The 72,089-nt window shown below is 42.4% G+C and overlaps 1 protein-coding gene across 1 annotated transcript; it reads right to left on the bottom strand.

Annotated features, from left to right (window-relative positions):
* Positions 1 to 4,282: 4,282 nt before the first annotated feature.
* KDR (kinase insert domain receptor) lies at positions 4,283 to 34,790 on the bottom strand. Its single transcript, XM_041473838.1, has 30 exons — positions 34,620 to 34,790; positions 33,303 to 33,393; positions 32,617 to 32,813; positions 31,356 to 31,480; positions 30,898 to 31,066; positions 29,570 to 29,709; positions 29,204 to 29,372; positions 27,713 to 27,824; positions 27,456 to 27,619; positions 26,494 to 26,650; positions 25,273 to 25,393; positions 24,578 to 24,686; positions 23,468 to 23,812; positions 22,410 to 22,556; positions 22,148 to 22,279; positions 20,355 to 20,461; positions 19,814 to 19,949; positions 19,446 to 19,550; positions 18,704 to 18,817; positions 17,375 to 17,463; positions 15,481 to 15,637; positions 13,922 to 14,022; positions 12,450 to 12,572; positions 12,196 to 12,307; positions 11,708 to 11,807; positions 11,486 to 11,591; positions 10,250 to 10,401; positions 6,923 to 7,019; positions 6,708 to 6,796; positions 4,283 to 5,857 (listed from the first exon to the last, which is right to left on the bottom strand). Exons 1-30 carry the CDS (start codon positions 34,669 to 34,671, stop codon positions 5,653 to 5,655), a joined length of 4,023 nt encoding a protein of 1,340 aa, XP_041329772.1. The 5' UTR covers positions 34,672 to 34,790; the 3' UTR covers positions 4,283 to 5,652.
* Positions 34,791 to 72,089: the final 37,299 nt, after the last annotated feature.

The raw sequence follows: 72,089 nt of genomic DNA on the forward strand, positions 1-72,089 counted from the left end.
TATAAAGCAGCCTCTACATAACTAGCAGAAAGCAGTGCTGGTCTTCCAATCCAACAGTGCAACCTGAAGGTCTCTAACAAGCAAAACCCCTTTGTTCTTCCTCAGCTCCTGATGCTAAAGCACAACTCTGCAGAACCTATGCATATTTGCATATTTGAAAAGGATATACACAATTATTAAAACTTTCTTTCAGTCATTGGCTCCTTTCCCCTGCTCCATGCAATGCAGCACTGCCAAGCCCAGGCAGAGTGTCAGTCCCATAAGCAAGGCCACGGCTGCCTGCTGGTCCCCATCAGCTGCAGAGTTAACCAGGGTCCGGTACACTGGGAATGAGTGCTGGAAAACAACCTGCCATCTTCAGCCTCAAACGAGTCCGAGAGAGATGAAACATGACAGACAACCTTTGCTGCTGCAGTACCTGACACAACAGGGGAGTGGAATACTTCAGGAAGTGCAAGAAACTCTAGCAACCCGACATGACTGGCATTCCTCTGGTTATTCCCAAATGGGAAGATGCTGCAGCTGAAGGGGTGCCTTCAGCACATACAGAGGTTACTCTGTGGCTGACATCCTGCTAGTGAGATTGGTGCCGGGAGCACAGACTTTGCCGTGCCTCACTATCATGGCACCATCACAATAATGGGCAATGCTGGGCCAAGCAGAAGTCCAGGCTGCCAAACCCTCACTGCTGCTTAGCTGGGCAGGATGAAAATTACCTTATGTCTATCTACAATGAGTGGCAATCATGCTTCTGACTGTAGCGTGAAAACAGGCCAAGAGAAATAAAACTAAACTCTCTTTATGAAACCATTGCTAATCACACCACTTAGCATGACTATACTGAAAGAGAGAGCAGCATGGAGCGCAGGGAAACAGCTTTGTAGGATGGTGAACAGATTCAGCTTTCCTTGGAAAAGATAACTGAACTTTATTTCATATGTTCCACCTTTTGAGAAAGTCCTTTTTTTTTGACCAAAACTTAGGAAACCACATGGCACTGCCATTTTACATGGCACCAGAGGCTGTGTCTGACATTACAGCTGGGTCTGGAAATTGAATTCATTTCCCCCCCACTCCGCCCCAAAACTCACAGAGCAGTCATCATTCACCATAACATGTCATCCCAACAAGCTGCAGGGCAGAGATACCTGACATTTGAACAAACTGTGGCAGCCAGTGAACAATGTCTAGGTAACCAGAACACCCTTCATCATGAATCTGATATGTTTAACAGCTAATTAAACCTGTGTAGGGATTAGGCTTTACATTGTACAGTTTTATGGCAACAAAACCTGAGCTTCCTAAGATTACACTGAGCAGCTCCTTATCTCTGATGCTGAGATGTTTATCAGCACCATATGTTACAAGCTCCTGCTCTGTTTCCCAATGACCTTCTGGGACTAAATCATCCCGAATGTCAGGGGTTGAGGAGCTGAGGACATATATTACAACACAGAATGCAACACTCAGCCAGGCAGGATAAAAATACAGGGCTGAAGTCCAAAGAAAAGGTCTTTGTTGGTTAACTTCTGTCCCTAATAAATTTGTCAATTAGAAAGAACAAACGTTAACTTTGTTTTCCTTGCCCTTGCTGTTGCTCTGTGAGGTCCCACACTGCGAGGTAACACAGGGTGTGTACTCAAGTATCAGTGATGAGGGGAAACCTCAGATGATTCATGGTTTGGGAATGTTTTGCATAAAAATAGCAAATTCCAGTTTTATATCTGGAGGCTATCCTTGCTACCCAGTTATGTTTTCCAGTCTTGGAACCATAAAAAGAGATGCCATGAAGAGGAAATTTTTGTCCCCAATGTCAGCAGCTCTGATGGTAGTGATTTTAGACACACACTGCTTTTAGAATTAATAAGCACTCTGTCCCAAAACTATCCAGGCATGGTCTTTTGGGATGACCACATCAGAAGACATGGAGTATCATCCTAACACTTTTTTTCTCATGTGAAATTCACTTGTTTGCAATTGGAGACACATTAATAAGAAAAGCTTAGGCAAGGACTGGATTTGCCAATACATTTCCATGCAAATGATGAGATACATTTTACAGTATCGCTTGCAGGAAAAAGGACCTACCTACTATTCTTGAACACCCCGGCATTCTTCATGTGGGCTGTGTTTACATTGATAAGGGCTGACATGAGCCATCTCCAAGCCTGAAACTGCCTATTTCTGGCATGGCTGTGCTTGATTCCCCACATCCTAACCCATCAGCAATTACTGCTCACTCTGGCAGTTCCCCTGAACAAGAGAAGTCAATCCCATCACTGTTTCTCCTCACTCCAACCCAGCTGCTCACAGTGATATGTTTGGATACATAATTTCATAAGTGTCCCTTCCATTTATTCTAGCTCACTGGGCTCAGGTCCAGGCTGAATTTCATGGATAAGGATGCTGATCCAAATGTTGACACTTTGCTGCATGGCTGCAGGATAGAGATAAAGCTGGGACTGGTTTGCAAGGCATTTGCAAATCTGTGCATTATATGTCTGTTGTTTCATTGAAAATATCCCTTTTGGAATTTAAAGCATCTCAAAGACAGATGTGGCATGACTAGGGTTTAGCTGAATGTGCTGTATTCAGAATACAACAAAAAGTCCAGGTGTTTTAAAGGATGTAATGGCCATGGTTCAAGAAAAGAATTGTGTTACTGGATGCCAAAGATATGAACACATTTATAGAACCTTTGCTTGCTTCTGACAGTGATTATATCGTTTGGGTTGATTTTTTTTTTTTTTTTTTTTTAGAAACTAATTTCCTTTCCTAAACCAGGTATGTGCTAGTTGCCACATTTTCCAGGCATATTTAAAACTATTTGGACCAAGAAGCGAGTTTAATTGGCCGACAAGGATTGTAAGTGTGAACTACATGGCCATGTCTTGAAACTTCTTAAGTCTGCATGGTGGGAGGCTGTTTCAAAGGTACTGTGAACACACAGGTATCTGACTGTGTGTATGTGGCACGTATCATGTGTTACACCAAGCTGGAGAGGGAAAAAACTACGAAATGAGATGTCTAAATTGAACATCCCAAACCTTGAGGAATGCAGGTCTAGGGCAAATGGATACCAATGGTACATCTTCATCTCCACCTCAGTGTCAGCACTCTCCAACACATGGCTCATCAAGGTCCTGCCAGTGTCAGTATTTCATGTCCATTGTGTAATAATATAGAGAAGAGCACTTGCATTAAAGACATTGAAAAATATTGCAGAGAGGGGATGTTAAAGGATGTAGCATTGTCTTTAAACCTACTCTGCTGGCTAGATTCTTGCCTGGGAAGCAAGGCAAATGTCAAATATATATGTGAAATCCTTCCTAGAAGCCCTTACGCATGATCTAGGAAGCCTCTTCCTTTTTTTTTCTGTCTGACCTCTCTGCTCCTGATTTCCTGGCTATAAAATGCTTTACATTTAGGAGGAGAAACATTTACAGCTTGACATCTCATAGCCTTGTACTGGGGTAAAGCACATAATGCGTAGAAAGCATTAGTCCCATGTTCAGCCTGAGAAGAATTTAGCAGCGAGATCTCTCACTTCCTAGACAAATGTTCTCACTGTGCAGAAGCCTGTCTCATTTCAAACTGCAATAAAGAGAGGCTGAATTAATCTGCAGTTTGTGCAGACAGTGCAACTTCCCCTGCACTGTTTTTTAGCATAAGCTGTTATGTCCCTAGCAGTGGACAGCCTTGCTCTCAGAATGAAGGCCTACACAGTGCAGAAGAGAAAGTCAAAAATTGTACAACAGACTGAAAAGCTAGGAGCTTTAAGAACAGATTTAAAATAAAGGAAGACTTCACTGCACAAGAGCAGGGACAACATTTAGTCTGTGAGAAGTGAGCTAGGAGAAACAAAAGTGGGAAAAGATGAATAAGGCTTTAAGGGAAAATGCCACTCCCCAGGCAAAAGCCACAATACAATTAGATCAACCGTCCTCAAAGGAACATAATAAACTCTTTCAGAGGAGATTCAGCTTGTACAAGCAGTCTCTTCCTCTGACCATTTCTCTAAAGGTATTTATTGCCAACTGTTAGAAATCACTGAAGTTTCTTTACTACACGTGCCTACATGTCTGTAGACTTGAAACAAGCAGTACTTTAGAATCTGCCCTGTCAACAGATAGGATATAACAAAAGAAAACAAACCTACTTGTAGCCCCCAGCTCTAAATTTCCAGTCCCTTTTAATAAAGTGAAAAGTTTTAGCTATTAAAAAAAATTTGTAACCTTTGCAATGCTACAGAACACAGATACAAAATGTGAATAGTAAAATATCTGTTATATAATATATATTTATATTTTAATATATTACATTTATTTCTACATAAAGAGGCTATAAATACTGTATATGCCTTATATTCATGGTTCCCAGCATTTGACATTATAGTAAGTACAAACAAAAAAAATACTTATAAAAATACAAAAAGAACTCAGTAGAAATAGCTTTACATTTTAAAATCTTGTAGTCCTCATTGTGTCTATCAATAGAGTTCTGGGACTACAAGAGCACAGGTAAGAAGTTGTCCAACAATTAGGCACAATTTCATCACTCGGAGAAGATCGGAGCTGCCATGAAACCAGTCACGGATTCCCAAGGCTACATAAACTGAGATCTCTGCCACTGCAAACAGACTTTGAGTTCTCGAAGTGAAAGAGTCAGACCTAAATCTGAGGGAGGGGGAATGAGATGAGAAGGTGGGATGCCCTCAGGACGCCCCACCAGAACCACGGTGCTTCCTGTGGTCCTAGGGTAAATGACATTGCCTTCTCTACCTGTTGCAGAGGCTGCCCAGGTGGTGATCTGAGGGGAGGGGAGTATTTTCTGCAGCAGTTTGAGGCAGCTCAGAGGCAGGGAGGCATGTGGCATGAGTGAGGGTGCTGGGGTGAAAGGGGAGCAGAGCCATCCTCAGAGGTCAGGCACGGCTCTGCTATTTGAGTCCTATCACTTGGCTCAGTGCTCTGCCTTCTCCCTGCTAACCAACTTCACTGAGAAAATGCAACTCATGAGGACGTGTACAGCAGCCTTTTTCCTCTGCCAAGGACAGAGACCATCACCCCCACCTATATTTAGCCCAGCCTATGTTTAGTCTCAGGCCGTCAGAGTGCCAGAGCCTTGAGCTGGAGGTTCCTTTTTTTGTTTGTGAAGGTACAAGCAAGGAATAACTCTGAGAAACAAGAAGCCAGTGCCGTGCTGTTTCCTTCCTGGAGTCCAGCCACAAGGGGAAAAACAAACAAAAAAAAGCCCCACAAAAGCAGGGATGTGCCATTATTTCGTACAAGTAGGAACAGTTAAGTCGAATGCCGTGATGCCGCCTGCATCGGGCGGACGCTCAACATCACCAGGCTCAGCCTCTGCCATGGGGCTGGGGCAGCCCACACACCACGGCCAGGGCTCTGCACCCTCAGAGGTGCAGTGTCTTTTGAGGAAAGAGCCCCAGCTTGTCTCTTGTCAGTGTCTCTTGAGGAAAGAGCCCCAGCCTGGCACAGCGCAGTTCTGCTGCCAGATGCTTCTGCGTCATCCTCAGGAAAAATAAGTGTCTTTTCTTAGTCCCATGGATGCCATCTCTCAATACATCAAACCTGAATACCACCAGCCCAGGCAATGAAGGCACATCCCAGGGGGGATGGAGCTGCCAGCTTCAACCTAGAGCGGCGCGGGGCTCTCGTAGGGGAGCCCATGGGCGCGGCAGAGCGGCGGCGAAGCCTCCTGGGCACACAAGAGTTCCGTTTCCTCGCTGGAGTAGATGGTGGTGTCCATGTCATCCGAGTGGTATCCTGACTGGTACCCACTTGTCTGGTTGGAGGCTTCAGACATGACAGACTCATTACTCTTGCTGGGCACCAGCGTGCTGCAAAAAACAATCAGAAACAGGGCTGAGAGAGCTGTGTCTTCTGCAGGGCAGGTGGGCAGCTCTGGATGGCAGCTGCTTTCCATCACAGCAACAGCCAAAGCAAAAGGCTGTTCTGAAACCTGGCTTCAAGCCTTTTTAAACATGCATTTGATTATAAGGAAAGACCTTTTCATACTCCCTAACTTCACTAACACATGAAAAAGATCTTTATTTTTTATAACGACACAAGGAGTTAGATTGCGACCACAGATGAAATGGAGAAAAAGCTTTTAGAGGCTTTACTTCAGCTGCAGTGCAATTGTAACTGCCGTATACCTTCATCTGCACTGAAGTTGTCCTGGAAAAAAATAATTCCTGAGAAGCTCTCAAAGAGCATACATGAGGTTTCAGCTCCATGAGTGCCACTGTGCTTCCTGTGAACTGCACAATGAAACCCCTGTACAATGCTCTGAAAATACACCCAAGTACATCCTGAAAACTTGAGTGCCAGCTATCAGGAAAAAAAAAAAGAAAAAGCAAGCAAAAAAACAAGAGCTGTTCATCAGTTCAGACAGGTCTCATGTGCCCAGCTGTGTGCACCAGCTCAGTACCTTTGAGGGCAGATTGATGCTACTGCAGCTAATAAATACAAGTCCTTTCTGGGTGCTGACTGAGGCTTCCGAAAGCTGCATTACCTCCCCTCTCCTAATACCAAATGCAGATGACCAGGCATATTGGGCACAATTTTGCTTTCTGTTTTTGAAAACACTTTCAGAAAAGATTTTTTCTTCCAAACAATTTTAGAAACATACTCTTACATACTGCAATAAAAGGTTATATTCAATTCTATGTGCAGTCCAAGCCTTACCTAAAGGGTATTTTCACTTGTTTTTCACTCTCTTCCAATGCCTTCAGCTCTTCAGATGCAAGAACCATCCCACTATCTGTCTGGTTTTCCTGCAAAGGTGTTGGAAATGCATTAAATGGAAAAAGATTAAAACAAAAACAAAAAAACCAAAACAAACAAACAAGCAAAAAAAAAGTATCAACAGAAAGAAAGTATGTATAAATAGACAAACTCACCTCCTGAACAACTTTTACAGTGGTTACCAATGGGACATCTTCAAATGTTTTCACGCTCGTGGGACGGCTTTTTCTCTTGCTACCTTGTCGGTACTGACTGCAAAGAAAACAAAACAAAACAAAAATTTGTGTCCGCTATCCACAACTTGGCTGCAAACAGCACAATGATATCAGAATCCTTTTATCTCCCTTCAGAGAAGCTAATCCTTTTATCAAAACATATTATGCAAACTTCAAAATATCTATTTATTGAAAGGGATGAACAGACTAGAGAGTGGCATATTTCTGACCTTTTGCTCCTGACAATATTGATCTCTGAGCAAATTCTAAGAAACGGCGTTGAGAAAACAGCTTCTTTCCTCATTTACACTGGAGGGCTTAACTTCCTGCAAGCTTTGCTTAGAACTATAATAAACAGAGAAGCCTGGAGCACAGACGTGTGTCTATTTCTTTGGACTGCACTTCTGAGACCCCTGGCTGGACCTAGGACAACAACAGCAGACTCAGCACACTGCTGCCCTTAAGCCGTGGGGATCAGGACAGGGAGTGCTAAATCTCTCTTGAAGGCTCTTCTCCAAAAGAAGCCCTCTGGTTCAGGATGGCATCCATTAAAAATATTGGACAAAAAAAATAAAATTAACTTCCATGGAGATACTAATACAGCAAACAAAACGACACCCTCAGCTTTCTGCCTCAGTGAAAATGGAATGAAATGGATGGTGTCTCAGTTAAACGGGGAAAATTAATGTTCTTAACAGCTAATGAAGGAAAAGCCATGGAGTTAGTAATCTGCATCTACTTGAAGTGCAAAGCTGGAGACAATGAAGAGCATCATTCCCCCCTTTTCTCAGCTTTGAGGCTAGTTATACTGAATCCTTCTTATTTCTAATAGACAATTATTTAAATTGGTGGGGATTTTAAAAGTTCCTTGAGTAGCCTGCTCAGGTACTCAATCACAATTCAGAATGTTTTTCAAATATGAAATATTTATTTTCAAATAAAATTTATCCTAATCCTGGGGACACTGAACAATTATTTAACACCCTCTTTGGAGCAAATTTTCATATACTGAAAACAGTTACTATATTCCCTCTCCATTTTCTCTTCCTAAACTTAACAAAACCAGTTCTTTCAAGCTCTCTGCGCTGGCCATGTCTCCTGCTCCTTTGCAGTGGTATCTAATCTATTTCCCATCCAACACTTCCAGGACCAAACCATCAAATGGACAATCTAAGCCATGCACGCTCCTAGACACCCTGATCTTGTACATCTAGAAGTTCATTCCACAACTTGCCTTCTGTGATTGGAAGCTCCCTGTGTGCCTGCATTAAATGCACACATAGGCACAGAACTGCATGGCCAGTTTTCCAGGGTGGTGAGGGCTGAGAAGCCCAGCCTCTTGATCTGAATGACATCCCAGGTATGGGAGACCCACCTCTGCTCAGCCCAGACAAGAGCCAGCCTACAAGGGTTGTTGTAGATGCATCAAAATGCATCTTCTCTGCTATCATCCAGGTCAATTATTCTCTCCAAAAATGAAGCTTAGGTTTTTGTGACTTGATTTGTTCTTGACAATTCCATGCTGGCCATTTGTAGTTAATTTGTTTTCCTGTAGGCATTTACCATTATTTATCTGAACATTTATTCCAGGATTGTTCCTAGAATTCAAATTAAACTGATTGCAGAATTACACTTTTTCTGTTCTTTCCAAGAGTAGGCATTATCTTTACACTTCACACTAACTCTTCTATACCTCACCTAACTGTTTTCAGTGACAATCTTTCAAGATTCAGAAATTGCATATCTCTTTTCTATGCCAAATATGGCAGATGTTAGGGGGTCCTGCTGATTTTAATTTATATCAACAATCTAAATATTCTTTAATATTCTTCATGTTTTCCCTGTGCTTGCTATCACTGTCTAGCTTTGATTTAGAGATGATATTTTTTCATAGTTAGTACTTTTGTGAAGACTGAAAAAGACATCTCTGAACAGATCAATCTTTTCCACTACCTGTATAGCAAGATCCATGCCTACAAAATAATTTTCAGCTACCAGAAGATAAGAATAAATCCCCTAAGCATGATTTAACCTCCTCACTTTGCCTCTCCTAGTATGCTTACCACAAGTGCTTTCACAATCCTGTCACAATATGAGATGAGAGAAAAGAGATTCAAAGTCTCCTTAAAAGGTTGACAGAGTGCTTTTACTTCTGTTCATAACAGGAAATGGGGACAAGAAAAGCCATATAGGAAGTATTAAAAGTGGAAAATAAGTATGATGTTTTCAGTGCTAAATCATGCTTTTTTGTCTTTTAAGCATGTATAGTTTGAACTGCTCCACTATTAAAACATGGGCTTGAGAGTTCAGCTGCAGGACCATAAGTTGAACTGAGGTGTGAAATGCATTGTGCCTATGTAGTCTTTTCTAGGACCACATAAAAATGTTACCCTGCTCTACCTCAAATCATTGGGAACTCCGTCTGGGGTGGTTGTCATACAAGCAGTGAGGCAGAGGGCTCTGCTTCATGGAAACCACATGAAACCTGTGAACAGAGTCCGTCTCCACCGTGGTGGTCGCGTTGCTCTTTGCACCCTCTTTCTTCTGAGATTGCATTGGACAAGCCAGGGCTCCCAGCATCTCAGTGGCTGCATTGGATGAGGAAATGCCTCTCTCTCTTACATCCCATGCCAGAGGTCCTCAGAGGATCCAACATAAGCCCCTGAAGTGCATTAGTGCAAGCTCCATACTGGAAAGTCACCTCTGCCATGATACCCAACAGCATCCACCATTGTGGATGCCCTACGAGCCCACCAGAGGAAGCAGTGGACAAAAAACAGTACAACACTATTTATGTCATGTTCCTCTTGGCTATCAATTAATGAGCTGTTTTCCAATGTTTCACTTACGGAGGAGAAATGCCAGAGAGGTTATTAATGATAGATCTATCATCATTAATGTTCTTGGCACCTGCAACACAAGAACACTGCAAACACAACTGAATTGGACCAGTAAAACCCTCTATATGTTCTGGTTCTTAAAAAAAACCACAGATATTTTTACAGGTTTTGCTTTTTTGTTTGTTTTTGAACAAGAATACCAAGTTCTTGAAAGGGTAGCAGTAATAAAAGTAAATAAGAAAATCACTAATTGGGAAGGTAAGAAACTAGCTTTTGCCTACAAAAGCTTTACAAATTCCTTCTTATCCCTATGGAGAAGGTTAAATATGGACCAGGCAGCTGAAGCCTCTTCCTTTCATTTTCCCTCCCCCCAGCATGAACAAAACCTTCCCAGAGGCCCCAGTAGGATGTCCACCATATAAAATACCTAATTCCTGCTGTGTTGTCATAATGGAATTTAGGATCACAGACTTCCTCTTCCTCCCTACAGGAAGCAGGTGAAGTTGGGAGAGAGAGACCCGAATCCTCTTCCATATTCAATGATACTGACAAAGGAAGGACAACGTAGTCTTTACCATCCTGTAGAATGCAGTGGAAAAACACAAAAATTAAATAGGCTACAGAGACACACAGACATAAACAGATACCTGCACGTACATGGAGAATGCATCAGCCCAACGGCGTGGGTGTTTTATTAAACTATGAACAGTATACTACCTTTGCAGGAGCAACTACATTAAAAGAAGGAAGATTGATAAGAACCACTTAAAAGTAGTTTTAATTTATTTAAATAATAGATTTTTATATTATATACTGTAACATAATGTATAAACCGGACTTTTCATTGATGTCTTTGAAAAAATAAAAGCAGATCTCATTAATATTTGAATCCCAATGCCACAAAGAAAATGATCCTGACAATTTAGAAGGGCACTGTAATTCCCATTATCACTGAGAGGTTAGAAAGGAGAGAGTCTGTCTAATATGGAGCACACAGCCAAATCCATCCTCCTTCATTCTGTGGGCTCACATCTATGGCCCTGGCCTTGTCCACTTCTGTCGTAACTGAAGAGGAAGCACAAGATGGAGAGCTTGGAAGGGAGGCCCATGTCCCCACCTGGCCACAGTGGGCTCTCTTACTGCAATGCCTGCACACAGGTCATGCCTTACTACATTCACTTGCATGGAGCTGCTCACAGGCAATGAAGTTCTGGTTCTGGTGTCCTTGTTTTCCAGGATAGCCATTAAAAGCATTGCAGCCCACACCCTCACATAGACAAGGATAACCATCTTTGGCACAGTAAGATCAACAGGAGCTACCTGCTGGAATGTGTCTGCAGCGCACAGAGAAATCAGCAGCAGAGCAGGGAACTGAGCCTGTGCCAACAACTCCCCAGCAAAGACAGCAGTAGTGTCACGGGAAGCTCTGCTGGCAGGGCAGAGCTTTTGGTTACCACAACACAGCTTCTGGGATCTTTGCACCACAAGTCACTCTCTACTAGTCAAAGACCCAACTGCTGGTCAGTAATGGGGGCAGCAGAAGAAGCCCAGGCTCCCCGGCAGCGCCAGCAGACAGTACCTAACTATGGAATGCTGTGGTGGCTGGCAGGACAGGACAGATTCAGCCAGTGGTTTTAGCAACCAGAGAATGCAGGTCACGTACCTGACGAACGTTGGCTTGCAGTAAATTCCCCAAGTGCTCCACCAGCTCTGAAAAAGTTGGTCGCTGCTTAGGATCTCCATGCCAGCAATCCAACATTGTTTGATACCTGGAATGACAAAACCAATTAAAATACCAGCATGAAGAAAACAGCACCTATTTCTTGCTCCTGCACCTGCTAGTAGTGTGGGGTAAATGTGGGCAGATGGAAGAAGAGTTTCTCACATTTCTGGTGTTGTATAGTCTGGTGCTCTCATTCTCGTTCCTTCTTTCAGTCTCCTGCAAAATTCCTCATCAATTTTCACTCCAGGGTATGGTGATGCTCCTAAAATTAAAGCAACAGTAATTTTAATGCATTAGACTCTTAAATTTTGGGATTCATTTTCAAGCAAATAACTTGCTATGGTTTGTGTTAATAAGACAGTTTGGTGTATTTGGATATGTATATAATTTTTATTTATGATGGAAACAGCAACTGACTGAGTAAATGAGGCACATCATCACATACTGAAATTGTATGAAGAAACATTTCAAGCTTATGTTCCTACATTTGCATTTTAAAGAAAATTTGAGTATTTTATTTTGATGGAGAAAATATACAGGAATTTTCCAAGAAGTAAAAAGAAAATGGTACAGAGGTTCCAAGAACATTTCAACTGCTTTCTTCAGACTCTTTTGTTTAGAGATGGCTCAGTAAAATTAAAGTGACTCACCTAATGAAAATATCTCCCACAGCAGAACTCCAAAGGACCACACATCACTCTGAATGGTATATACTCTATCAAAAATGGTTTCCGGTGCCATCCATTTTAGGGGTAGTCTGGCCTAAAAGCATTTTCATAAACAAAATGGTAACACAGTTTAGCAAAACACTTGGAGTTTCCAAAAATCTCTTTAAGGGAAAAAAGTAAAAAAGAAGTCCTGATTTCATATTAATTCTCTATCAAACAGATAATCTGAAACTTACATCTCCTTTCCTGACGTAATCTGGGTCTTTGTAGATGTCTCGAGCCAAGCCAAAATCACAGATTTTTACCACGTTATTGTCTGACAAGAGGATATTACGAGCAGCCAGGTCCCTGTGGATGCACTGCAAAGAGAAGTAAACAACTTCATGTGCTGCCTGTCGTCACAGCTCTGTCCACAGGGCTGATTTCTTTCACATATGTGCTCTCCTACCCTCAAAGGCCAGATAATTCTTAAAACCTTTTAAGAAAAAGAAACCTCAGCATCAACAGTTGCTGATTTTAAGTGCTTTTTTGATGGTCACAACTGATTTGGCTCAGGGAGAATTGTGTTCCCAAGTCCAAACATACGTCTGTTTATCCACTGTGCAGAGAGGGCCTTTGAAGTCAGCTAATTAATTATCCTAAGAAGCTAACACAAAACAGGTTCAGATCTGATTACCTTTAGATTTACTTAGGTTCACTCAAGTCTGTGTACTCCACCATTTCTCTGAAAAACACGACACTAAAATGCTGACTTGATTCCAACACAAACTAATCTTTACTACAGAGAAAGAAGTCCACATCTCTACCTATGCAGAACAGCAGCTTAGTTAACAACCCAAACACTTCAAAACTCAAGCCTCAATAGCCTGAAAAAAAAAAAAAAAACAGGCTCTGAAAGTGGCTTCAGATTTGCTTCTACTATGGATTGAAACTGCAGATTCTGGAAGCAGGTATTTTTACATTTGCACATCAATCGTGATGTATATGAGAGGCAGACAAAAGTATGTTTTTAGAAAAAGACTCTGAAGTCTGCTCTTGAATACCTAGCCTGCACTATAGCAGTGTTGTATTTCCTGCTTCTATTTTCTTTTCCCATTTCTAGGTGGTTTTTTTCTATACAGCTGCAGACAATTCCTCACTCTTACTGGAATTGTCATCCTTTGAAACACGTGCTCTACATATTTAGGCTCAAACCACAGAAAAATACTTCTAGAAGGAGAAAATGCAGGTGAGGTGCTGGTGACTGCCAGGTTGTCCTTGGCAAGAGATTCTCCAAGGAGTCATCCATGAAGTTTCATAGCTGAGTATTGTCTCTCCTCACACTGCCCTTCCAATCCCAGCGCACAATGTACAAGCAAACTCCTCAGAGCAAAATCCTTTACTCTTGTTTAGCTCCTGTTACCAGGGGTTTCTCCCTAATTCCTTTAGTTGTCCTTATAAGTCAGTCCCCCTCCTCTAACCACTTAACCATTCCTCTACGAACTGGTGGCCCACAAACCTCATACAGATCACTAACATTTGTGTCAATAAATGCATGGGCTGTTTCACTCTGTAGTATTAATGATCTGGGTATGTCTTAGAGCAAAAAGAAAATGTTGTGGATGACTGCCAGTCTAAAGATGAACATGCTGTTTCCTTCTGTAGACCTACAGCATTACTTCCTGCAGTCAAATAAATAACATGCCACTCTTCCTGAGAAGTTCCTTACTTTGCGTGAAGCCAAGAACTCCATTCCTCTTGCCACCTGGAAGCTATAACAGATGAGGTCCTCCATGGTCAAAGGGTTCTTGCAGAGGTCTTCAGGACCAGCTGCAAAGAATCAGATGACAGTCAAACATGCCCTTTGTCACTGATTTCACCAATAACTGCTTGTTAGGTAAAAGTCCATCCGAACCTTATGCCACACTGGACTGGAAGAGCAAATCAAGCACTTTTTTTTTAGCTATATAATTACCATTAACAACCCATTTTACATCAAACTGGTCTTGTGCAAAATAAACTTTGAGACAATGGGTTATACCCTAGGCCTCCTTGCTTATTTCCAGAGGAAAGATTTGTGAAACAATCCCGAAAGAAAAACAACTAAAATTCAACTCACAAATTCCTAGGACAGTAAAGCTTTCTCTGGGTTCAGCAGATGAATTTAGAAACCAAGGAGAGGGAGGCCCCACCTAGTCTTTATGAGGAAAGAATATGCCATAGGGAGATTTGGCAAGAAGCCCTGCTAATTTAATGTTGAAGAACCCTAACCTCATCATCTGGTGACCTGGAGGAATAATGTACTCAAATATCCAAAGATACCTAGGCATTTAGTTCCTGCTGAGATAAACAACTCTGTGACTTTGTTCAGCTTTTGATTTTAAACAATCATCTACCAAGAACTACAACACTGGTGGCTAAAACTTTCACCATAAGGGCTCCTTCAGGTCTACATACGTATTGTAATGGTCCAGCTCAGAGGGTCAATGTTTACACCAGGGAGTACTGGAAAGGGACCAAGATGGTGTGGAAATGCATGAAGTGCATGCCTGACATTACCTATTAGATTGGATTGAAACTGCAAGATCATTCTCCCTCTTCTCATAACTGATGTATTCTTGGCACTAAATGATTTTTAGCAGCAGTAGAGGTACAGGAAGTAGAGCTATGGCTTTCCTTCCAACTTGTCTGATCTCACCCCTAGGTGAAATTAGCAGCCTGTGAAATGGCAGCACTGAGCATTTTGTGCTGCATCTGCCAAAGGAGAACATGGCAAATGCATCAGTGAAACCACTGCAGAGGATATGTGCATCCTGGGGAGGCTTTGAATGAGTGGATAATTCAGGCTTCCTCTTCCTGACAGACCACCTGGGCAGAGGGAAGGCAAAGCAAGCTCTCTACTAATATCAGCGATTCAAATAGCACTTCACAGTATTTAACTTCCGGGTAGACATTAAGGAAATTCAGTTGGCATGCTGGTGCATCCCTCTCTGCACTGCCTTCAGAGTTTGTACTCTGCAATTTTCCCTGAAAATACTGAGGTATTAAATAGACATATCTCCAAAGCTTCACACTAAAAGCAGACCCTTTTCATACAGGACATTATCTGGGACTGGGCTAAGGGGTTTGGGATGCTGATCTAGATAATCCATTCTCGGGAACTTGGGTCATCCAGAGAACACCCCACACACAGTTTTGAGGGAGCTTCGGAAATCACACAGTCCCCAGTGTCCCTCATCAGCCCCACCCATGACACATGCTCCAACACCAGAAGAAGATGTGTCCTACCTTCCTCCTCTTCCACATCACTCAGGGACCGCTCCTCCACAAAGCCAGAGCTTGCTGAGCTCTGGCTGCTCGTGATGCTGTCCAGCCGTTGCTTCAGGTCAGAAGAGACATCACCAACGTAGTTCTCCTTCCCCTGCCTAAACCTGGCACATTTGGTCTAGAAATATGAGAGAAGGGTGAGAAAAATCAGAAGCTGAAAGCATGCCAGAAGCTTCTGCTGGAGAGGCAGTGACGCTGCCTATGGTCTCTGCCAAGGTCACAGACAGGGAGGGCAGGGAGAGCAATCCAGTGAAGGCATGATCAGCTGCTCTGCTCCAAGCCAGCTCTGGCTGGGGCACCGGGCCGGTGCACTGACAGTACCAGCAAAACCCAACCCACGGCCATGCAGGCTCACCAGCTTGGAGCACTGTCTGCCAGTCCACAGCACAACTTTCTCCTGCTTTCACAACCTCCCAGCCAAACCCCAGCAGCATCTCCACATGCAGGTGACTGAATGCACACTGAGGAGCTGGTGTCCTCACCCCTGGTGTCCTCAGCCCCTAGTGCCCCCCACTTGTGAAACACCTGTGGATGGATGCTGCCAAACCCTCTCGTACACTCCAGCCTCTCTGTACTGCTATGGCTTCACCTGCTGCTGCTGCAAAGGCCCTTCTGCTAAACCTCCACCTTGGCCAAAACCCTAACTGCCATCAAAATCTGACTTATTTCCTTCTTCCCCTAAGCCACTGCAAGTCTCTAGGGAGGAATCCAGCCCCACAGGTATCCTCCAAAACATTTCCATTTTCTCCTGCTTTGGTTTGGTAATGTTTTCCTTGGCAGGGCTGATTTTTAATACGGCCAAATCACATTCCCACTGCTTATGTAAGCAAGGGTCAGCACTCTCATGAAACCCTGTCTCTTACTTCAAGGCCTCTCAGATACTTGTTTATCTTTTTACCTCACAAGAAGATGCAGCGAGTTGCCTTTGCCAATACAAAATAGTAAACAATGCCTCCAAGGATAAAGAAAAATAACCCCCTGGAGAGCCAACAAGCAGTGGGAAGAGGCACTGATCTAAACACAGCCGCTGCAGGAAGGCTCAAGCCTACCAACACGGCAGAGTACAGCCCAGGCGCCTCCCTCTTGGCTGTGGAAAAGGGTAGGGTCCCCAGGGTGACCCTGAGTGCTGGGTACACACAGCCAAGTTCTCCATACAGCAATGTGACCCTCGGAGAGCATGGATCCTCCAGATGGATGCTCTCCATAAATAAGACTTCTCTCAGAGGTGCCCAGAGTTTGAAAATGCCAGTCCCCATCTTCCCACTTCTTTCAAATCAGGGTGCAGAAGGGGTGCTGTAATGGAGCTCCTTTTTGCAAAGGACTCAGGAGGTGAAAAACTGGATGCAAACTCATGAGCTACATCAATCATACAAAACTATTAACAGCAGAAGAAATGTGTAGCCTTGTTCAGCAATGAGCCAAGGGGGCAGTAGAACAGATAATCATGTGACAGCAGATACCTATGGATATCTGATGGATATATACACTAAGCAAGGAGTGCAGTTATTTAAGGTGGTCTGGAGCTTAACTAAGAAAGGAAAAAAATTCAGGCTGATAATCAGAAAAAACTTCCTGAAAGATACAGCCAAGTGTAGAGTAGTCTGCCAAAGGAAATAGTGGAAGCCCAGTTCCTTTGCACATTTTAAGCTAACAATAACAAAACAGCTACATTGCAGGGGCCAGGGGAAAGACTAAATGACCTCTGATGTCTTTGCCATCTCTCATTCCCATGAGAAGTACTAAGACATTCAGGGTCCCCAAGGATTGCTGCTTCAGTCTGCACTAGAAAAAGAAACATTGTGTATGGAAAAAACCCACCAAACCAAACATTTCACTGTTAACCTTGACTCCTTACCTTGTACGGGATAAATTCACTCCTCTTGCTCCGTAGGTAAGCTGACAGATTTCCAAACTTGCAATATTCCACAATCACCATGAGTGGCCCTGTACAACACATAAAGCAATTCATTAGACCATTTATATCCCACCTTACCTCACAGCATAAATTCTGGCTAGAAATACATATGGTTCAAAGAGCATTTCAATAGCCAAAGGTTTTTAAAAATATAAGTAATTTAAAAAAAAATCTAATCAAAGCACCAAAATTATTAAATTTTCTGCTGTTTAAAGGAAGAAAACAAAGCACATAATTTTGAAAATCATGGGCTTAATTTCATATGTCAGAAAGTATAATGGTGTGCTTATATTTGAAGTGCCAATAACAGCCGAATTAATTGACATTGTAAGGATGCAATGTAAATATTTGAAAGAGCTTCAGTGCAACTAACCTCTACAATAAAACACACGTGATTATCCATGCCTTTTTCTACAGGTGATTAGAGTACTAAAAATTTAAAACAGGAAACTTGGTTTCAGACCTAGATGCCTTAATGTCCAATCTAAATATGGTATTTCATGTTCAAATTTACTTCATATAGGCATTTGCTATGGTGATAAATTTTCATCCTAGGTTCCACACACTGGCCATCTCTATTTTATTATGAAATAAACAAGGAAATAAATATTTATGGATTAGGTTTCCTTCAACTACTGACTTCTGTCATGGAACTTTACAAATTAAATTTTCATCCCACGGTAAGCCAACAAGTCAGCTTCCCTGAAACATTATTACTGAGTTACTTTACATTGAATTTCTTCCAAATTAGTTTGTAGTACTGGATTTGCTAAACAAAACATCTGTCTCTGATTATAAAGTGAAATAGATTCATCCAGCCAGAGCTGGACTCCAAATTGCAATCTCCCCTCCTACACACACACACGTAGGCACCAACAGCCCATCCAAAGACAGAGAGGGGAAATCCCAGCTCGCAGTCACCCTGTAGCTGGTGACAAGAGTAAGAGTAGCTTGTTAAATCTGGCCTTAGACTTGCTTGGAAGTCTGTTACACATGGGCTGCCCACTATGAACGTGGCTCTCAGGTACAGGAAAGCAAAGTGATAGAACAACTAAGGGATGGAGCTGCATGGCCCTTAGTTCACCCTTACTTCCACCTCTATTCCACCTCTGGACCTGCTCACTCTGATGAGATTTTTTTTTGTTTTGTGTGTGATAGAAAGAACTACTCTTTCCAATCCTTAATTCTGAATTTCAATTGTCTATGCAGCAGAAATGGATGTAATAGGGTTTTTATCAGCACCTTCTCACCCACTAAGAAGTTACTCACCTCCTGGCTTTGTGCAGGCTCCAAGTAAATTGACAACATTGAGATGATGGCCAATATGAATGAGTATCTTCAGCTCTGACATAAGTGCTCTGTGCTCACTATGGGTTGCCCCTTCTGCAGAGGTAAAGCAACACAGGTCAGGAGCATCACAGACAGAAAGGTTTTGCCCTGCTCCCCATTCTCTTCTGGTACTTAACCAGCCCATCAAGTGAGGAGCCTTGTTGGCTGGTAGGCTGTGTCAGCTATGCCAGTACAGCACGGGGTGGAATACAGCCCCCAGCTGCTGGCAGCCCCATTTGGCTGCCCCACTATGTCTTCTTTAAGAACAATGTGTCTGGGAACCACACATTTAATTTTTCCTGTGGCAAGTGTGAGGCAGTATAATATGATTTAAAGTGAGGAGAAAGCTATTCCAAATTGCAACTCAGTTTGGAGCGTGCCTAAGCCATTGTCTTGAGACTTGCAGAAAGCTTCCAACAAGGATGCATAAGGGACACGTGCAAATTGATTGCAGGAGCAACTTTAAATTCTGAACGTAAGTAGAATTATAAACCAGTGGATAGGAAAGCACAGCTGCATTGTTCCAGTTATCAATGAGGGAAAGGCATGTACTTTTGCTAATCATTTCTTCATGATAACAGCCATTAAGCTTAACTTTTACAATGATGGGTACAATGGTTATAGTGTTGACAAATATCCCTGTATTGTATATTCAAGTTGAAGTTCTAGTCATTATTTTTACCTTTCAGCATTTTCACTGCCACTGTTTTGCAGGTAGCAGTTTTGTCAATCCCAAATGCATCTGCTTCTATGACCTGGCCAAAAGCTCCACGTCCAAGAGGTTTACCTTGAAGTGAGAACACAAACATATTCATTTGACACAGCAGGAAAAAGTTGTAGAATAAAAAAGCTACTCCAAAATGAGTTCATGAAGCAGAAATTAACAAGAGGACTTAAAATGTGGATAGGATGCATCATATCCAGTGGGAACACAGAGCCCACCCAGGGATCATGCAGCAGAGCAGTCCTGTGGCAAGCCAGGACCAGAAATATCCCCCAGCACAGTGCTGGCTGCAGTATCACTAAATGGCTCATGCAATGAAAACTCACCTAGCTTTAGCCGGTCTCTGGGAAACTCCCACTTGCTGGCATCATATGGGAGCCGCTCACAGTGTTCATCTATAGGGACTTCATCAGGATCCATGATGATTGACAAGTAGCCAGTCTTCATGTCCCCTCCGTTGGCCTGGAAAATGGTATTAGTTGCAGTTGCACAGTTTGTTGCTGGCAATGTGCAGGCAAAATGCCATTTTCTCACTCTAGAGTATTTCATTAGTTCCCAGAAATGCCAGGCTACCATTTCGCTACACCATGTCATCATGAGTGTGATCATTGTTAATTACTTGCCCTTTTTTTTTTTTTTTTAATAAACAGAACCAGATGAAACATTTTTCTCTTGCAAGGGCCTGTTCAATTAAAAACAAATTTCTGCGCCCCCGGTTCCAGGCAAGAATGTTATGGCATGGAGAGAAAAAAATGTGTCTGTTGATTTAAGAACAATGGAAAGAAGCAACACAAAAGGCCTCAAGTCAGCTCTCATTTGTCATGCAAGACCAGTGCTGATAGGATGGTATGAGAATTTTTTCATTACCCGCTTAACGGTCCGGAGGATGATTACAAGAAGCAACCAGAAGAACATGGCAATCACTGCAGTGCCAACGAGGATAATGAGCTCCAGATTTGTTTTCTCTTCAGCGCCTGGGAAGAAATAAATGAATATTTGAGTGATAGTTGGAAGCATATTTGTTTTGTTCATTCATTAAAGTAAAGAATGGAGGTCCTTGTTCTGAAGGTTCGTTTTAAAAGTGCAACATGGAGCAAGGAAACGAAAGCAAAACAAAACAAAAAGCTTGGGGGTTAATGTTGGAATATTACAGTTTCATGCTGTTTTACACACCATCACATCTCCCAGCATCAACTTTGTTCCAAAGACAGTGTCTGGACCTTTGCCAAATATAAAAAAGTAAAATCCACATTTTGGAAAAAAAAAAAAATTGCTTTAGAATACCAAAAAGTAATTACTCTTTCTTTAGAAAATGAAAAAACACCCTCATCATATAGAAAATAAAGAGCTGTGAGAATGACCTAGAGAACAATCTCTCTCTTGTCTCTTGACATCATTTAGCTGGGGCATGAAAAATGTGGTTCTACAAGAACACATGATAATAAGGTCTTATTTACAATGTTCCTTTTCCCGTAGAAGAGTGGCCAGCAGATAGCATTTGACCACCTTTTAGTGCACCCACGCAGGTCTCCTCTTCAGCCCCTGTCTGCCACATCATGCTCCTGTATTTCATCCCTTGCACCACTGAGATCTTCCTACACAGCAGCACACTCCATTGCATGACCCCCACGAGCTGCACTATACATTTTCTACAGTGAGTGAAACAGCATGTCCTACACAAATTTCAAACTTCTACAGATGTGCCCCAGCTATATTTACCACATCAGCTGAAATCAACATCAACATCATCTGCAGGCAGGTTCCCCCCCATGCAAACATTTTGCCCAACATCTAAATATCCTAAAGAGACCTATAAGAATAACATGATATTGCTTTAATTACCTTAATGGTATGGATCAGACAACCACCCTGACCTTTAAAGACAGAGGTGTGTGAAGGGCTCAGTGACCAAAGTATGCAAATGTACTAATGAACAAATGAATGAACTAATATCAAGAGCAAGGAGCTTTTCATTTGAGGCTTCTTGTTGCAACCCTTAGTGGAAAGTCCATCGTGGTCCCAGCTACCCACACTGCAGGCTAACTTCTTGCTACCATTTATTTTTTGTCATTGCAATTTGTATTTTGGTGTGCCACATTAGGACTGGAACAAGTGAGAGATGGGTATCACAAATGCTGCTTTCAGAGTGCGATGGAGCAAGGCTGGAGTCCCCTAACTCAAAATCACTACCTGTTTCACTGAAATGGGACAGCAATCACAATAGACTGCAAAAAGTCTTCACTATGTTTTCCTTAGATGCTGTGAAAGCAATTACATAATTTTAAAAGGTACAAGATACTATGCTAAAAAACACAGTATGACAATTATGTTACCTAGACAACAGAGATGCCCCAGGATATCTGCACGTTTATGTAGCTCTGTTATATGGGTTTGCATGTAATATAGATTTGCAGAGTTTTCTTTGCAACCACAAGTAAGGTAGATCCAGTTTTTGTTGAAAAGCTCTTAGCAGCATAGTGAAGAGAAAAGCACCAACCTCAACAGGTATGACAGCACCCAATTTCAGCTTGATAGAAATGGTCAGGACTTTTCACAAATTTAACAGTATATGTTCAGATCTCCCATCAGGATAGCCAGTAGATTTCCTTCTAGTTATTCTAAAGATTTTATGCACAATCTGGAAAGAAGCTAACACCAACCTTCCACTGAAAAAAAAGCCACTGCTTTGCTGCATCCGAGGACATTGCACGCAAGGCAGGTGTACAGCCCTCCATCTTCTTTCCTCACTCGACGGATGGTTAGTGTTTTGTTTCCATCTTTCAAAACAATACCTGGGAAAAAATATGATTCTTAGTTTTGCTGTTTTTATGCCACTTTTTGTTAAGAATTCAAAATGAAAATCAGCAGTCAGTCGCACAAAAGAAAGCCTTTTAATGATAATAGTAAATGAGCAATCCTCACCTGAATCTTCCACAAGTGTCTCATTATTTTTAAACCACATGATGCTTGGAGGAGGAATGCCATTCACTGCACATGACACTTCTATAGTTTCACCAATATTTGTTGTTTGATTTTCCAGATTTCCAACAAGTGTGGGTGCCATGGGCTCTGTTGGTTTGAAAATACAGTAAAATTACTGTTTATTAAAAAAAAAAATCCATGTCTTTCAGTAGTAGGAGTTCATGTCCCAGTAACAAAGTCTCAAATCCTTTTATTACACCCAGAGCCACAGTGTTCATGTTAAGATCATAGCTCAACTTCCACATGACATGAAAAAATTGTAATAGCCAAGAAAATTTCAACAGTATTGCTATAACATGCTTTAGCTCATTTAATTTGTAACCGCTCAGGCTGCTGAGGGAAGAGGGAGTAGTTGAGAAATTGCTTCCCTCACATTTCTGTATCCAGAGTCTTTCTATGAGACGTTTGACACTCTTGGTCCATTAAATGTCCATTCAGGACAGGCCACGAACATGCATAAGTATTTTCCTGAATCTGCCTAACCAACCTAGACATCTAGGTCCCAAAGCAAAGTCACCACTATTTGTGTGGAAAGCTGACTGATTGTCAGCTTGCATTGGCTGTGCTGAGTACCAGTGTCACTCATGGCAGTTTTAAATTACAGGCACTACTCCAAACTCGAGAGCCAGTCACACAGAGCAATGGCATTAACGCTATGAGTACACACGTGTCTATACAGCTACAGAGAAAAATGTGTTCTGAAAAGTAAAGCTGAGAAGTTACTGAGCTAAACACATTACTTCAGCCGAAGCCAAACACATTTCCTTGCGCAGTGCAGTGGCTCAGTCAGTGTTTCCTCACTGGTATTAATGAAACAGTGCCTGCTGCCTGGACAAACCCCAGAGGAGTGTGTTACAACAACTGGTTTAAATCTATTTAACAAACTGAGCACACCATTAACCAAACACATGCAAAGCCTGAACGTACCAAAAACTGACACTACTGCAATTGCTTTCGTACACAGCCACTCATTTTGCTTCAGAGTAAGAGATCCATACCTTGAACAGTGAGGTGCTTCACCAGGCAGTGCTGTGTTTTAGCCTTTTTGTCCTGAGCAATGCAAACATAGTCCCCTCCATCTTGGAGGGAGATGTTACGAAGGATGAGCTCTAAGGTGACGTTTTCACCATTGGTATTTGAAACTGTCCCATTCAGCTTCTGGAGAGCATTGAGGTTCTTGCAAACAGGCATGGGCAGCCCTCCGAAGGGAGTCTGTGAAACGTGAGCACTGAGCTTGTACCATGACAGCTTCTCAAAGGTGAACTTGTCTGCTGTGCATTGCAAGGACATGTTATCCTTCTCTGTCAGCTGATTCTGGGGCTGGACATTAATTTCAAGACCCCCTGCAAGTTAAAAAAGTAAAATAAATTCCTATTTAATTGTGCATTTTGTGGCTAACATTAACTTGAAAAAGTCATTTTGGAAATACAGATTTTTTTATCCTATCTAGTTGAAAATAAGGAAAGGAAACAAAGACTGAAATTAAAAAAAGAAACAAAGACTGACAGTCAGTCAACTAATCAATTATCTATGGAGTACAATCTCATTAAAAGTGATACATTTCAAATGAATCAAATGAAGGACTGTGTAATGAATTCAGTCACTCTTCCTGTAGAAACTTACAGCAACCTAAGATGATTCTCAGGACTACCTTATAGCTAATTTTAGATTTTGATTAAAATAAAATTTTGGCACATGAATATGGGGACTGATTGTTAAGGAGACAGAAGCTCTTCGCCACTTGTTTGGAAAATTTTAACCTTAGCTCTTACAGTAAATCTTTATGAATTTTGTGACACTACCATAATTTCTCTGGTGTGCTTTTAAGTGACTGCTAAAGCTCAACAGTAGTCATTTTTGGGACAACATCTTGCATCACTTTCACTGGCCTGGCTCTCCACTGATTCTGGTACAACTAATCACCTGCCAGAAATTAGTGGCAACTTTAAAGGCTGCCTAAAGAAAACCTTAAGTAAACCTAACATCTGAAAGAATTAAAGGATTTCATAAAGGTCAGGAATCAGGTAACATCACTGAAGTGCCTTTCATCAGCAAACAGACAAAATGAAATTAATTTAACATGGCTGTCCTTGGCAGGGGACACTTACTGGTCACATGGAAGGAGATCACTCTCTCGCTTGACCCAGCCCTGTTCGTGACCATACATCTGTACAAAGCAGATACATTTGCTGCCTGAATCACGAGGGTGCTCACAGTCTACAAAAGAACAATCAAGCAATTTTATACCACATCAGTGCTAAAGTAATGCCCAACCACCTCAACAGATCAGCAAAGGGCTCTGCAGATATCTGCACAACCAAAAATCCCTCCAAAGCACAAATCCATGCATGGCAGAAGCACAGTTCCCTTCTGAAGTTTACATTTTTGTCCCTAAGTGTGTAAAAATCAGGTGAAAGAAAAACGGAAGAAGCAGAAGGTGGACTTTGGTATATGTATTAAAACATATTGCAGCCACAATTTCTTCTGCTTTTCAGTCTCTCCAACTTCTGTTACAGTCAGTTTGCAAGATTAACTCATGTAACTTTAGACCACTAAAAGGCAGTTAGTGAAATCTAAGTCAGTTATATTCCGCAGTGGAGATTCACTTCTGAACAGTGTTCAAAGGACCTGAAAGTGTCTCTGCCTCTTGGCTTCAGCAGGAGCTTGCTCATCTAGCTGAGAGTAGATCCCCAAGTTTAACAACAGGTGAAAAGAGCTTCATCTCCAGTGATGTATTTCCAGACACATGGACTGCTGAAATGGGTTAATCATTCCCAGCCAAGATAAAAGAAAATGTGCTCACCTTTGTTTTCCCAGCAATAGTAACGACCCGGTGCTTAATTTCAACCTGATTTCCACCCCTTCTCTCTGAGATCGCTTTCCATTTCTTGCATGCATATGGATTGGCTCCCGAGCGAACTTTCCTGAAATGTAAATAGAGACACGTGCATTAGATAAGAGGAATATTTGCCCTTCAAGAGAAGTATTTTGGGTTCTACTTATAATATTAACATATTTATAAGTCAGATGCATCACTGGCCACAACTTGTATCTATGAGAGAAGTGTATGCTTCTGGAAATATTTCTATTAAATTTCACCCTATAACCTCCTGAGACCTTCATGCTCTTTAAAGTAAAGGACCCCCAAGCGTAAAGGTGAATTTCCTAATTAATCTGCCTGTGTCAGCTCAGTTGGGATGGCTGGAGCAAAGCAGCTATTCTGGGAACAAACCACCATTCATAAGTGGATGATTCAAGTTGATTTAGTTCAAAGGAAGACAGAGAGACATAAAAATCGCTGAACTCCCTACAAGAATTTCTTGAGGACAGTAGCCATTGTGTAGGAAGCAACCAGGCACCAAAGGAAGAAACTAGTAGAATCATTTTAAAAACAACAACAGGAAAGAAGAATGCCTTTTTTTTTTTTTTTACCCTGGACTTTTTTTTTGTTAAAGGAAATCTGGGCTTATGGCAAGTCCAGATAAGGGAAGCTGCGTGAATCTCAGTCAGGCACTCTCTCTATCATTCCCCAACATCAATCAGTGCACTTCCTCTGAGATACACTTTCACACAGATAAAGAGCCCCATCACACTCAGCACTTGAGCACAAGGGAAAAAAACACCACAAGGATGCATCATTAGCATAAACAGCAAATTTCCTGTGTTTGGGATGGAGTTTTGGGCCGGCAGCCCACAGGGGGATCTGAGACAAGGGCAGGCAAACAGCTGCATTTGAGACCCCGTGCAAGTCGAGATGCCCTTCAAGAGAGCACAACAGCAACATGCCAGCACTGCTGGATCCTCTCTGCGGGTGGCCCTCACCTCTGCCAACAACAACGACCTTGGCAGAGCCTGCCCGCAGCAATCTGCAAACTAATTACAACAATCTTTTTCTTCGTTGGCCATTGGGTTTGCACTCAGTAACGAGCCTGGATGAGGGAGGCACCGGACAAACCCCAACCCAACACAAATATCCCTCAAGACCTACATAAGCTGCAGAAGACAGGAAGGACTTGTCACTCACTGGGGGCTGAAAGTGCACTCCTCCTCCAGCTGCCAGTGCCAGAGCACGGTGGCGGGCGGTGGCACGGCGTAGACGGTGCAGGTGAGCACTTGGGTCGAGCCGTACTTGTAGGAATCCACGGGGGCCATCAGAGCATTCTCACCAATCTGGGGGGGCACTGCAGGAGAGAGAGCAGGTCACACCTCCTGCTGAAGGCTCCAGTGTGCATGCATTAGACCCACGGTGACCAATTCACACCATGCCCCAATACGAGTGCAACAGAACATCTCCAAGGATATGTGGGGAAGCAGTGAACCTGCCCAACACATTCAGGATCAAGATACTTAGGATCTCCTACAAAATCCCCCTTCAATACTCCATGGTTTAAAATGCAGTTCCTGGATTCTCACCACCATTCCCAGCCATTAAATGCACATTATTCCCCAGGCCTGATCCCACTGCACGTAGCCTTGCTGCCCTTTCCAAGACCTGCTGTCTTCAAAGCATAGGCTGTTTCCCGGGGAGCAGAAAGGAGGAGGTAGGGGAGGAGGAGGAAGGTTGTAGAGGGCAGGGCAGAAGAGGAGGGATAGCCTGTGTGGGGCAGGAAGGATGGGTGAGGCGGGACAGGGCCAGGATGGAGCGGGGTGGAGGAGGACTCCAGCAGCATAGCCAGCAAGAACGGCGGGAAAAGAGCAGGACATAGAGGCAAAGAATAATATACAGAAAAAAACCCCAAAACAAAACAAAAAACCCCACCCCACACAAAGTATCATTACAACACCAACACCCAGAGTCTGCAGCCTCTTGACTGACACATCCTAGAGCCAGGAGAGACAGGTCACCTCTGCCCTCCCAGGACTGAGGCTCAAGGACTGTTCTTCTTCACTACTTAAATCTTCATAGGTAGGGGGTGAATTAAGACTAAGGATGGTAATATACCACATCCACACATGAAAGAAAGGCACCTCTGTTACCCCACTTACCATTTACCAGCAGGGTAAATGTATGTCTTTTCTGCATCTTGTTAATGGGGTTTGTAAGGACAACCGTGTAATTCCCTGCGTCCTTTTCAGTTGCTTCAGTGATCACTAATGCGTAGCCAAGTTTAACTGTGTGATTTGCATTGATGGCTTTTCCATTTTTATACCTGAAGAAAATAAAGAGCGCTTTGAGTATTTAACGATTTGCTTTAACTAAGAATAGCTCATTTTTTTCAAACACATTATATCCCAGCTCTTACCATTTAACCTCTGGTGGAGGATATCCTTTAAACTTGACAGGAATTTTGACTGTGTCGCCTAGCCTTGTCTCAACAACATTCTCCATTTTCTCCAGGTGAATAAAAGGACTTTCTGAGGGGGAAAAAAGGAAGTAAACTAAATGGTGTTTTCTCATAGACCAAAGCAAAAGTGCTTTCCATTTGGGTTAGCACCTAACAAGATGACAAATAGTAGTTAGTGACAGGACTGTGGGTCATTGGTAAAGCACAGCTGGCACCAAACTGGGCTCTGGAGAGATGCCACCATGAAAGCCTAGTCCTTTCCTTCACACAGAGGAACAGACCAGTTCCCTCACTGGGGAGCTCTGGACAAGACTCAGCTCTCAGGATAGTGTGCCAACTGTCAGACGTGTGTATACATATACATATCATAAAACTCTCTCAGTACACTTATTCCAGGAAATTAGACTATTCAAAACTGCAGTGTGATAAAGTTAAATACTCATGTATGTATTTCAACCACTGCAGTCACAGAGTACCTTGAAATTATTTACATTACTTGTTGTAAGTTATAAACTCACATTCGGACAGAAGACAGCGATTAGCCTTTTGACTAAATCAGCCTTTTCACTAAGATTTATGATGGTTTAGACTTAGTATCTGGTATATTCAGTATAGTACATGATCTCATTTTGGCTCCTGAAGAGCAGAACAGAAGGAACCCAGGAGAAAATTCAGTATATCTTGAATCACGATGCCCACAATAAGTTTGAAAGTCTTTTGTTTTGTTTTAAAAGTGCCATGAATATTCTGGCCCCTGAAATCAGACCTCAGGAAAATCAGTCTCCTTCAAAATATAAACCTCTTTGTCTGACTCATGGATTAAAAATGAACCATTCTCATGCTGGTAATTTTTTTCTATAAGTAAGTTAGTGGAGCTGGGGCTGTGCCCAAGTGGGGGTTGAGAAAAGGCTGTAGGATGTGGCCTCGTGCTTATCTATTCACTTAGCCAAAGCTGTTTCCCTTGCATCATTTCCGTACCACCAAAACTCCATTTGATTCATCTATTCATAATGCAAAATCAAAGTTTTATTTTCTTAGCTTCATTCATGCTGACCCAGACTCTTGTGTCACAGAGCCACCCAGATCTAGCCTAAGCTCACCAAGAGTGAGAACAGGCAGCCCTTGTACAAAGCCACCTACACAAACTGAGTTTTACAGGACCTTAAGGAGGTCAATGCAGAAGAGGATCAGAGGCTGCATCTAGTTTATTTTACTGCCCACGTTCCGGTGGGATTCTACAGCTTTCAGGAAAATACAGCATCCTTTAAAATCTTATTATTAACTAAGGCTGTGGCATAAAAATAATCCCATACTAGTTGCAAGAGAAATACTGTAGCTGCAGTTTGGTTAATTTCTGTCATTTGATTCATCATCAAGATGCCTTCTGCATCCCAGTAATTAATCCCAAATCTGAAACAATCAACAAAACTGAAGGGGACCATGTCATACCGTGGATAACGAAGTAACTGCTGTTTTTCATGTTCATACGACCACTGGATGCTGCACAAGTATATCGACCATTGTCACTTAAGGACACACTGTCAATGGTAAGGGTGCTCACAAACTTCTTTATTTCTCCTGCAGTGGTTTTTACATCCCTAATAGTGGCACGTTTTTCCTGCAATAGACAAAAGACAGAGATTATTGGAAATGTCATTGTTATTCCTTCTGTCACCCTTTGCACACTTGTATATACCAGAAATTTTGCTGTGTATTATCATCTTCTTTCTCAGTGTTTTAAAAGGGGAAGTAAAATTGACTAAATAAGTCAAATTGCTTTGTGATGAAGGCACCTGTAAGTTAGTACAACATTACCTTGATGGAAGGGTAGTCCCATTTAAAATCAATTCCCACATTCAGCTCTGTCCTTACAGTGCAATTGAGAACAAGTTTTTCTCCCACTGCCAGCTCTACTTCATTGTGTGGGTTCATTGTCAGGTCGTAAATTCGGTACCCTAGAGAAAGACAAAGGCACACACGAAACATGGGGGTAAGCAAAATTCCCAGGTGAATTCACCACAACTCCCACCAAAACCCCAGCTACAAAAAAGGCCCTTGATGCCCCAGTGCAGCACAATAATGGGTGTACAAAGGAGCCTGGAGAGAAGTGACGTGCCTGCCCTGAGCTGAGACCTGTGTCAGAAGTGACACAGCAGGATGTGTGCACTTGGTCAGAGCCCCTCCAGTGGTGGGAGCAAGCAAGAGACAGTGACTCACACAGTTCCTCTGCCTCACACACCTTCTTCTTATCTTTGTGAGACCTAAAACTAAGGGAGACTGTATACCCATTCCCAGCAATAAGCAGGAACTTTATAGAGAATAACTGTGGGGCAGTAGAAAAATTATCCAAAGTTTACTTTGTGCAGTAAAATATTTCAAAACAGAATATTCTGAATGCAGAAATTCTACAGATATTTTGAAATTCCTCCAAATCAGAGAGAGGATTTGTGAATTTGGTGGAGAAGTAAAAGCTTTCTGCTAAGAGTAAAGAGGGAAGACTATGCCTTCCTGACAAACCAGGAGCCACTGCCTTGGTGCCATTTGGATATTTGAAATGGTCACTCACTGAAATGTCCTCAGCTGAAAGACAAAGAGCTGCTGAGATTCAGTTCAGGCTTAAGCCTCCACAGAATTATCACATTATTTCTGGGGTATGATGAACACCTGACAAAATGTAGCAGGAAAGCATAAAACCCTGTGAGAGTCAAGACACAGGTCTTTAGGGAGACAAGACAACCCAGCTCACAGTGAGACCTTCAGATCCACCCTTCCCTTGGTACCACTCAGAGCAATTTCTTTTCATCTGCTGCTGATGGTTGCTTGCCTCTCATTTCCTTCCACTGTGACTGAGATTGTGGATAAGTGATTTTAGGAAAAAGGTTTGCATTGTCAGAACAAAAAAAATTTAAATCCCTGGCATCAATGTAAAACACTAAAAATAGAAGCACTTATCCCAATGATCAACCAGAAAGAACACAATATATTGCATTTAAAAGAAAAGTGATATAAATCTCAACATCCATTTTGCATTATCTGCATTGTCAGTATTGAATAACCTAGTGTCCAACCAAATGTAATTGGTTCAGTGTGCTGTAGAAAGCAAAAGAACATTGGTTATAGAGAAATAAAAACCTTTGGCTTACCTACAACTGCAACTATGTATATCACAGACTGGTAGCTTTCATCATCTATTTTAGCTTCGCAGAAGACCATGCCTGCGTAGTTGATTAAATGACTGGGTATAGTGAAGCCTTTTTTATTATTCCATGAAATGGATTTACCATCAGGAACAAATATCTTTTCTGGATATTTCTGTTTGGAATATTGATAAAACACATAGTCAGAATTCAAAAATGGAATAAATCTGAATTGCCACCTCCAGCATTCTCCACAACTGCAGGGCCCCCATTTCAACATTCTAGCTCAGGGAATTAGTACATGCTTTGAGAGTACAGGTACAGCACTCATCTTGTAATCACAGGCTATAAAACTCACAATGATGGAAAGGAGTTTTTAAGAAATGTATTTTCATTTCAAACAACATATTTATGGCAGAGTGACTTCAACTAACTGTTGAAAAAATAACAGGCTTTTTCCTTACCGCATGTAGAGATACATTGAGATTTGATACGGTTCCAAGGCACGGCACTACCACAGTTTTATTCTTAGTGATGTATACAATGCCAAGCTGATCACTCACTGAAGTCACAAATGGTGATCTGTAATCTAGAATAATATTCAATTGATAAGTGGATATTATTCATCACATGATTATGGAAACTGGAATCCTTTCCAGTTTTGTAATTTCCCTATTTTTTCACAAGTCAGTTGTATTATTTTCCATGTCATAAAGCACTGAAATAATGAGACTAAATAGGGGAGGTACATGTTTTTACAGACACCCCACCCCCCAGATTTAGAATATCATTATTCTCAAAACAGTTATCAGCAGCAGAGTGCACTTTGAGAATGGCTTCCTGCTACAGCAGTCCTTTTGTCGACCAAAAACTGATTTACCCTAGTGTGACTTTCCTTGCATAAGTATTACAGGAAATATCAGTTAAAAATTGTGACATGTTACACTGACTCCCCTGATGGTAGCATCCTTTTCAAAGTCAGACCAAAACACCAAAAAAATAGCTCCATGATATTATAAAACAAGCTAAGTCATGTACTTAATTACATCTCATTGCTCAAAATGGTAACTATAAGTTAACAATAAAGAGGAAACAGGATGCATATGGGAACAAGGCTGAAGCCATCAGTGCAAAAAGGCAGATGCCTCAATGAATGCACTTATTGAAGCTGAGTGTATAACTGGAGTCTTTGCAGTGTCTGCGACACTTAGCTGAAAACTGAGCTCTTACAGCCTACACAGATTTTACCACCAGAGTCAGCAAATGTATGAAAGTTTATGTTTTGGGGTTTGGGTGGCTTTTGGAGTTTTTTTAATGGTATCAGTACAAATCGTACACGGGATCAGATCTGTAATTTCTAATAAATATAAACTTTGTAATCCTCTCTCATATGAAACTCCTGCTGAGGTCAGTAATAGCTCTGCATTCATGAGGACAGGCTCAGAGATCAGCAGAGATACATAAACTAAACTCTGGGTGGAGAACAGCAGACCATGTACTGCATATGGCAGGTCAGTTCAGAATTATAGGTACAAATGCTTTTGTGTTGATGGCAACTAGCATACCTGAATTTAATTACTCAACATGAAAGCAAGAAAAACGTTTCATAGGATCAAATATTCTAAGATTAATACATTTTAGCATCAAAACTGTTTTCAGACACTCTATTCCTTTCTTCTCTTGATGCTAGGGAAAGAGACACCTGAGAGCTGTGTAAGCACTTACCTTGAACATAAACATAAATGGTTGTAGCTGCCTGGTTGTCCCTGTAAAGGCACTTGTAGTCCCCTGTGTCATTGCCAATGACTTTGCTCAGAGTAAGTGTCTTGCAGTAGGGGCCATCACTGCAGTCTGTCACGGAGATACGCCTCTCAGCATTGCTCTGCTTGCTTGGCCACGACCACTCCAGTGGTCTCTGACCTCTGGGAAAGCAAATGTTAGAGCAGCAGACACTTCTGATATGAACCCCAGCCCCACAGTCCCTGGCTATGGAGAGGGATGGGTTTTACCTCGTCACATCGAGAGAGCGTCAAACCATGTAGGACAAATTCACATGCACAGCCTACTGCTAACAGCTACACTGAAGCTACTTGAGATTTACATTCTGCTGAATCTAAGTGACAAAGCCCCCAAAAGAGAGCGTTGAGAGTATGGCTCACCAGCAGGATCCCCAAGGACACAGCTGATGCTTCCTTCCCCAGCCACCCTACACTCCCCAGCTCTCTCTTGCTGCAGCCCTCCCACACAATTTCTGAAACTTGTCAGGGAAAAGTGAGGCAGAAGTCACAAAGGGAGTGGAGAGAAAGCAGGAGGCCTGACAGGAGAGAGATCACATCATGTGTGATTCTGTACAGAAGCTCCCTCCATAAATTACCAATCATCAAAATCACGCTGAACAGACTTGTCCTTACCTGCAAGTAATATTTAGTGTGTTGTTTGCCATTATTGTGAGGACATCTTTTTGGATGCTAAGGGTTGGCTGATCCAGAGACATAAATAAACCTGCAAAAACATGTATGAAACCTCTCTAATAAACCAAATAAACAAGTAAATGCTACTCAATCAGAAAAGTATTATATACAGGAATATTTATCAGGTTTTAAGTGGACACTTTCACATCACCTATTCAGCAGCGAAGGGTAAATCATGATTTTTCACACATCCCAAAAAGTTCAAAAATTCTGTCATAACAGGAAGCAAAGGCAGATGGTCAGGAGCTAGCTGCAGAGCACTACAATTCAGCCAGCCAGGGTGGAGTTCCTGTTTTCTTGCATTGCCAACTTCAAGGTCTAACGAGAGGATGTGGGACATTGAAACGAAGTGAACCTTCATCTGATGATCTCACTCCCTTGGGGATTACCAACTTTTCTTATAATAAACTGAATATATTTCTTTGAGAGTACTGATCAATTAATTATGCAAATAAATTATTTTTACAGTTTGTCACAAATCTGAAATCCCATTAATTTATTTTATGCCATGATTTTATAAGTTTATCTCTTTCCTCCTAAGAAGTTAGGCAAAACTGTGTTACTACAGTTACTACTACGGGCACAGCGGCTTGCATCGCACCCGCCGGCGCCACTGGCGCTTGTGAGGGCTGTGATCTGGGTGCCAGCGCTTGCTCTGAGGCACCAGCCCAGCTTGTGCAACATTTGGGAGTACCACAGGGAAAGATATTCACTCCTCCCTAGCTGCTGCCATCGCCTTCAGGAATCCCGCCTCACCGGGCCGAGCCGTGACAGCCCCGACGGCTTCAACGGGCGGCAAGAGAGCGCGGCCAGACCGGGACATTCCCCGCTTGGCTAGCGCTTCCCCCTGCTTTAATCACTTGCATTCCGAGCAGGTTCTTCTGATGACAGGTTTCCCGCGTTTGGCTCCAGGGACATTTTGCTCTCGGAAACGACAGCTGATGCTGGAGCCAAGCGGGCAGGACACTGTGCCGTGGCAGGCAGCCCTCTCGGACGGGCCAGCACCAGCCGGCCGGACAGGAGAGGCCAAGCGGCCAGGACAGGAGGGGTCAGCAAGCCCGCAGCCGCGGGGGTTCCGAGCCGCCCGGGACTCGCGCTGTCTCAGCAGCCCCACAAACCCATGGGAAAGCCGCACCCGCCCTCCGCCGCACCCGGGCATCCCCACGGCCCCGCTCCTCGGGGTGCCGCGGAGCTGCCGGACCCGGCGGCTCCCCGACAGACCGGACCCGGGTAACGCGGGGCTCCCCGAGGGCTTACCTGGAGCCAGGCACAGCAGGATCGCCAGCAGCCGCGCCGCGCCGAGCTCCATCCCGCGGCCGCCGGGGCTGCGGGGCGCGCAGCGAACCCTCTGCCCGACGGCAGCCGCGCCTCCGCCAGCCCAGCCGAGTCAGGCGAGCCGAACCGAGCCGAGCCGAGCCGCGCCCCGCACCACCCGGCGGGGATGCGGGATCCCGGCGAGCGGTGCCGCCCCTCTTGTGCCCGGGGCGGGGCCCGGGGCCGAGCCCCCGCCCTCCCCAGCACCATCCCGCCCTCCTTCCCGGCCCCAGGGCCCCCTGCGCATCCCGCCGGGATGCTCCCCTTCGGACGGGCAGCGGGAGCTCTCCCTCTTCCCTGCTCGGCGGCAGGAGGGCCTCAGCAGTAAGATTCAGCGTCGTCTGGCACTTCATCGTGCTTTTTTGGGGTTTCTTAAAATCCCCCCAACAGAAAGATCCCAAAGGGCAGCCACATGAGGTACTGTCAGTGAGACACAGCCGTGTTCCTGCTGGCAGCGACTGTACCCCGGGTGTGAAGTGTCTGGCAGCGTCAGGGCTGAGTTCACAGCGTGGAGTCCCCTACCCACGTAGCATGTACCCAGCCACCCTGACTGGCCACATCCCAGCTGGTGGGATCCAACAAGTGCCTGCCACAGCTGCCCTTCCCACCTTTTAATCAAAATTATTAACTAGTGACTGTTAAAGAGAAGCTTGTGAGGTAGTCCTTTGGGAAAAATAAGCACTCGGTGGTCATTAATGTGTTATCCATACACAATGTAAATCCTATGGAGGAGATAGATCAGTACAGAGAGATATAGGTAAACAGGTAGTTTATTGGTAAACTACCAATTGTAATTGGTACATACATGGGTACATAACTATGCATACATATACATATGTGTACCTCTACATGCCACCTTTTCCTTTTTCCCTGCAAATCTGCATGGGAGCCTGTCCACAAATGACTAAGTTAATGAAGCAGTGATTTTATTTTGCATGCAATGCAACTCCAGCTGTTTTACTGAACTGGGGAAAGAGTGTAATTTCCTTTGAAATTACACCCCTGTTGCTCACAGAAAGATACAGGGAATGGGAGAAGCCAAAGTTTTCCTAGAGATCAAATAAAATCCATGAAAAGACAAATAAAACTCATGTGATTCAAGTGGCAGCAAGTCAACACCGTGCAAATAAAAACTGCACTTGCTATTCTTATGAGCTCTTAAACCAGAATACTGGGAGCCCTCATTAATACCCCCACCTCCATCATACTGCGGGTCAGGTCATTGGTATTGCTGAGTGATTTGGGGAACTCTGGCAGTGAGTTCAACTACTGACCTTGCTGAAACTAGGCTGCATGTAAGGTTTCTGTGCTAGGAACAGATACTTAGTGAAAACCAAAGGTACATACTGCTAAAAAAGCCAGTTTTAGTAACTTTATTTGTGGTAATGCTGGTTTTGTTGGGTTTGACTACAAAGAGAAAAAAATTTAATGAGGGTTGGATGACCTGCAAGAAGTGTTTGCCTCAAAAGCAGTTTAGGTAGTCAACAAAGAAAATTAAATTATAGGAGTAAGTTAAAAACTATTTACATGAAATTGGTACAAGATCCATAGAAAACAGTAAAGTCACTGGCAGCTCGCTTTAATTCTTTCTGCATTCCTACATGAGCTTCCAAAATGCAGCTGTAGAAAATGTGCCCCTATATTGATTTTAACAACTTTTCTAAAATTTAGTCAGATGATGTGCAGCTAAAGCTTACTGCAATACCACTTGGGCTCTGTTTTCATGCACAGTCATTGCTGTTAAGTGAGTGGTTTGGAAGGGAGGGCTGCTTTCACTGTTGAAAATTATTGTGGTGCCTGAGCTTTATGGAAACAAATACCTACTGTTTGCCCTAAGCACATCTAAGCCAAGATAGATGAATGCTAGCCCTCTACAGGCCCTTTGGCATTTGCCATGTCCCCCTGCCTCCTTCTGCCCTGCAGCATCCTGAAGAAGGGAGGCAGAGAGAGGGGCTGACCCTTCAAACACGCAAACCTGGCGAGTGCACACATCGAGCTGAGCAGCTGGCAGCAGGGAGCTCGCACGTTGTGACCGTAGTTCATCCACAGAGAACTCTGCATTTCAAAAGCACAAATTGTTTTTATCTCCCTGAGTGATCCCAGTGAGATCTCAGTTTTTGCACTGTGCTTCCTAAATGGGACACAATCCTTCAGCACTTTGCCTGGCTGTCAGTATGATCTTGGTAACTAGAATAATTTTGCAGGAGCTGCTGCTTCAGTGCATGAATTGCCATCCCTGTAGTACCAGGGACATTTGTGATACCAATGAGAACAAGAAGGCAACTTCATTGAATGGGGACCTAACCCTGTAAACATTTTAGCACAAAAGTAACTTTATTCTGAAGAGTCAGTCAACAGATGTAGGATTTTCATCTGATTCAAATTACTTATATAATGTTGGTGAGACTAATCCCCAAGGAAGATTAAATAAAAACTAGAGCCAAATATCATTGAAAATGGTAGATGTTTGGGGAAAGTGAGAATTGGAAAAGATGTGAGGTGACTTTACCAGTACATGGTATATGAAGTCATATGTACTTTTCTAAACTGATTTTTCTATTTTGAGTTTCAGTGCAGCTTTTGCAAGTGGATTTTCACTGGAAGATGCCATGGGGAACCTCTGAGAGAAAAATCAACCAGAGCACAGGAGAAAGACAGTCACCTAAAATCCAGGTGAAAGATTCATGTAGATATATTGTTGCTGTGATAGCTATGGGACACAGATGTCTGGTTACAAAATTAAAACCCCAGTGGTTTAAGGGATGGCAGCTCTCTCATCCAGCTGTTTAGGCTGTGATCTCTGCACAGCCTTTGTGTCATCCTTCAGACTTGTAGAGTACCTAGTGTAGTCCAGATTGCACCAGAGACTATCAGTGCTGAACCACAGGGGTCTAGTGAGAAAAGCCAAACGACATATGAATGTAGTTCAGTGAGTACAGGATGGGATTTCCTCCCTCTCCAGAAACAGTGTGAATATGGAGAACTTCCTGGGATCTAAATCCAGCCTGCAATGGCTTCTTCTAAAGATACTCTACCCTCTGCCTCTGCATTCTCACCTGCCTCAAATAACAGGAAAACCCATCAAGACTTTTTAAATCTGTCTTACTTCAAAAAGGTGCCTCTGCCTTGGCCAGACAATAGCAGCAAAGAAACGTGGGGCTAGAAATGTGGTGCATGAAACTTCAGCCTCCCTGCCGCACTGAGCAGATCTCAGCTCAGCATGAGACCAGAGCTGGGGAGCTGTGGAAGGCTGGTGGCTGACAGACAGAATGCAATCAGACCCTGTGCATCGCTCCGTGCTCCAGCAGATTGACTGCCAGCTCACACAGCACCTCCCAGAGCCCCTGGGAGAGCAGTTTCCATTCTGAAATCAGTGTGTTCTCAGTGTCTGGGCTCATCAGCCCCTTTCTGCTGCCGCCTGCACCCAGGGGAAGCTCCGTGTCCATGAACGGTCCGGGAATGGTCTGGGCCATGGGAGGGGGCACCGAGCCTTGCCTTGGCCAAGCAGGGCCTTTGTTTGTGCCTCTGCTCCTCTGATCGCCAAAAGCTCATTAAAAACAGGACACAAAGGAGCAGCAGAGGAACCGGACAAGCCCTCTCACGTCTCCTCCCCGACCTGTCACGACTCCGCCAGGCTCTCTGGCTCTGTCACGGCTTCCCGGGCAGCCCTGCCGAGGAGTCCGGCTGGAGGCCAGAGCAGCAGCAGCCAAGCGGCCCTTTGTTTGCTTAATTATTCAAATAACAACCCGGGGGGAGATAAGGGCTGGCCCTGGCAGCACCGATTATGTGCTTTCCCGCTCCTGTAGCTCAGCAAGTTTAGCAGGGGTCAGCATCCCATGCAGAACACATCTGGAATGCGGCAGCCAGCAGCTGTACCGCCTCCCGGGCACACCTCTGTGCTCAGCCGGCTGCGAGCGCCTCGGCATCTCACGCAGGAGAGGATGCTCCCTTCAGCTCTGTCTGCATTGCAGACTGCACCACTGCAGCAGCCTGCAGCCCTGGCCCTAGTGTGGCTCTCAGCAGGAATGCATCCTCAGCGCACTGATGAACTTTGATGAGGCAGACACGAAGTACCTACAAGATGCCGCTTCAAGAAAATGAGATGGCATTCATGCAAATGGCATGCAAGATCAGAAATACATTTGCCACAACATATACTTCATGTGCAGACCCCACAAAACCTGTTGGTTTGCAAGAAACATTGCAAAGGACAAAATCTAACTTTCCAGATAGAAATTAAATCATAAATTGTCTCAGGTAAGAACAGATGTGGAACTAGGAATGAGATGGTGTAAACCCACTAATTTTCAGACAGAGTTGCCTAAAGGTCGAGGTGTGAATGCTTCTATTTTCAGAGTATGCCAAAAACATTGGTGTCTGTTGGAATCTAGGGATATGTGCTTTGTATTTGGCTTTGTCCTTCTACAAACAGGAGGTGTGAGTTTGGTGTGCATGGACATCCCCAAAGCAGCTTTATTGTAGCTTGGCTGGGTGCTGATGGTAACAAAACTGGAGGAGCATGTTCATTGCTGTCAAGCCCCAGACTAATCTGAAGTGTCTTGGATGTGTCTCTCTGCTCCTAGGCATGTAATTATGGTTCCAGGCATGTGGAATTTTAGGGATGCACCTTTGAAAAACTCATTTTATATAATTGTCTATTTACTTGTCCCTATTGTGTCCTAAAACTCTGCATAATTACTCCTGCCAGGACAACAGGTCCTACCTACCCTCCATTCAAGGAGCTGTTCCTTTCTTTACCCTACCTAGTTGTTTTTTTCACACCAAACTATTTGCAGGGCAAGGGCTCTGTGAAGAAGGGACAAATGCCTTTGTTGTTTATGTGGCTGAAATCTATGTATTCCCTGCTGCTTGCAGCAGGAAGCAGCTCTGAAGCATCACTTTCTGAGCAGGAAGCAGAGGGTGACCAGGGGCCCCTGGTCAGTTTGGCTAATGGATGGGCAACTGGTGACAGGGATAAGCTACAGGTTCCTACACAGAAGTGGCATGCAATATTTTTTTTTCCTTGTTGTTGTTTTTTTGGGGTTTTTTTCATTCTTTTATTCCCCTTGACTTTTCTTTTTTCTTTTTTGGGGCTCAAAGTTACAAGTCTCTGAAAAAAGTCTCAAAGCCTAAGTTGAAAAAAACTGCTGGAGAAGGACAAAATCTTTTTTTTCTATTAGTTGTCTGGATGCATGTTTTCACTCCATCCCCACCTGTGAAGAGATTTGTACTCACAAGAATATCTTCACCTCCATGCTGCAGGAATGGAAAGCAGCATCCTTAGGCGCTGTGTCCAGATGTCTGTGGTTTTACACAAATTCCCTTAATATTCACTGAAAGAAAACAAAGGAGCAAGTATGACACTACACACAGTCCAGGTCCTGGAGCAAAGATCCAGATTCTGGACCATGTGCCTGCAAATAGGGAAGGAGTTTGATGGAGGTGGAACAGCATGATCAGGAAACCTGAAATGGCCACCTGTTATGGCATGGTGTCTGAGGCTTTCTGGTGACACAAAGCCAGGCCTCCCACAGCTGAATTTCCATGGTAGTAGAAGTCTGACTTTAGGAAACAGTCTGCCACAGATATATGTTACTGGGTTTTTTTATGAAATAAGGAAAAATTAAGAATGTATCTGACAGGGAGTCAGACAATCCAACATATTCTTACAAGTCACCGTTGTGCTAGGGATAGAAGCAATGCACCTCAGCTCCCAGAGTGCTTATGGGTGTCCCATACTGCATAAGTAAAAATCCTAAGGGTTTTGTGTTGTTTGTAGCACTTTTCTGCTATAGAGGTGCCTCAGTGCCTGCCAAGGATTTTGTCATGTTGCAGCCTTTCTCTGGCGAGCACTGTAATCAGATGTCTCTCCTACACCTTATCGCTTCTTAAATGAAATAAATAAGGACCTAATATCTTAGAGACATTTAACCACTGTCACATTTGCTTGAAACTGGCAGAAGAGTTAAAAAATTATGAGTCAAGTAGATAAAAAAGTAAACAGACAGACATAAAATGTGATTAGTAAATCCTATTTCCCTAGGGAACCATCCTAAAATTTACTGGTCACAATAACTGGAAAAAACTTCCAGCACTTTGTAGGACAGCATTAAGAGTTGAAACTGGAAGAGACCCAAAGGAGAGCAAAAGGCTGTCAGGAACTCTGAAAACTCAGCCTACAAGGAAAGGCTGACAGATCTGAGGCTGTTCAGTCTTGAGGAAGAGGAGACCAGACAGACAGGCGTGATAACAACCTTCCAGTGGGGACAGGCTGGAGGTCCCTGATCAATTATCCTTATAGTCACCAAAGGTAAAAGAGGAAATAATCAGTCTAATTTTCTGGACAGGAGATCCATCTCAGATAATGGGGTACATTTTCTGATTTTCTGGCCAGTTAAGCACCAAATAAGGTTGTCTGGTGAGTCTGGGACTGACATCAATTGAGGTATTTCAGATCAGGTCTGTCAGATCTTTGTAAGGGATGAAATTTAATTCTAATTTGCAATAGAAGTGGGTATTAGAGAGTCTTCTCAGGTTTATTCAAGTCACATGTATTCATAATTAATAGGAATACAATTTGTGTTTTCCTATTCTTTAATAAAACAGCCCAAAATTAATTACTTCTTCCCTGGGTCAAGTGTAATATTTCATCCAGCCTACAACAACATTTCAGCATTCCTTTCCAGCGAGAAGAACTAATGTGATCAGTTTGAGTTGGTACCTCTTCTATACCTTTCTCTTGGAAGCTATCTTGAAGTGACTGGATCTCCTGTCATTTTTCACGTGTACAGCAACACAACTAAAAGAAATCCAAAACCACCCAATCTCCAAAACATTATTCACATCACCCTACTCCCAGAACTCCTGGGAGACGTCTGAGGGCAGAAATTGGTGAGGACTTCTGAAACGCGTCAAAAGTTGCCAAAGTTCAAGCAGAGTTTTATAGTGATGGTTCAAAATTACATCAAAAAACTTTCCCAAATGAGAGCCAATGGCACAGAGCATGTGACATCTCTTTCCTAATTAATGCTTGCTAGTAAACTGCATTTGGGAAAACTTCCAAATTGGTTCCTTCCAGGTGAATTTTCCATACCAATTTTCCATTTTCCTTCCATTTTCTTCCCAAATATTTTCACAGCCAGGATAACTGAATAGTAGCTGTATTATGGGACATAATGTAGGGACTTCAGAACACAAAGAACTATGAGATCCACAAAAGACACGGCAAGGGCTCCTACAGATATAGGAGGGATCTCCATCACTCTACCATTCTTTTACATACTTTTTCAGGTACTAGCACACCTGGCTCTCTCAGTCCTCCTGAAGAATTATTTTTACCTCAACAGTGAGGAACCCTTGTTTTTACTGTCAAAACTTACTTGCATAGCAGATAACTTAAATGCAATTAAACCCTTTAAAGTTGTAATATGGGAGTTGATTTTTAACACCTATGTCTCAAAAGCCTTTTCTTACAAAGTGTAAGGGTTCATCCCAATTTGTGACTTTTCATTTTAGTATGTTTCTTTGTTTTGCTTCATACTCATTTTCATGAGATAATGACCATCATTTGTTCCAAAGAAAGGAACTGTTCCACTAAGGGAAAGTTCAGCTTCTGTTCAGGCTTCCCTTCCAGGACACAAATCAGTCAGGTTTGAAAAGGAACAGGGAGAATATCACAGCTTCTTTGCTGATCAAAGTATTCTTTTACAGGGGTACAAATCATGTTTCAACAGTCTGGGGAAGCAGACTACATCAATTCTCACAATCAAAAAAAAAAAAAGCCAGAAACCCCAAAGCCAGAAACCCTAACCCAAAGCTCTTTTTTCTATGTATTTTACCTTTGTGAACAAGCTGACTGATTGATTACACTATTTCTAATCATCTGGCTGTTTTATCACATCTCTCATCCAAGAGGAAAAATCATAGCAAATATTGTACCACGTCCTCATTGTTTTCTACTGTGGCTGTAGCTAAATGAATCCTCTGAGCATTTAGTAGCTGATGTGTGGCAATATGGGACCAGAAGAAAAGCATCAACAGGAAAGGAAAGGAAGTGACCAGGCACTGACCGTATTCTTCGCTGGGTTTGTCTCACCAAAGGTTGTCACCAACCAAAGGTTAAAAAATACATTCCACATTGTTTTCTGGAGGGGGACGCCCAAACAAGCCATGCACAAAATTCATAGAATAATCATTAAGGACAAAAGGAAACATTAGGACATGTAGTCTGACCTCTGAAAACCACAGGCAGCCAAGGGAGCCCACTGGGGCACAATGCTTCATTATTGAAGTACAAATTCTACTAGAAGAGAAGAGGAATATTTACTAGAAGCTTGAGCCTGGCTGAAGTTAGAGCTAGACGAAGGGCTCAGAGCCTGCATGTTATTCAGGAGGATTTTGGATCATATTTAATAGTAACCTTAGCACTGTGTTGAGATTATTCTAAAAAGACAAACTGTATAATCATATGTATGGGGGCTATAATATATACATCTATATTTATACACATATATAGCTGTACTTTGTGAGAGGTCAGGAATATTTCTGGAATTCTATTAGTATAACATTTATTAACTACACAGTAAACATAGCTGATAAGCATTTTGAAATGATTTAATTTCACTGAATTGCTGATTCAGTGCTTGTAATACATTTCCATTCCCACCCTTTCAGCTGTGGGAGTCACCAAGGTGACCCTTCTTTGTAACACTCACAGCAAGCAATGAGGACTCTTTTTTCCTCCTGCCCAGGCTCAGAAGGAGCTGATTAAGGCTAGCAATGCCAAGGAAACAATAAGGAAAGCACAGAACCTTGGGAGGGGCTGGAGGGTTTCCTAGAGAACCATCCTGCAGCTGAGGGAGCAGTCAGGGAAAGAGCCCAGCTGTGTTCTTTTCCACAGCCAGCATCACATTTTCCAGGCAAGCCCTGGATACAGAACACCACAGACTGGGAAAACTGATCCACGGGAGACTGCGTGGTGGAGGCTGCCAGGCTGTCCTCTGGGGCATTGCTGTCTCTGCAGAAGTTATAATTCAGGGCAGCATTTTCAGCTGAGACCAGCAGTGAAACGCCAGGCAATGGAGAAGAGGAGAGATGGGAGTTTTGAGTCCAAGAATGACATGGTGCAGACTACACAGGTGCAGATGTAGATAGGGATGCCAAATCTCCAGGCTTAAATTGGTAGGAAGAACTTTTTTCCAGAAGCCACAATATCAGTATTAGAAATGAGTGGTAAAAGCAACCATTTGGGTGAAAAGGGTGAAAACCTTATGAAGTGACATGGACCTCAGATTATCTGATTTTGGACTTTTGTCCATAATATGTCACAGGATGTGAGTCAGCAGGAATTCTCCATAAGCCTGAAATTAGACCTTTATTGCAGGAAATACTATGCCAACCCTGAGGTGTTGGCACCACACACGACACACCTCCTTATCCTTTGACATCTGCAGACTGTCATGTGCCAAGAAAAAGGTAACTAAGCAGTTCAAGGAAGGAAGATATTGAGATCAGGGTCACTGGTATCTGCCAAGAAGACTCATTTTATTTAAGACTTAGAAATACAGAAATTTTTGATTTATAAAGTGTAAGAATCTAAGCATAAAATTATAATTTCTAAATTCTTAAAAATCACATTTTTTAACCCAAAAAATATAGCAACAGGTGTCAGCGGAGAACAAATCTGTTTAATGTCCACAGATGCATGAACAGTCACTATGTAGAATAAGCCTCTGTCTCTTCATTCCTTTCTCTCTGCCTCATTTATAATGTTATTTACTGTATTCACACAGTTTAACTGCAAATTTGCTATCCTCTTGTTATCATTTCAGTCACTAGATTTTTGTGTGTGTGTGGGAACCTGTGAAAATATTTTGATTGAACTGGTGCAAAAATATTTCAGGAAAATCCAAAGTATGGATGTCAAAACATGCTAGGAGAATAACACACCTACTGGTATATAATAACACTATATTGTTATTAAAGGAAGCAAGTGGGAAAATATAGGTATATGGTTTCTAGCTAGTAGGAAAAAAAAAAAGAAAAAGAAAACGACAGATCCTGATTAAAAGCTGTTAAATCACTTTGAATAGTGTTTCCCTTCCTTAATCCACTGGCCTACAAAGCATGGTCCCAGCTGGCCAGGAGAACACACAGAGGCAGGCAGCTTTGCCACACTGGCCTGGTGCAGCCAGAGAAAGTCACTTTCCGTAGCCTCCAGCCTTCCTCTTGGATATGCGTGTCATCAGGAAAACTCAGCCCAGGCTCCCTACTTTCTCTTCCGCCCCTTTAGCTCCACATGTTTCCTGACCCTTGGCTCCTCTGCTGCGAGGCCTTGCCACCTGCGCGCCGGCTCTGCTCGCACAAGCACATCCTGTACCTTCCCGGGCCAGGGGTCGGTGTTGTCATCGGCCCCTCGCGTGGCTGTGTGATGGGAAGGTATTCGGGTTCAAACGACCCCGGTGAATGAAAACAAACTAGTGTTTCCATTGCAGGGTGCAGCAGGGAGAGCTGAGTAGTAAAAAAGGAACCAAAGACCGTGTAGCGTCAGGCTGGTTGCCTCTTTGGTAGGATGATGAGTGCCCCGTGGGCATTCAGTCTTCTCAGTCCGGTTAGAGTTCAGCATGGACCTTTATTTTACCTTAATTGATCCACCACCCCAGATGACTGCTTTTCTGGTGCTACACAAATGAAATTACTGCCCACTTGCAGTAATCAGGCTGTATCATCGAAGGACGGTGACTGAGCAGTATAAACACATCCTCCCACATGGGTCCCCAGTGCTGTGTTCTCCAAGAGGGCAAGGCAGGCCGAGGCGTAGCACGACACTCTCTGGCTGTGTAGTCACTTTGGAGAGCCATGGAGCCCCAGAGCATGCTAATGAGGGCAACAACAAAATCCAGAGTGTTAATGTGTTGCTATGTTCAAAGGTACTTCAGGTGCCAAATGATAAAGTGGCTTGGATTTATTCATTGCAAATTGTAAAAAATGAAAGGCCAGTGCCTTCCAAAAAGAAGCCACAGTGTTTCCCAAGTCCAGTTCTGACCTCCTGTGCACTGATGCAGACTGGAAAAGTCTGCATGAACGTCCTTCACTGGTTAATGTAAGGTATCTAAAATGCCACTTAAAACTAACTTGCCCTGAGAATGCCAAAAAACAGAGAAAAAAAATCCCCAACTTCCTTGATAGGATTATTCAACTTAATAATCCTTTTGACACAGTAACCCAAATTCAGTAACCCTTAATTTCTCTGAAGTTGATAGTGACTTCTGTTCAGTGTGATGAAAGAAGAAATGCCAAGTAGTTCTTCATCTGAAATATGATCTTCTGATCGCAATGTAAAGAGTCCTCACACAGGACCATAATTTCCACCAGTGAGTAAAAAATAATTTTACCCATAAGCTGATATCAGATATATTTTCTTAAAAACAGTGGTCAGTGTTCCATGCAAGAACCTACACAAAGAAGAACACCAACTTTCGTTCATCAGGAGGTGTTTGCACAGCCTATAGAAATCTGTTCGTTTTATAAAAGACCCACAACTGCAAAAGTTATGTGCTCAGAGCAGAAACACTTCCTTGGAATCCAGCTACAATTGGTTTGAATAAATGGTAAGGTTATTTCCACCAGTAAAGTTAAACTAGATTTCTTCAGTATGAACAGGTTAGAATTAATTCTTAGTAGTTAGATTTTATCAATTATCTACCTGAAGTCATTACTTTTAAAACTGTAATAGAGAAAGATACAATCCTCTACTGTGAGTGTGGTGAGGCTTTTTATGCAGTAAGAACAGAGACATCATTTTCTTCAAAGTGGACATCAACACATAGTGATAGACAATGAAGTTCCAATACAGGGAAAAACTTGTGTCAAATTTTGGAGGTGACATTTGGAGACAGCCTTAACCTGGAAGAGATTTACTTTGGGAGATGACACAACAACAGATCAGGCTCTCCACACTTTATCCATCACACAAGGTTAGTACATTGTCCTCTTCCAGAGGTGAATGTAACTGCCCCTTATCTTTGGATCAACTTTAGTAATAGCTGCACAGCACTTTGGAATTTCAGCCTTTATACCCCGGAGGACTTGTAATGGACTGGATAAGGGAGAACTTCCATTTGATGTCAAATGCCAGGAAAGGCTCTGCAAAATAAATTTTTATGAAGGCTGCAAGTGTCTGGGTTTGGTATGTTTAGTGGTAGAAAAATTCTCTAGTTGTGAGAGAGGGTGTTATAGTGGGAAAATAACACATCATCTGAAGGGAAAATCTTCTGAACATGTAAGTGGGAGAAGTATCTCAAGAGCTCTCACCTAATTGACGAAGGGACAGAAATTTTTCCTTCTGTGAAATACTTCTCAAAATTATCATTGTCAATCCAGGGGTCACAGTCTGTAAATGTTTACATTTTTCTTAGGTTTTGTTAGCGCCTGGCAGTCTTAATCCAGTGTTAGCAATTACAGTTTTGAGTTACCATTAACAAGAGAGGGCATAAAACCCATGCCTCTCGTTCTTGGCTGTGCAAGTTGACTACTGTGTTGTACAACAAATGGGCTACCATGGTGGGCTTTCCCAAAATAAAGGTCCTATAGTCATATTATAGCCCCGTGCAGCCAGCACAGGAACAGAGGCCACTTTGCCTAGTTTCTGAATCACAGCGGAGGAGAGGGAGCTGCTGCAGCCAGCATCACTCTGGCTATGGAGGCAGCACAGCAAGCAGATACAATTTTTGGGCCCAACAGGGACATCCAGGCCAGCTCAAATGCTAGACTGGAGTGGTTGATCAATGGAAGTATTTTTAAATCTTTGGATGGAGAATCCATGTAAATCCTGTTTGAGGTGAATAAGTCCTTTTTGTGCTCCTGGTCCTTTGATGCACAAAGGATTTAAAGACCAGCAGTGTATTTATTTTACAACGCATTCAGCGTGTATACTTCTAAATGATAAGATGGTTTATCTGTTGTTTGCCTAATCTTTTCCTGTCATTCATGGAGATTAAGCACCATTTTCATTGTAAACATTCTCTCTGGTCCCCTCATAATTCCCTAAGGATGCACTACTTCAGATACCCCTTCAAATAATGAACAGGCAAGGACTAATAAATATTTCACACATAAAAGGAATCTTGCAGCAAAAGGCTCTAACAGCCCCCTTCATTACAGAGGGTATTTCCATCTGATTTTTACTCCTTAAATCTTTTCTTATAACTCAGAGACAAGTATGGATTTCCAGTGAAAGTGGCAAGCATACCCAGACCTAGATAAAATAAAACGATGGAAAATTAACTGTCAGGAAGCAGAGCACTTATTTTGTGTGCCCATCCCACTTCCTATAATGCATTTTAAAACAGGGTCTGTTCTATATCCCAGCCCAATGAAGTTTACTACACATTTTTCCATTTTGATCTAAAGCACACTGTGCTTTTAAGACTAAAGATTAAGTAAAGGGAAATTGAAAACATAATGAATGGTGAAATTTCTGTACTTATCAAATCTGAGTTAAAAAAAAAAAAAAAAGCAAAACAAGAAAAATACAGGAAAGCTCATATAGTTTCCCTCAGCTGGTTTTTAAGTAAGAGTTGCCAGTCTATTCCATTTCTAGTCATCAGAGAGTAATTAATTAGTAAGGCATAAGGGATTCCATTTCAACGGTTCTGATAAGTTCCCAGTGCCCAGTCTGGGCAGAAATCATGCCATCTTTGGTGTTTCTTCACACATCTTGAAGGTATTGCTTCCTTCATTTTACTGCCCAAGTACTTGCCCTCTGAGAAAAAGCCCCAAACAACAAAACAGGAGAGGAAGCTGTGTGTGTCTAAATATGTAATTCCTTTTTACCAAGAATCAGTAACTTTACTTGGGGGAAATAAGTCCACAGATCCCAAATTTTATGCATAGTTTCTTGTTTAAAAAAAAACTGTAAATGGTTAAGAAAACAGAAACTGTGGTTTTTTTTGAAAGAGTTCTAATTTATGAATTGCAAAAAATCATGTCAATAGCTGTCACCCATTTCTCAGAAGCTGTTACTTTTGCTGTAGAACATCTCATTGGGGTTTACAATCCAGCAAAATCTCAGAATGAGCGCCTATTTTGTGAAAAGATTATAAGCTGCAATGGTTCAGTAAGGGCAACATCCTTCAGGAAAGAAGAAGACTGAAGATAGGGACCCGGATTTCCCCTAATCCATCACATCTGCCTAGGTATGTATCCTGCCTCTGAGGTCTTCCACATGGAAGCTGGTCATGTAATACTTGGCCAGTCCCATGATACTTGCATCCAGACACCTCTAAAGGAACGTGATGATGGAGCACCACTGAACAGAGAAGTGGCTTTGGAGCTTCCCCTTCCACTTTCTTACCAAGTCATGCCTACCATTTGCTAAAAAAAACCACTCAGCAATCTGTCACTGCCAACACGGGCACTAGACCTCTGTGTTCACTCCAAGCTGTGCTGTTGATGCCATGGCTTGATCCCTTATCTTCCTTTCTTGTGGTGAGTGCCACTGTGCTCCCTGCCATGGTAAATGAAACTGCATGAATAGGAAGTTCTCACTTCTGGCAGCTAAACAGGTTTTGACCACATAGTTGTAGCAATAGCCAAAGCTGCTGGATGGTCAGCTTTCGAAATCTTGAACTTGAATCATTCACCACGACACACATGTACTGATATTAGTGAAAAACTTTGGTTTGGGAATTGTGTTTTACTTACTGTTGAGTATCCATCTCAACCAGAGACAGAAAATTTACCTTGCATTACCCATAAACACAGCAGGTTGAGGCCCTGACATTGTGCTTGACATGCGGGCTGAGCTGAGACTACTTCTGAGAAAGGTGGTCCCAGCCTCTTCTCCAGACATCCCTGTGGCTTTCTGAGGGCCAGCATTAGGGCTACAGTCCCAGAGGAAACACAGATCCTGCCCTCCCTCAACAGAGCATTAGTTTTAGGGCTAATCAGAATATTGCTGGCTAGCTAGTGCCTCAGACATGGCATCTGAAAATGAAGCTGAATATTTCACCTTCTCCAGTCTGATCCAGTGTCACTGGAAGGGATCCCATGCTGCACCTCGAGGCATAAGTTGTCAGTTCTCTTTATTGACATAATCATGCAGTTACAGTGAATTGGTCAACTGAGTTCATCTGGCAGAAAACAGACCCAATTCCAAGAAACAGCTTTCCATCAGCTCAGATCAACAGACCAACACAACCCATAATCATGCAATTATTAGAGAGTAGAGAACTTATGGTAAAAGCTAGGAAGCACAGATCAACTCCTTGCTGGCAGTAAGCACTCAGGTCTAATTTGGTAAATCATGAAATTGCACCAGAATGCTGCTGCCTCAACTGAGTCTAGTGGATCATGTTCTCTGCAAAGCTTCCTGTTTTCAAAAAAATCATCTTCAGAACTGGCATAAGCAGCAGTGTCACTTGCCTTTGCAGACTGAATCACATTCTCGATTCCCTCTTTGTATTCTCCTCTTCCTTCCCGAGGGCACAAAGTCTGGAGGATTGCCCTGGAGTTTTCACCAACCTTTACTTCATACAAGTTTTGCTTTTCTTTCTCCCTTTTGGAAGCTGTTGGTTAAGAAAAGCTCATACCTAATAAAAAGGAAAGTCCTGATCTGATACAATCACGTTTCAAGACTATGTTGAGTTTTGACTGCTTGTGAGCGCCTTGCCCTCGTTCAGAATGCCAGCAGGCTTTCAAACAGAGAGGAAACATTTCCAGCGAGCTCTCAGCGAGGTGTGCAGGGAAGGCAAGAGCAGATGGGGAAAGAAACAGCTCTGGGGCTCTGGCCTGTTTGATGGAAACGAAAAAACATCAGCAAATTTGTAAGAGCTGACTGAGGCCTTTTTCAAAGAAGCACAACAGCTGCAGGGCTGACTTTGAGGCTGTCATCCTGTGCTGTGCGGTGCACTTTGACCACACTCTCACAAACACTATCTTCCAATTACAGGCAGGCTAGGTCACTTTGCTGGAGAAAATGTGGGGTGAAATGATACACCAGCACTGCAAGACATATAGCAGTGAGCAACAAGCAGATCCACAGTAAGAGTAATAACAATGAGGATGTTCATAATTAATAAAAGAAACGGCATCACCGCTTAGGAGAAGAGATGGGAGGAGTCATAAAATTTCAAAAGGTTAATTAACAAAACCCCATATTTCAATATGCAACTTTCTTTGCTAAATAAGGTAATTTGATTTGGACATCACCTCTAACAACATTTGTGATTTGACCTCACATAGGTCCAGTTGCTTATGGTTTGTTTTAGTTCAGCCCTTGCTATTCCTGAAGAAGTTTCAACTTGTGTCCTCAGTTTTAAGCATGTATGTATCTCCCATGGCTTTCACAAACAGGGGGTGTTTTGAGGCTGACATGCACTATGTTGACGTGTGATATGGGACTGCAGCTTGGACACTCATCTGCAGCACATCGTGAGATCAAGCCTTGCACGATTTAAAGCTGTGATTCAACATGTTGTCCTTTAATGTGGTCTCACTGGGCTCGAGGAGCTGACCCTAGGCTGTGTGTCATTTGGAGAAAAGTGACTTTTGCAGTGAGAGCAGGAATATGTCTTAAGGAGTGAGTAATTTTGCTGCATGCTGCGGTTTCCACCACAGTGCTTTACTTCAAGTGCTGCTTCTTGCCTCAGGGAATATTTTCTCACTCTTTGGTGTTTATAATGATGAAAAGACTGGTCTTGATTTGGAAAGAGCAATGTGCCAGATAAGATAAAATTGCTGCTGAGGAACTAAGAGCAGTCCTTTCTTTTCATTACTGTTCACTGAAGGCCAGTGTCTCTTACCCAGCCTCCCTCTATCTCAGGAGCAAGCAGCAGAGCCCAGTGCTGTATATGCTGTTCAGCCAGTTCCCCAGACATCAGGAAATGAACGTTTTGACAACTTAGCCAAAATAACAAAATAGCTAAAGTTAACAGGATAGCAGCTGTGAGGACTTATTTCTCACATGGGGCTTACTGACAACTGTTATTGCATGCTGAGGTGGAAGGAGGGAGCATCAAATTACCCCTTAATTTTACATATTAATAGAAATAGCTTTTGTAACAGGAGATAAGCTCACTCTATTAAAGTCTGAGGTCTGAAGCCCTCTGATTGCTTACAGAGAAAAGACACAGGCAGTCTTTCTCTATTGCAACACTAGCATTATCTGTCATTATCCAGGTGAGCACATTTGGAAAGGGAAGATTAAATTTTACTACAGTTTTTAGTCAGCCCTAAGTCTAGAGATTTTAGCAATAGGTTTTTTGTTTGCTGTTGGATTGGGTTTCTTTAGGAAAGGAGACAAACAGGAAGCGGGGATCTCTCCTGCACGAAGCTGTGCTCCTGCTGAGCTGTTCCACCCCACTGCACCAGGCAGGAGCAGGGCAGCCCCCGTTCCCCACCTCCCTGTGGCAGCATGATGAATGATGAGGTCCGAAGGCTGCGGCTCAAAAAGCAAAGACCAGGAAAATCCTGCATCCCTGTGAATCATGAAGACAAGATAGGAGCAACAAAGCCTTTTGTTGAAGGGTTGGGAAAGTCTGTGTATATCAGGACTGTCTACACCAACACAGGACATCTGGTCTCCCAAACTTAGACAAAATGGGCCAACATGATCTCTTACTGCGCCAGTAATCATAGCAGGATTTGTGGCCATCCATGCTGCTGCTATGGAAAGCAGATCATGAACACATGGCATCACCATGAGTGACTGTCATTCCCACCAAAAATGGCTGGAGAATGAACCACTGGATCAATGAGTTTTGCCAGGAGTAGAAATTTAAATTGCTGGAAGATTGTGCAAGTGTTTAGCCTCGAGCTCTGGAATTAGGAGCCACAGTGGCAGTTAGGGAGGGCTCAGCATCCTGAGGCTGTACGATGGAAGTGGGATGCAAAATGCTCCATATTACCTCCAGATGAGCAGGTCTGCCTGCATGCCACTGCAGGGGGCTTCTAGTGGGACTCGAGGCATACTCATTCCCAGGTTTGTGATGCCTAGCCTGGGTATTTCTGTGCTGGGCTCCAGAGCACAGTATGCTCCTGTAAGATTTTATCTCTCATAAAAAATCAAGACAGGCACCTTCCTGAGGTAATCAGTTTTACAAAGGGACAAGTTTTCACTTATAATGGAGGAAGAGCAGTGTCATGGGATAATGCTGGAGCTAGCATAAACTGGTGTTATTTATTCAAAGTCACTGAAACCATCTCCACTTATACCAACTGATTCGGTCTTCGAGGTATGAGAGAAGAATTTAGCCAGTGGGCAGCTCAGTTAGAAGAAGTGACAAGTGGAAGGCAGAGGACAAAGCTGTTTATGGGATAGCCTTTATGAAATTCTCCCAGCAGTTCTCAGACATTAATGAGAAACATATCATGAGGTGACAGTGTTGACAAGTGTTATCCTTGGATCTATTTATGCTATAATGCAAAGAGCAGAAGTAAAGGTAGGGTTTGTGATGCTACAGGACTTTTGTAAAGCAAGAGGCCTTTATGAAATGTATGGCTTGTTCATGCTAAACTTGCAGAAGCTCTCACTGAGGTTTTGTAAATATTTGGTATTGGTAACCCTGGTCCTTTACATGCCTCGTACCTTAGGCTTCTCATAATGACATTGTCCTTAAGACAAACCACAGCCTCCTTCAGAACAGGTTGTTGCTCTGGTAATTTTTTCTACCCGCTCCAGAAAAGAAAGTTGTATTTCTTTCTATGAAGAAATAGCTGCTGTGTGGCATGATCCTGCACCAAGAGAAGAAAAACCCCTGGAAAAGGTTTTTACAAATAGAGGGCTTTTATCACCATGGCATGCCCTTTCCTTTAACTTGGTAAAATGATTAAATTGTATCTCAAACATCTCCAAACTCTTCTGATTAGACCCAGCCAGGAGGGTGCTTGTGCCATGCTGACCGGGCGTGGAGATGGGGTGCAGTATTTTGGGAGTGATGGAGAATGTGAAGAGACCCCAGGGCTTAGGGAGCACAGCCCCCCAAAAACTGGGGTTTTGCTGCTGAGCAGGAGAGTGGGGCAGGCATTGGCTGAGCAGGGGTAGAGGTGCCACAGGCACGGGGCCAGGACAGGAGCAAGCACTGTGGCATCATTTTGAGGGCCAAGAAGAGACACCCATTTTCTTTTGATCATATAATCAATCTTAAAACAACTTTTATTGCTTTTTCTCTTACACATGCTCAAATTAACTTTGACTTGGCTTCTGGGGAACTAATCTTGTCCTTGAAGTTAAGCACAGGTATAAGTGTATTTTCTGGAGCGGACACAGTGTATAAAGCCCCTGGCAAGATCAGCTTGATAGATACACTACAAAGAATCTGCAGAATCCTTTTATACACTCAAGAATCTGCAGAAAGTAAATATGCCTTTTATGCACACAAGAATTTCTATAAGAAACCTGATTCTAGGAGTTGTATTCATTTAGCTAAGAGTGCAGAAATTTCTCATGTAGCCTACAGCAAATCATCTCAGATGTCAAATATTAATTGCAAACTATTTGCAAATAGTCTGCAGCCAAAACTCATGTGCAGAAATTACACAGCTAAAAATTTATAACAAATAAATCTGTTTACCCGTCACTTCTCTGGAATTAATGTGCCAAGTTCAAGAAGCCTTTCAAATGATTTCATACAACTTTATTTCTAAACAAAGGTCCTTGCTGTCATGCTGAGAATGTCAGAGTAATGCCCAAACCAGGTATGCAAACAGGACTACAAGCAGAGGCATAGGCTGGGCCAGAGGGAGATCCTCAGAATGTGAGGAAAGATATAATCATAATTAAAATCAAGAACTGAGAACAGTCATAATGAGAAGGCAAGACTTGGATGGCTGAAATAAATTTGGGTTTTCTTATTTTAACTCCCCGTCCTTTGTGGTACCAAAATGTATTTTATGTAATTGATCTTGACAATGTAAATAACTGCATTTATTCTAATTAGGCTCTTACTGTAATGCATATTCTACTAATATCCTCTCCAGCAGTGCACAAACACAAGTTTGCCCAAGTTCATCTCCAGTTATCCTTGAGAAACAACAGTCACATTGCAGCCCATAGGTCCTTCCCTTCTTGTGTCAGCTGGATCCTCCCTGAGAACCTCCTGTGGCCTTCAGACTTGCTTTATGCACTACAGACAGGATGCTGCTGTCTGTCCCACAGCAACAGCCCATATCTGCTCCTGCCTGGAGAGCCTTCAGGAGTCAGCTGGGGCCCATTAGGCATTTTACAGGATTATATTCTCTGCTTGTAGTCCTAGAGAAACTTGTATTCATTCTCCTGGTGAAAGCAACTGATGCCTTCGCACTCAGGGTGCAGCTCATCTCCGGCAGGGCCGGGTCCCTGCAGCCTGGGATGAGGGTATGCCTGAGGGGATGACATGAGGAGGTGAACTGATGGCCAGGGAAGGGTCTGGGTGAGCCAGAAAAGCCTTTTCTCCAGCAGTCCACACAGCCTGTGCAGAAGGCAACAGTTGTTTTTCCTGAACATAATTTGAAATGCAGGTGTGATGCAGCTGCAGGAGAGGCTTGGACCATATGGGGATACATTTTATTACCAAATAACCTTGACACACTTTACCAGCAGTTACTGTCTGGTGTTGGCTTATTAGTCACTTTTCCCTTCTTGGAATATGGAAAGAAGTGTTAATGAAGAGGGTCTAATTTCACCATCTTTCCCAGCAGCCATCCTAATTCCAGTGCATGCCCACTGGAGATGGCCTTGCTTACTGTCTGCCTATTGAGAGCCTGTTTAGTCATCACTTTGCTGATACTTACAGGAAAGAGCCATTGTTTCTGGGCTTCCTTGTCGATAGCACAAGTTCCTGAATTTCTACTTGTAAGTTAAAGAAAACACCTCTGAAGAAAGCCTTGGTTCTGATTCGTAACTGTCAACATTTTCTGACTATAAACTGCATGAATTGGTTTGATTTTTTAATTCATAGCCTCTGAAGCAGCAAGGGGGATTCAAGCCAACCTCTTTGGGCAGGATTATGGTGCAGCTCACAAGAACTGAAATGCCAAAAGAATGGCAACCAGTAAACTTATGTGACTGCCTGGAGGATCCTTCAGATTTGAAAGCTGCTCAGCCCTGCACTGCTGTTCGGAAGAGGAAGGCAAGGTGCTCCTCAAAGGGTATTTTCAATGTAGCCAACATATTTATCAGGTTAGATCACAGGAAAGGAACATGGGCAAAAAGAAATAATTTTAATTAATTGAGTTGATAAATATAATAGCTGCCTGGTTCTACATAATAAGGGGCAGAAATTATTCAGTCATTTGCCAGTACCCATCTGGTACATTTGACTGGTTTATAATGTGAGTATTGCTGTTTAGCTAGGAAGGGGAAAGAAATTACATCTTCTGGAAATTAAGAAGAAAAGAAACAAAGCATAGAAAATAGACAGCTGGGGAGGCATCAATGTATCTTTAAAAATCACTAGAAATCTGGTGGGAATCTGAAAAAGTTGGGTAAGAATGAGACCTTTTTAATAAAGCAGAGACCCATATGGGTACATTGCTTTTTCTGTAGACTGTGTCATGAATATGCAGTAGCCTTCTTTATCTAGCTAACATTGTAGGGAGAGATGGAATTTACCTAGTTAACTGTGCTTAGATAATAAGAGTTTTTCATGTAAGTGCTGCTTTGTAATAGACATGGCCTTCACTGAGATAATGAGTGATTCAGATAAAAGATGGACATACTGTATTAACTTCGAAGACATAATCTTCACTAGGAAATTCTGAAAACTGAAACTAAATTAATGTTCTAGTGATTGTACATGTCCAGGAACATTTCAGTAGATAAGTGCAACACCAGCAGCTGAAAGCTGTTAAACTCTTTGGCTGCTAAAAATGTGATCTACATGACATCTACATAAAATCATAGACTCATGTCAATCATGCCAAGTGAAAAAAAAATGCAGTAATATTGTAAAACATTTTGACTTTGCTTTGGGTGTTTGCATTAGTAAAGGTTAGGAGTTAAGGCTTTTATAGACTCAAGTCATGGTTCTGACTGTGTTTTCCTCTCAGACAGACACAATTGCATCTGTGCAGCCCTGTGCACACCCAGATGTATAGCAGAGCATGGGCACAGCAAGGCTGGTACACACGGTGTGATTTATCTGTAGGTGTGCAATAACATTTTTCCTGACAGCTGCCAGCCTGCACTCCCAAGCCTGGAAGTGGGACTGCAAAAATACAGGAAAGGACATGTCCTGTATGCTTGTCATGGTGCATGGGAGCTGGCCAGGCAGTACAGGAAATCCTATGCAATATGAGCAGTGCAGCAACCCTGGCACTACCTAACATCCCCACTTGAATGTAGGGAAGGGGGTGGCTGAAGCTGGGGTGCAAACCCATCAGCTCATACTTTGGGGAGTACTGTCTCTGCCTCCTCGGGGTACAGCTGCACCAGTGTCTAACCATCCTTCTGAAGGAGCCAGCAGCTCACTCTGGTGCTCTCCCTGACTTGAAGGAAGCGACCCATATGCTTAGAATTAGCCCTGGAGCAGGGCCAGACTTCTCAGCACATTATGGGACAGAACTGTTGACAGATGATCTTAACTCTCTCGCTTGTGAGAAGTTTGTACACACACTTGACGGAGCTGCAGGACCAAGGTCTTGGCCTCACATTCTTGCTGAAAAGGCCATGGTGCTTTTCCTGAAAATTAACATATCAGGATCATCAGTCTGACCAGATCAGATGCTGATGCCAGCAAAACCCTCCTGCCCTATCCTCCCTGGGTATCTGTAAACATCTGTGGTGAACCAGTCTGCCACAACCCAGCCCCAGGCAGTGAGACTTTGAAACTGTTTGGTATTTATTTGACTCTAATACTGAAAAGTATTAACCAGGAAAGGACCTACTCAGAGACAGATATTCCTTACTGCTATTTGTGTTCACATGCTCTGTGTTTGTTCAGAGCCAAATTAGGGAGTACAGCTGAGGCATTCACAAAAAAGCAAGGTGTTTCTGTGGTGGGATCATGCCAACAAGCAAGCAGACGAGTAGAAAAGTTAAACTGGAGTAATATTTTGTTTGGTTTCTTGGCACATTTTTCTTCTGCTACTACTTTGGGCAGAATAATCTGGTGAGGATGGTCTGGTTAAGAAAGAAGACCAAAGGAAGGAAGACAAAGTGCTTGGCCCCAACAGGACAGCAGACTTTTGTCTTGCTAACCTTTATAATACCAATGTTACAATGAGGTGGCAGAAGTGCCACATGAGGCAGCCCCTGACCACAACAAAAAAAAAATAGGACTGAATTAGCAGTATGGAGCATGTCACATTTCCTGGGCATCTTCTTTTCTTTATCTCACTTGGGTTTTTGATCTATGGATGAGCGAGTCAGGAAGTGGCCTGGAAACACCCCTTTAGCCTCGTGCATGGAAATTTTGTAATTACAAGGCTGCATCGACAAGCTCCCACTCTTGTCATGACACTTGGCATGGTTTATATGGTTTAAACAAGAGAGGGAAAAAATTCACCTCCCCAAACCAGTGAAATAATGAGGAACAAAATGCACTCTTTTATCTTTTTGTCAAGTGAAGCAAGTCTATTATCTGCCCAAGGCGGTCTGCCCCAGAGCAGCAGTTTACAGGCTGATTAGTGTATAGCTTCCTGCAGTAAACTGCCTGCAGGGACCAGAACACAGGAGGGGAAAGAGAAATTCAGGGATGAGATTTAAGCTCCAGCCCTAATTTTTGTTGCCTATTTGGTATATCAATACATATTTAACTGATAATTAAAGGATATTATACGACATGCATGCACAAACAAGCATGCAAGCACAAAACAGCCTACATCAACCCCAGGAGTCACTGCTGACTCTGAACCCAGAACAATGCCAAATCAGGAAGGACTGACTGAACCATCTGGCTTTGGAAAAAGGCACCCCTGGAGCAGGTTGGTAGTAATGTCCTACCAGTCTCCAGCAGGACAGTGCTGGAGTTCTGTAGAGCCATGGCCTTTAGATTTGAAAAGACCCAGACTCAATGCAGTTGAAAAGACTTTCTGCTACACTAAAAAACTATTAGTTCTTACTATTTTAGATTCTTGGAAAGTAATTATGCCATGTTGAATTTGTAAAGGATTTCCATGCATAATCTTGTTATTATTCAGTTAGAGATGCCTGTTAAAAATGGCTAATTGTATATTTACAACCAGATAAATGTATTTGTGACAACAGGAAGAACCAACCACTCGTTAAGTGTCTAATTTGTATGACAAAATAGTGTTATGACAGTAAATTTCTTACACCTACAAAGTGCTAATGCTTCATTGCATTGTGTAAAGCAGGACACACCTGGAAAGTCATCAGGATCTTTTGGGTTTAGTGACTAAGAATCTTTGAAAGAGTTGGAAGTAGTATTTGCTGTCAGAGCGTAGGACTGTAGGGAGTCCATAAGTACTGTAACAGAAGAACTGACACAAATGATAAGCAAGAAAGTGGCATTATTCCTAAAAAAGCTTTCTGAAAGCTCTGAAAGAGGTGACTTGAAGGCTCACTGGGAGCTTGTAGCACATCTCTTTGTATGAGCCAATGCACAGCCCACTCAAATCAGCTCTGGTTCTGCAGGGGCAGCTGCAGTGCAGGGTTAGCAGGAGGAGTTTCTCTTCGCTGAAACCAGAAAGATAATCAGCTTTTAGATCCCACATGTGATTTTGTTAGGTGCATTGATCTTGATTTGGAGATACACTTCAAATGAGCCTTTACAATAGAATTTAAAGAGCCCAGAACCCTGCTGCCCTTTATTTATTTACTATTAGCAACATTATGCACTTTATTTGCTTAGATGTAAATATTCATTCCAGGTAAATGGGATAACCTTGGAAAACCACAGCGATGATACTGTGTGCATTAACTCTGTGCATTGTACAAATCTGATTTACTTCAAATATTTCTGTATTATCTTTGCTGAGATTGTCACAAAAATTAACTGCTTTCGTTTCCTGGATGAAGGTGAGTTAACTCCCACCATCCAGCTAAATCCAGTGGACTACCAGGATTATAGAGGAGACAGCTTGGGTGCAGACCCTGATCTCTCAGCTCCCTGGGAGGTGTTGAGAGGTGCTGCCTTGCAAAACAGAGATAAATGAAAAAAGAGAAGAAAGATAATGAAAAAGATAAAATTGCACAAACCTTCTCCATCACCTTTCAAGGATGTTAAATCCATTGAACTTGAGCTAGTCAGGCATGCAAACTTTTCACACATGCAGTAAAGAACAATATACCATACAAGCTGTTGTGAGGAAGAGAAGCTCTCCTAGATCAACTATTCCAGGTGTTTTAACAAGGAAGAACTGTTGCAGATATTGCAGCTCTGGCAGGTAGCTGGACTGGGCATTCCCTCCATGTTGTCATTTGGCACCACTCTTAAATTGCCATTAGTATTTTCCACAAAGAACAGGCATTTTTTTAAAGCATATTATTTGCACCAGTAGATTTTCCCAATCCAGAAAATTCTCACTACTGTCAGAACCATACTGAGGGGATTTGCACACTCACAAGAAAGGTGTGATACAAAGAAGGCAAATTTAACTTTAAAAGTCTGGCAAGGCAGGGTATTGAGCTACATTACCAGAGGATTGTGTTCTCTCCCTGAGTCAACCCCAAACGTTACCCTGTTCACTGCAGAGGCACAGCACGAGTGGCAGCAGCTCCTGCAGGGCAGCCAGCATGCTGCTGTCATTGAGATAACCTGCCCATGGCTGGCCCTCACTCATCTTAAACCAGAGAGAGCAGGTACAAGGAGTCCAAATATTTTTTCCTTTTCATTTCCCCGAAGCAGGGCAAGCATTATAGCAGGATGGGGCACCATTAGCAGTCAGGGCACAGGACTGCAGCCCAGGGATCTCACATCCATCCATGCTTGGACATACAATCTCTGCCTCACATTCCCTGGCTCCAAAACAGGAGCTGTGGTGCACATCCAGCTCTGTGGAAAAGGACCTTCAGATCAACACACCTGAATGGCAGCAGAAGTGCTGGGAGCTATTTAATAATTTTAACTTTTCTTACTTCAATATGAAATGAGATTTTTAAAAAAAAATATAACTGCTGAGCAAGTACAGAGGCTGATGAGTGAAATCACAAAGATCCCTTCAATGCAGCTGAAATGGGAGCTGGATGATACACTTGGCACAGGAAAGGTTGGTGGCAGTACAAAAAGCACTCCAAGGAATACTCAAAAGGTGTCAGCTCAGAAGAAGATAAAAGCCCAATTTTATCAGGGCAGAGGGGAAAGAAGGAACTGTAGAGAAGGGAACATGTGTGAGGATCACAAGCTGAAGACAAAATCCAGTCCAACAAAAGACTCATGAATCCAAATGAATAGAAAAGGGAAAATATTAATTTTTTATCTTCTCTCACATATGAAACAGAATAGAAAAGAAGTTAAAATGAGACACATCAGTTTTAAAATATAACTTCATTTGCAAACTCAATCTGTGAACTGAAACTGCATCTGTTGAAACTTTTTTTCCAATGGACTGAAGAAGTTATTGGTGATTTGACTGACACTACAATGGAGACTTTCAGAAAATGAAGAAAACCTTTAACACTCATCAATCCTGCACTTGCTATGGTACAGGACTAGAAAAAAGCAAAAGGAAGACAAAAGCTAGACAAAAACTAGAAAAAAGCTTGTCTGAAGCCATCAGAATGTGATCCTAAGAAACCATTTTTAGCAGCCCCCTATTCAATTGATTTCTGCCCAATAATAAAGTTCCTTATTGCCTCCTTGTTCTGCACATGGCCAGTAAAGGATCAGGGATTCATGGTTCTTTGGGATGCATCCCTGAATCACCCCCCTTCTTCACAGAAAATACACATGTATGCTAAATGCGTAATTTTTTCAGCTGTATAATACCGAATTAGGTCCCTCTCCAGCCTAGTGAGTAGAAGAGAGTGATTTATTTCAAGTTATATTTGAAAAAATTGCCTTTATTTGCAAAACATCAGGGACTGCAAAAAGACAGCTGATGATAAGACTTTTCTTACCTAGCTCCTCCTAAACTGAAACGGAGTGGCAGCAAAGCTAGAAAGAGTTCCTTCAATTCACAAAGCCTCTCTGTGTCTTAACTGTACCTCAGATTTAAGCACTTAAGACATAGCATGACATTGGGTGGGAGAAGACAGAAGTAGTAGGAACCTTTGTTCAGGTAGATTCATTCATCACAGGTCTGGTAAATGAAGGATGAGGATATAGGATATAAGCCAGTTTGTATTTGGCACATGAAAATGCTCAGCACTCACTGTGATAGGTTGCAGTGGATAGTTACATTCTGAAATGAAGGCTTTATGCCATTTTCTTTGGGCAGCAATTTATAGATATAACTAACTGGTTCAATACTTACTCTAGAGATCAAAAGAACATATTTTTTTATTTTGTGACCACTTGGTGCCAGAGCCCAGTGATGGGAGAGAATCCCATGAAGGCCACTGAGCCCACTGCAGCAACTGAGGCTGTGCCTGACTCCACACCTCAGCACAGGGACTAGAAGCACTGAGTTTCAGATAGTGCCATATGATGAATAACAAAACAAATAAACAAGAAAAAAACAGACAAAAACCAACAACAACAACAACAACAACAATTTAAAAAAAAAAAACAACCAAACAAACTTGTACCAAACCTCAACCCCTCCCAAAAAAAGAGTTAAAAAGTAAGGAGAGATCTTGTTTCTTCTGGTACCTGCAACAGCAACCCATCATCTTCCTCCCTCATCTCCACATGCTGACTGCTGCCTCACGAGGCTCTATGAAGAGGTGTTTGCCTGCCAGCATTTTGCAGCTTGCAATACACAGTTTGATGTCAAATCCACTTTCAGAAATGCCTATTTTTTTCTACTCAGGTGCTTACATTGAGAACGAGGAAGGTTGCTCTTAACAATACAGTTTAATCTGTGTGATACCCAATTTGAATTAGAAACTGACAGTGTTATCTCCAGAAAATGTTTCAATCTCCTTTGGGATTTCTGCTCTCTTGTGTTTTATGTAAACTGCACTTATGCTTGGACCTGGTGATGGGAAGTGTACAGGATCTTTCTCTTTTTAAAACAAAATTAATTTAGGTCCAGCAGGAAGAGCTTAACTATGGAAGAGTCTATATTTAGATTATTTTCCTTTTGTGTACAGCTGAGTGTATTTCCAGATCCCCTGAGTGTCCGTCATGCTGTGGACAACTACAAAACATATTCCACCCTTGAAAGTCATTCCAAAGGCAGAAGGAAGACAAGGAAGAATAACTAGCTGCAATGATCACAAAACTTAGGAAGAAGTCTCTTCCATCCTCAGAACACAAATTTACATTGTTTAACAGCACTGTTGTTGAACTACTTTCAATAATTTGTCATAAGTGCTAAAACTCACCCATAAAAGCACAAAACCATTGAATAATTTAAGTTAGAAAGGATTTCTGGAGATCATCTTGTTCCCCACTCAGAGCAGCACCTAGATTAGACCTAACATAAAAATTAGATCAGGTTCTCAGGGCCTTGTCTAGTCCAGTTTTAAATATCTTTGAGAACAGAAATTACATGGCCTTTCTGGACAACTTATTCAAGTGCCTGGTTATCCACAGAGTGAGAAATTGAAAAATTGCTTGAACAAAGTCTAAAAAAGAAGAACTGATTTAAATATAAATAAACCATTTGGTGCTGTGTGGATACTAAGAGGCTTTAACTCCTCAAGAATGTATAAATTCCAAAGGTCTCAAATGGGAAATTTAGCATTGTCAGCAGCATAGAGCCGTAAGTTTTATAAATAAAAAATAGGTAATTCAGTACATACTTATGTTTCTGTTCCTACTTACTGGTCTTTCTTTTGATCCAGTCAAATACTTCTAGAGAACAAAATTTACAGTTTCCAGTAGAAACATTTTAGTAATATTTTAGTAACAATTTAACGTCCAAAAGCACACACATTAATTTCCATAAGATCTCCATCTCTTAAACAGAAGAGAGTTTTAGGATCTGATATTCCAGAAAAAAAAAACTCAAACCAAAACTAGTTTTTTGCTAAACTGAAATTGGTTTGGCTTTAATTTCTGATTTTCATTCTAGTTTTTGTGGTTATATTTTTTAGATGGATTTTCCTTGTATTTATTGTACAATATCTATCAGTGTTGTGTTGAATAATACAAACTATATTTGCTTGTGCAACAAAAGACACAGCAGAATAAATGGAATCTTTAGACAGACTTTCAAAACCTTTCAAAATCTGTCAAGCATAGAGAAAGATAGTCAAAAAAGATGTGAAAATGTGAAATTTGGAGGCAAAAACATAATCACACACTGTATTTAGATGGGTCATAAGTAGCCTCATTTAGAAAATCAAACAATCTTACCATGGAGGTGGTGTAAAACATGAGGTCATATCCACTTCAAAGTGACCTCACTGAGAGGTTAACATCATCTCTCACACAATTTTGTAATTGAACCAGTGCTCTATCACTATTTTGGAGTTTTTATTTGCACTCACATAACACACTGGTTTTCATATATCACAACACAAGTTTGGCCCTCAAGTTGCTTAAAATTTTTGGAGAACTAGCTGTTTCTTTTCCAAGAAGATGTGGATCATGGTACAGCTGAACAGGATCACAGAACCTTATCTCTACTGTTATGACAAAATAAACAGTCATTACTAGCTGCAAAGAAAATAAGCTCTTCTGTAAGCAGAGCAGATCCCTAGTCTGCCTTTTCACAAATATAAAAGCAATGCTTTGTAAAGGAAAAGTGTCATGAAAACCAGTTGATCATTAATTGCTGAGAAAAGAAAAATCTTCACCTAGTAGAGACACTTTGAAGGCCCTTGCTGGACCACAGTACTGGCCACACAAAGGTGGTTTTGACTTGTTCCTAAAGCTCAGGATTTCAAGCAAGCCCCTGGTGGGCACACAGCTGTCCGTAGTGCAGGGGACACTGGCAGCACAGGCGATGTGCCTGAGCTGTCAGTGGTGAGCACCAGCCCCATGCTTTGTGCCCAGAGAGGCATACACTGCTGGATGGAAAAGTAGCTGACTTTGGCATTGCCACAGTTTTGTCAGAAAGTCCACATGCTCATTAAATACACACTTAATGGCTGTAGTTAATAACACTCTGACAATTTGCACAAATAAGAACAAACTCAGGCAGAGTAAGCTGAACCACTGCTTCTAGTATGTGATAGGACATAAAGGGTCCAAGCAGGGATTAAATCCTCCTTCAGCTAGGTACTGTACAAACAAATAGCAGAAAGAGAATCCCCCAGCCGAGTTCACCACCTGAAGCAGTGCATTGCCAGCATCAGGATCACTTACAGCTGAGACTTGGCCACGTTTTCTGAGTCAATGAGCAGGGAAGAAGTATTTGGTATTAGATGGATTCTGTGAGAAATCTGGAAGCTGGCACGTAAGAGAGAAGTACTGGCAAGCAAAATGTAAAGAAACATCTTAAAATTTAGAATACTGCCATCACTTAAAAAGACAAAAATAAATCATATAGTTTATCGTACGACCAACTGATAGCCCAGGGAGAATAAGTTATGCAAAAATAATCATGGAATGACACACAGTGTGGCATGTCTGTAACCCAAAAAAAGACTGGAGACAGGGTGTTTCTTTCAGAACAAAGACAGTATAATTTGTTTTTTCTTCCACTAAACCCTTACATATTACTGCAGAAAGATGTGACAAGAAGAGGAAAAAAACCAAAAGTCCTTTCAGGAAACACTTGCCTGTGCAAAGGGAGAGGAGAGAAAGAAAGGAGTCCAGTAGCACCCAGCCCTTCCAGCATGGTGGGGCTTTCTCCTTGCTCATCCCTACTTGTTCCTCACCCTGTTGACTCCCCAGGCACCACAGGTCTCCCCCTTCTCCTCAGGGCATGGCCCCATGCTGGCAAGTCCCTTTGCCTAAACTGGAGTTGCTGGGGCATCCTCCAGAGAAACGTCACTGTAACTATGGCCAGTGCTGCTCCACCCGTGCCGTAGGTGATGGCATGCCTTGAGTGAAAAGCTGCAGACGGGCTAGAATAAAGCTAGAGAATTAAACTTCTAGTAAAAGGTAATGCATTCACTTGTTTTCCTGTCATCCTGTTACCCCTGTTCAGACCGTGTGCTCCAGCTACTCTTCTCTTCCTCATTTTAAAGAGGCAACTAGGACAGATCCCAAAGTCAGTACTGCCAACCCCTAAAGTAGCTTTTCGTTTGGACCCTTGTGACTTGTGTTGCTTGGATCCCCAGCAGTCCCAGCACAGAGAGCTGTCCTGGCCATTGAACACCCAGCTCCATGCTCCATATTCAGTATGGTATTTGCTGCCAGATGTCTTAACATTACTGCAATTAAGTCATAAAGTAGATTCCACTAAAGGTGAGCTGGGGTACTGGCACTTAAGTTCAATCAGAAAAAGGACATGAGGGATCTCTCTCTTAATCCTGGTAAATGATATAAGTAAAGCCCCAGGAAATCAAGGCATTTGAGATGCATCTTTATCCTAAACAGCAGATTTGCTCATTCCTGTAGTCCTACATCACATTCACTCTTCTATCCTTATTTAACATTTTACAATATATCTCCTGGTATGCAACCACAGAAGCACAAGCAGAGCATTATCCTCTAGCACCACAAACCCCTTCAACTAAACCCTTCAGAGCCACTGAGGTCCATTGAGCAGGGGCTGTGCCTTGCAGCTCAGACACACAGGGAGGTGATGTAGGGATGATTAAGTTACAAAAGTACCGTGTGAAAACCATTAAGTGTCACAAGTTCTCTGGAGAGTGATTTTTACACTTATCAGCTTAATGGCAAGCCAGGGCCATTAGATGCACTCTAAGAATTCCTCCCTGCTATTTGCAGGTCCCCACAGCACGCCGTGGACACGCGCCGAGGGCTCGCGTCGTGAAATCCTGCCCTTCTGGGAAGGTGGAATCAATTAGCATGTAAGATGTGTGCTTAGGGGAATAAGCCTTGCTGCAAACACCCCACAAGAGGTATCAGCTGGGCTGTTTGCTCACATGGAGCCTGTTAGTTACACAAACACAAGGAAAGGAGATAGTATTACAGGTGAAATCCTGCAGTTCTCCTCATGAAAGTGAATTTGTTTCTCTTCCTGTTTTTCTGACTTATCCTTACTATTTGACCATTATTAGAGTGTGGCTTGTATGCTGGTTCAATGACAGTTTTCTTCCTCCCATTCAACATTTTCTATCTCTCCCACTGATTTCAACTCAAAGAAATTGCAAAAGAAATACCTAGACTTTACTTGGGAGCAACACCAAGGAAGTTGTCACTGACCCAGAAGGCTGTTTCAAAATATAGCTGGGAAAAATAAGAAAATAAGAAAACCCTGAGAAACAGATTGAAAGTGGCAATTTCAGATAGAAAAGCATGCTTTTACAATTTTCATGTTCCAACGATCTTTAACCTTCCCATTTACATTTATCTTCTTCCGTTCAAGAGGGAAGCAATGCTACCAGTATGAAAAAGTAAAGCCCCAAGAACCTCTGGGGAGGGAAGGCTTGCTTTATCAGAAATAGCATAACCTGTACATTGATCACTCATCTTAATGCAAAGCTGAGGAATGAAATTCTCTTTTCTGCCAGAGGATCTTGGGATGAACAAATGTTGATTCCTGCTGTCTGATCTGGTGACACCCCTAAGCACTACTCAATCCGTGTGAGTAGTGAGAATCAAGTCAGTGTTAAATTCCACTTCTTATTCTGAAAGATGGAGTCCATGTACAAGTGGAAATAATCCTGGCCTTTATGAGGTTTTCCACTTCTTCTGGCTGCTGTCTTACTCCCTAAAACTTGGGGACCAAGAGTCAATAAACTGGATGCAATCTGCCCTGGCTGGCTCCTGTCGGGTAGCACGTGTGCTGAGGGGAGGTGGTCTATGGCAAGAGCTGAAGCAGAGGTAGATCAGCAAGATAAGTCTTCCGAGATCTTGACAATAACACCTAGATCAAATTTTTGGATCACAGCTACTTCTCAAAAGATTTGTAATTTGAAAAAGAAAAAAAACCAGATTTTTTTTTTTCAGAACCAATACACATTTTAAATTTAATCTTTATGTAAAAATTGATATTTTTTCCAAACAAACCCCACCATTTTAAGATTGGAAAGAAGATGATTATGATTATTATTATTACTACTACTATTATTGAAGCAGACCATCAGCATGGGCAATATCAATCCAAAGGGCTGATATTTGCAACAAGTAATAAAGTGTAACATTAATAATAGCCACTACTACCAAGCAAATAAAACTGTATTCTTCTTACTTTTAGAAGTCTGGGACCAAGTAGGGTGGAGAATCCTGAAATGCTTCTCTCACCATAGAAATACAAAACCTAGTAGTTTTCTTGCATCTGTTTATTCTGCAAACTATGCAAAGCCTGTCATTAATTTGAAAAATCCACAGGACTTTTTTGTTTGAGTTATCAGCATAAGTCATGGTGACCTCAATATCAATTCACATAAGCTTCAATTTTCAGGCAGCGAGAAAGAAGAGTGGGACTGTCTTGAACAGAAAGCAAGAACTGAAATAATAAATGCAAAATGTGAATACAATGAAGAACACATTAAATGGGGAATTTATATCACAAGCACTTTTTATTCCTTCAGCTCTGTAACACACAGATACACTGAGACTTGGGCAAAATCAAACTGGAAATGGGCAGCATAAGTTGCTCTCTCCTTTGTACAGAGTAAATGTATAAAACATTTTGATTCTTGAAGAAACAGGATGGATTAAAATTAGAAATCAGTTCTTAAAATAGGAGTTACCTGTAAGGGTTGGGCTTGAGCTGTATGGTTACAGGGTCAGACCAAGAGCTGAAAAGGGAGCAGAAAATGCTGAAATGTTTTTATTCTGTTTTGTTTGGAACAGTAGTGATGAGCTGCTTATTATTAAAAGGTAATCTAAAAAAGTGATAGAAAGGAGGGAAAGACTGAAAACACAACACAGAGTCAGGAGAAGTATCATTAATTATATATCACATTTTTCCCTGAAACGATGAAGATCCTCTGCCAGTCTAAAAGTTCTTACTGCTCTGCAGGATATGGACCTGAAGGAAAGAATTACCAAAGTCCATATCTCTGCAGTAAATAAAATTTCAACTAATTACTCCATTATAAACATATTTGCTTTTACTGACAGATCCCTGGTTTTGAAAAGTTTGGAAAAAGACTTCCCCTTCCTCCCAGAGTGTTGAATTTGTATTGTCCGTTTGATGAAAATATGAAGTCATGTTCTTCATATGACAATGCAGGGGGGAAAAAAAGGGAAATTAAAAAAATAATATCAACTCAGCACCATAATTTCAAAACGTTTTGGCATATTTTATTGTTTCCTCTTTACTGCCCCCTCCTTCTTATCTCATGTATGGGGCCATCTACAGTAATGTTTTAAATGAAAAGCCTTTTAGTGAGCCAACTGCACCTTTCTCTAGGGAGTTCCCACTGAAATTCCTGATAACACCAAACAATGGAACTTTTTTCAAAGAGTTACAAAGCACAATGAAAATGGCATAAATTATAATTTAGAAATTTTGTCCCTTTGAATACATTTTTCCTTCATTATTCAGAGCATTTTTTTTTCTAGAAAAACAAACCATGATAAATCTTTGCACAGAGTAACTTAATTAAGCCAGAATATTAGCTGCAGGAGTGGGCTCCCTCAATTATTACTATTCTGTATTTCTATTTTAGAATGCTTTTTATAGAACAAGCAGTTACAGAGCTGGGGAATTCAGGAGCTGAGGCTTTCCAAATGTTTACAGCAACCAATTAAAACCATAGCAGAGGGGACACAGCTTAATGTGTTGCGGGCTTGACTCAGCTGTGCACATCTATTGCATTTAGATAGATTTGGATTTATGGAAATGTATGTCAATAACAAATTGACCTCCAAAACAAGAAATCCTGAGCATTGTTCATGCAGGTAAATTCAATATGTTGACCAAACCTGTGCTACCTTTCTTCATCTACATGTACCTTTCTGCTGTACCTGGGAGTTGGAGGAGTGTAGTTGCCTGAGCCTGTTTCTAGTGTTCCCTCGAAGCCATGCTGTCAGGGATGAGAATGGAAGTCCAGCAGGAAGGGGTCACCTACAGAGATCAAGGGACTCTCTGTGGAGCATCTTCACCGGGTGGAAAAGGCGGAGTCATTTCGTGTTTTAGCTTAGGGATTGCCCAGGTTAGGTGCCTCATTTACCAACATGCTGGCAGAGTTAAGTTCCCCAAATGTGGATAGTTTCAATTGTACACAAAGAAGAAGACTGGGATGAGTTTGTCCTCTGAAGGTAAGCTCTGAAATACCACAAAGGCCCTGGCAGGAGGGAGCTGTCTCTGACAACTGCAGAAGCAGATCCCATCCAGTGAACTGGACTTCTCACCTGCACGGGGAGCGCATGCCTGCCCAAAGGGTGATCTGCTCAGGCCAGGTTTACTATTCATCCTCTTCTGGGTGCCCCTAAGAGGGGAAGAATGACCCAGGGGATACCTATGCCTGGGGGAAGGACATCTAGCCTCGAAGGGCTGCTGCAGGCTGTGTTTGCCATGGCTTCTCAGCAAGTGAGTGGATGGATGCTTAACCCAGTTGTGAATGTAGAGGGGCTCCTTCAGACTGGGGCAGACAGGGACTCTGTTTTGGGGGGGGATCTCCAGCAATTTGATTATTGCCTAAAAGTGTGGGTGTGGGTTGCTAACACTATGCTTAAAATTTCTGGCATCAGTAGAGAGATTAGACAGTCCAAGAAAGTAGGATCAGTGTGGGGCTTAGGCAGACTAATTCCTATCCCAGGTTTTATGCTGTTTCAATTTCTTTAGTCTTCTGCCAGGCCAATACACAGATCTGCAGGAATTGCTCTTCTTCCAGCTTCACACAGGCTTACAAATGCCAAAATTAACAAATCAAGATTGCATTTAATTCTAGATGAGCACATCTGAATTTCTCCATCTTATGATAATATTTTGCATTTGACTCAGAAGAAATACTTACATACTTAAACAACTAAGCAAAACATTTCAAAAATCAACTTTTAGCTCATATCTCTGTTCCTGAGTTCAAGGCTATGTATGAGTCCTCTCACTCTTCCCAGTCAGTATTGTCTGGTGCAAGGGAGAATTAAGGAATTGGGCTCCAGCAGTGTCAGGCAATGAAAGAGAGTGACTGCAGCCCCTCGTGGGTGAGACACAGGCATTATGTGCTGCCAGGACTGGGATCCATCCAGGCACTTCCAGCTGTGGAAGCCAGTTTCCAGCTGTGGGAAATGGTGGAAGTGCAGTGGTGAAAGCTGGGGTGCTGATCACCACACTTCTGAGTGCTGGGGCTGGTGATCCCATCAAGTCATAGCACGCCCTGTCATTTACAAACTGCAGTCCCAGGGGCTTGGCCACAGCTGCACGGGAGGACTGCAGCAGGGAAATACATTGCACATGCAGATCCTGTGCTCAAGGATCATTTCCTAGCCATTGTACCCTCCTGTATTGTTTTCAGTGCTTCTTCACCGTGCAAATGCTCTATTTGCACAGGCAGGCGCAGTATGGCAGAGTCTCCCTTCGGGTAACACAGGACACCTCTTCCTGAAGTTCAGACCTGGCCTGCACCAGCTCTGAAATGTTTCAGGTGAATCTGAGAAGAAGACTTGGCAACAATTCAAGAGGTTTGAGTTCTGGATTGTGTAGTCTACAAAACCACCCCTGAATATTTTGTTTAAACATCTGTTGCCCACGCCAGCCTTCTCTTTCCAACCGTTACAAAGGAATAGCAAAGCCTAAACTGCAGAATTTCTTAAAAATACTTCCCTTGTGTAGGAGACTGTGACAAATACTAGGCAAATCACCAAGAGATGAAGACCTAAGTCTTTAAGACCTTATACATATGGATTTAAAAGAATGGTTTGAATGTCAAAATAAATAAATATAAAGCTGATTTTACACTACAGGATTATGCTTGGGAGGGAAGGTTTTCCTCCCATCTTGCACAACCAAACTTCAAAAGAAAACTCCCTGTTAAACTGGGTTTCTGCAGTCATGTGGATGACTTGGTTGGGCCAGACAAAGCTTTTTTTTTTTTTTTTTTTTTTTGAGGGAAAAACTCCATTTGGAAGGTTTGGAAGCAATTTCTGCTCTCAGTTTGCAAAGTGCAAATCAGGACAGTTTGTAACAACACAGAGCCATTGAGATGCAGGGAACTATTTACATAAGTAAGGTAAGCAGGCTTTGACCCAGCTCCATGAGCTCTGCAGATAGCATTGTCCTGTCAATTTTCACTCCCTACAGCAATGAAGCCAGATAAATGGCTTCCTGCCATATGGCATCACCTTTTTACAAGAGATCATGAGGGCATTGCCACTGCCCAATAGATGCTTTGGAGGCAAAATCCCACTTTGCTTCACACAACAATTTCTAGAACGTTTTCCAAATCTGCCATGT

The sequence above is a fragment of the Pyrgilauda ruficollis genome, unplaced genomic scaffold (assembly GCF_017590135.1).
Source record: "Pyrgilauda ruficollis isolate IOZ18807 unplaced genomic scaffold, ASM1759013v1 scaffold1, whole genome shotgun sequence".
NCBI lineage: Eukaryota > Metazoa > Chordata > Aves > Passeriformes > Passeridae > Pyrgilauda > Pyrgilauda ruficollis.

Bases quoted from the DNA above. Each gene is read 5' to 3' on its own strand.
- KDR (XM_041473838.1), bottom strand. From the start codon at position 34,671: ATGGAGCTCGGCGCGGCGCGGCTGCTGGCGATCCTGCTGTGCCTGGCT. The intron at 29,373-29,569 runs GTAATGTTGTAC...TGTCTATTGCAG, and splicing joins GGGACTACCCTTCCATCAAG to GAAAAACGTGCCACTATTAG. The intron at 27,620-27,712 runs GTAAGAGCTGGG...TATTTTCTTCAG, and splicing joins CCTCCACCAGAGGTTAAATG to GTATAAAAATGGAAAAGCCA.